A 72,089-nucleotide genomic window follows, 5' to 3' on the forward strand; every position below is an offset into this window, starting at 1 on the left:
CTATCCCACAACCAAAGCAACGGAGACCGGAAGATAGCAATCGGATGAATCCCGGTATCCAACCTAGAAAAAAGGGAATCAAGAAATATCCAAAAAGTGTACTGCTACTATTGTCAGAAGGAAGGCCATTATAGCACCTAGTGCCTAGTCACGTCTAATGTGAAACAGCCGACAGTGAACATGGTGACCGCAAAAGTCATGGATGTATAGCAAGTCACCACCCGATCGAAAGGGAAAGCTGCAAAGTGGGAGACCCAAGAGGCAATCTGAAAGCAGGTTACCGAGTGGATATAGAAGGCCAATGAACGGAATGTGGCCGAAGTAAAAGAACAGTCCAAGTTTCCAGCGGAACCACTCGAGACCACAGATGACGACCCAACCTGGCAAGCGTTGCAACAATGCCAGATTATGTTGCCTCTAGGCCGCCTATTACAATTGGTTCCTCATTTACAGTAGGCCTTAAATTGGCATTACCACCACAGAATCCAGAGCCGGCACCAACATTCTTTTCCAATCCAGAGGACGGACCGGTCGTAGTGGACACAAGTAGTCTAGCAATCACGATGATAATCAAAGGAAGCGAGATACTCAGAACCATTATTGACGGAGGTTCCGGTGTAAATGTAATCAAGCAACGAAGTAGGGATCAACAAATGGGAGTCGTGCTCATTTTGGCTACGAATGGCAAACACTAGTTCGGCCCGGCCAACCGGACTCATCCAGGACCTCGACATTACAATCGAAGGCCAAGCGTTCTGAATCTCCGCAATGGTACTGCAACTCAACGCACTAGGGCTTACCCCCTATTATTAGGACGACCATGGTTGCTTACGGCGCATATTAAGCAAACTTGGCAAAAGAACGTGATTACCTTCCAACGAGGGAAAACTAAGGTGCGGGTGTCGACACAACAACGGGTTGGTACAACTAAGCAGCTAACGCCACAATACACAGAGAGTATTAACATGCTGGATGGATTCTCAGATGACGAAGTCGACCGATATCTAGAGGAACACCCCAAGATTGTGTCGTTATTTGAAGTAGATGTAGTCGAAGCCGTCACGTCATACGTCACGCACCAGGAGGATGAATTGGACGAGCCGGATCAGGAGGCAGTTCGGGAACTACGATAGGCACAAGAATCACTGGAGAGGGAAACGGCAGTATCCGAAAGAGTAAAGGTATCGAAGGTAGAAGAAGTCAACCTCGGGACACGGGAGGCACCGAGACCAGTAAATGTGGCAAAGGAAATGCCACCGAAATAGAAAACGGCAATGGTGGAGCTACTCAAAGAATTCCAGGATGTTTTTGCATGGTCATATGAGGATATGTGAGGGTTGGACCCCCAGTTGTACCAACATCAGATCCATCTGAGTAAGGATGCAAAGCCGGTAGCGCAACAACATTACTGAATGAACCCAAATTACGTAGCAAAAGGAAAGGAAGAAATTGATATGATGCTAAGAGTCGGTTTTATCCAACCAATAAAACAAGCCATGTGGTTGAGCCTGATAGTTATTGCACCAAAAAAGAACAGAAAAATTCGGGTTTGTGTCGACTATCGAAAGCTGAATGCGGCCACGTTGACTCACGCTTTTCCTCAACCATTCACAGACGGGGTATTAGACACGGTCACCAGTCACAAAGTGTACAGTTTCTTGGACGGATTCATCGGATAATATCAAATTCGGATGCACCCAGCGAACCAGGAAAAGACGGCGTTCGTCATGGAGTGAGGAGTGTTTGTCGTAGTGGTCATGATGTTTTGACTAAAAACAGCATCGGCGACGTTTCAAATAATCATAATGGAGATATTTGGAGAATACATCTCGACTTTTATGCAAGTATTTTTGGACGATTTTGCAGTCTATAGATGACAGGAAGATCATTTGAACCATCTCTGGATGTGTTTGGAAAAGTGTCGGGGATCCTGACTAAGCCTCAATCCGGCAAAATGTGTTTTTGGGGTAACAAGCGGGGCACTACTCGGACACATCGTCAACAAGGATGGAATTATTGTAGACCCGGAAAAGGTAAAAGCAATCTTGCAACCACCAATGCCAACCAACGCCAAAGCATTGAACCAGTTCTTAGGACAGATCCGGTGGCACAACCGAACGCTTTGATACCTAGCAGACTTCGCAACTCCATTACATGCAGTTGTGCACTACATACCCTTTCAATGGACGGAGCAAGAAGAGAAAGCGTATCATGCATTGAAAGTGATGCTGTCACAAGCTACGGTAGTGCAACCTCCTGATTGGACGAAAGATTTTCATGTGTTCGTTGATGCGTCAAACATAGCAATCGGGAGTGTCCTCATGCAGTTTACCAAACCAAAGTGGTACCATCCGATATATTACGCGAGCCAGAAACTCTCAAAAGTTGAACGGAATTACTCCACAACAGAAAGAGAAGCTCTAGGGATGGTATATAGCGTCACAAAGTACTGCCACTATCTGTTAGGGGGCGAGTTTTCATTCCATGTAGACCACTTGGCACTAATCTATTTGGTATCCAAGGCATCATTAACCAATCAGGTCGCGAGATGGACACTCCTACTACAAGCGTTCAAAGTTGAGATCTACCACCGACCGGGAGTATAGTATAGCATGCGGTGGCCGACTACTTGAGCCGGCTAGAATCTGGCGAAGCAAGGGACGGAGTCCGACATGAGTTTCCCGATGCCGAGCTATTCAAGGTTATTGCGGAGATGGTTGTAGATGAGACAGTGGCTGGAGAAGATAAGTGGTTCACCGACATGCACTAGTTCCTGAGTACCGGATTACCTCCGGAAGAACTCAGCCAGCATGAACGGAAACGCCCTGTTGTCCAAAGCCGACACTTTTGTTTAGTGCAGGATACAGTGTACCATAAGGGAGCTAACGGTATTTGGCGATGTGCGGTGCGGAGTGACGAGAAAGAAGCAATCTTACGAGAGGCGCATCGCGGCGTTGCTGGCAGGCACTATGCCGGAGATGCCACCACCCGGAAACTTTGGCGAAGTGGGTTATGGTGACCGACAACCCTCATGGACGTGGTTTGGTATTGTAAAGAGTGCAATCTATGCCAACAATTGGGCCAACCAACGAAGCAGGCTTAGATGCCCCATCAACCAGTGTTGCCATTGGAACCTTTCTAAAAGTGGGGGTTAGACTTTGTGGGACCATTTACATCGCCAACAATGTGTACGGGGAACCGGTATATCATAGTGGCCACCAACTATTATACAAAATGGGTGGAAGCAAAAGCGCTCCAGGACAACACCGCGACGTCAACAGCTAAGTTTCTATACAAGTACATATGGTGCCGGTACAGGTGCCCGATTGAGCTGATTAACGACCATGAAGGAAATTTCCTCGGCCACGTGGTGGAAAGCCTAACTTCCTTCTATGTAGTAGTGCATAAATGCAGCATGCCATACTACCCGCAGGCAAACGGATTGGTGGAGTCAACAAATAAGACGCTCCAAAACATCCTCCGGAAGATTGTAAATAAGAACCCGACGAATTGGGACACCAAACTACACAGCGCGATATGGGCATATAGGACGGTGTATAAAACGAGTATCCAGACAACATTGTTCCGGTTGGTATTCGAACTAGAGGCGGTAATGCCCATGGAGTTTCAGATCCCCAGTTTACGGATTCAGGTTCGGAAGCGATTGAGTGAGAAGGAATCCGAAATAATCTGGTTGGCAACATTATGTGAATTAGAGGAACAATGGATAACTAGTGTGTTGCAATTAGAGCTCAAGCAACGAAGATGGAAAGCTTTTGTGGATCGGCACAGGAAAGGCAATGAGAAGAACTTCAGCATAGGCAAGCCAGTATTGGTATTCCAGACCCGGATGGGCAGTGTTCTGGACCTGATCATTCTGGATTACAAGGGAGTTCAAAGGGTCTTACCAACTCGGAACACTAGCCAGCGAGGTACTGGACAAATGGATCAACGGGTTCCGTATAAAGCTGTATAAAGGACCGATGCCGGAGAACCCTTTTAAGGAACTGGAGGAACGGCAGGAAACCGGAGGAGAAGCAGTAGCTGGGGAAAGTCTGATGACAACGGAGCCGGTACAATTGGGTACAACGGAGACCTAACGACGCTTGGTACAGCGCAGTACCTTATGTCGTACATTTTTCAAAAAAAAGAAAGATATCATGCAGAGGCCAGGAGCAAAAGGATATGATGAAAAGTGGCATGCGGGGAGATATCATTCGCAATTTTAAACGAACACAATGAAAAGGTGTGACATCGGCCATTTAAAGCGCACCACGTGCCATACTTTACTATTATGGTACACGACGTGCATGCATGGGAATAAAGAAGAATACGTAGTGGCTGCGAATATGAGTTTCATATGGCAAGCACAAGATCTTGAGAGCACAACAGAGCACTTAGGCTTCTAGATGAGCACATGCCATCAATAGAACCCAAGCACCCACTCGCAGCAACGAAGTCGACGAAGAGTTTACAAAACTGATGGCACTTTCGACCGCCACCAGAGATTGGCTCAGCAAGAAAGGCCTTGAAGGATTCATCCGGGTAGCTGATGCCCCACCACACGAAGAACCAGAGAAGGTCTCAACAATGATCAACCTCGACGAAATCTCTGAAGGCATAGTGTAGGCGCTCATCGGGTTACCTGCCGAAGGCCTATGCTGCATTGAAAACCCCTCCACAGAAATCTTGACCGACTAATTTGGGGAGTACTCTATAGCAAGAAAAGTTTACCGGACATAGGGAGGTGAGAATCCCCTATTCCGGGAAGTAGCTCGTGTCTTATTAGAGTATGGATTTGTGCACCCTCGACCACTGGCCATGCTGAGAACATGGACGAATTTATCATTGCAACATTCGAAAGGCTCAAGGTGAACTAGCCGGTGATTGTGGCCTACTCGTTATGGGCAGGAATAGCGTTCGTAATGGATGGGAAGAAAGCATGGGGCGGATTAGCACAATGGCTAACAATATTGGTACCCCCAACATGCGTCATCAAGCCAAAGAAGCGAGCCCGGTCGGAAATCACACCCAACAAGTCCTCCAAATGGGAGCAACTCCTAGCAAAACACACCCCCAGATGGAAAGCAAGAGACTCGTCTCGACAGGAAGAAGAAGCGTTGGTGAACCGGAGGCAGGAACCTGTGGAGAAAGTTCCGAAAAAGACGGTGAAACCAATCAAGATAAAGCTGCGACGGCATGATAGAGACTAGGAGCAAGGTTGTTAGGTACGTTAGGTACAGTACAGATACCATACGTATATAACGTATTAATACGCATATAGTACCTCCCAATTTAAAAATACGTTAAATATGTTTTCTTAATATGTTAAATACTTATAAAATACGTATTTTACATATAGTACGTTACATACTTCTACAATTTGAAAATTATTTACCTTTCTAGAAAATATCTCTAATATTGTAAAATACATCTATGTTTACACAATTTTGTGATGTACAATATAGTTCTACATCCTAAAATGCATATAAGACATTTGAACATTTCATATCCTAAAATACTTGCAGTAATATGGATGTCGACATTCCCTTATTCTATAAATCAATGTAAGTGTGTATCACGATGTTCTATTTCAAATTGTAATTATTTACAATTATGCCTTCATAGATTGAGGAATCGTCTACGATTATCACACTCATGATAGGTTTCTCTTTTCTTCGTTTTCTTCTTCTTCTTCTTCTTCTTCTTCTTCTTCTTCTTCTTCTTCTATCTTCTGCAATCATCACACTTAGAGTCATGACAGGTTTATGTCTTCTTTTCTCTCTTCTTCTTCTTCATCTTCTTCATCGTCGTCTCTTCTATTCTTCTTCCTTCCTTCCTTTGGCTTCTTTTTCACTAAAATCTTTTTTTTTCTTTTGGTTTTTGTTGGGGTTTTACTTACATTTTCTTTATAAATATGTATTATACCTATTTTTTTATAAATACGTTAAATACCGTATTGGACAAATGTACATGATATTTGACTGAACAACATTGAGGTATAGTACGTACTATACAAATGATGAGGGACTATATGTATTTAAACGTTAAATACGGGTACTTAAACAACCATGACTAGGAGCAACTGGTACAAATGGTAAACCAAGAAACCGCGGAAGAGGAACCTGTCGAAACCCTCCAGTGAAGCTCACGGAAGCGCGATAGTGAGCAGCAAGGGGAAGGATTGGGTCCGGAGAAGGACAATACACCGATTCCCCGCTCAACGGTGTTGGAACCCATACTAGAAACGGAGCCAGCTAACATATCAGAAGCGGTGAAGACGGTTCAAACTGAACTAGAATTAGAGAGACATACATCACCGGGTCTTTTAATGCAGCAACAAGAAGAACGCCAGCCAAAGCAGACACTACAGCAAGAAGAGTTGTTTGCACAATGGCTCAAGGAGGATGACGAACTGCGACCGGAGCCAGTGCAGCAGTTCGTTGCACTCACACAACATGGAACCTGCATACAATGGTTAGAATGGCTTGGCAAGCAAGTATCCGGTGTGGCTAACGGGATGGATGACGAACAACGGGTGGAGCGGAGACAAGTGGAACGGTTGCCAACAACAACTGAAGAATTGGAAAAAGCCCAAAATCAGATTCGGAGCCTAGAGGAGGAGTTGGCAAGGGCTAAGGAGTTCGGGGTCCTTATGTCAAAGATGGGCCAAAGCACAAGCTCTGGAACAGAGCCGGTAGAACCGGCTAATCTACAAAAGGAAGCTCTGGAAACGAATGCCCAAGTAGAGGCCAACACAACCCTGGTAAAAGACGTTGAGCGGGAATAGGAAATGCTAACAATAAGGGAGGAATTAGCCACTCAAGAAGCATTGAGAGAAAGAGAAAAAGTGCAGAAGAAGACAACTGAAGAAGAGAAATGGAGAGTTGAAGAAAATCCCTGAAAAAGTCAAGCAAACAATGATCAGTTGAAGGAGGAAAGAGAAAAGTTGTTGTAGGAAAAAGACAAGCTCCGGAGGATGGCCGAAGCAGAGAAAAGAGCAGCGGCAATAAACATCAACGATGAGGAATAGTCTACGGAACCACAACCACAATCGCAGTCGGAAGAGTAGTTGAACCAATAGCCGAATGAAGTCGGAGTGGAGCTGGTACGAAACAAACGGAAGAAGCTGAGACGGAATAGCTAGAGCAAGTTGGAAATGGAGAGAATGTGGGAGCCAAAGCAGGACAAGAACATCATTAGCCGGAAGGGGTCAGAGAACAGCAGCAGCAACAAAGTGAAGAACCGCTCGAACCCTTGGATCAGAGCATTTTGGACATACTTGATGAGGAGTGATGGAGCTAACCCGTGGGTTCGACATGCAATGCACTGTCCCACGAGTGTGCCATGTGTTGGCCAAAGTATGGTCCGAAGGACAAATGTGGAAAGGGATGAGTCAGAATTGAATATTATATCTAGAGAAATAATTAGTTAGAAATATTATAGGAACAGGTGGATCCGGAATAGTTGTACCAATCCGAATTTGGACCGATTCATAGCCGGTAGCCGGTAAGGCACCATTTTGTATTCTCAACCGAAGGCCTATAAAAGGATCCGGGAATGAATGTAATAGCTAGCAGAAGTAATACAAGTTGGAGTTTTGATTTAAGAGCATTGTGTTCCTTGTCTACTTGCCGTTCTATGCTTTCATTCTCTATCTTACACGTTGTCGTGAAGATCCGTCACTACGCGCGGATCGTGAGGCGGAACCGTCGGGGTTCTGGACCGGAAGGATTCAAAGTCGGTACAAGCTTTGGCGCAAGCTTTAGCGAGAAAGTACTTAAGATAGATTGGGAAAGAGAGAAGTTGAGATCACACGATTGAGAGAGATTGATTGAACTTTTAACTTTAGATTTAAGAAACAAGTTACACGATCAATTTGATAACGAATTTCTTCCTCTTAATTTTCATAAAAAAACGTCTTTTTTTTCTCCTCCCCCTTCCTTCTTTTATAGATGCTCTCATGCATATGATGCATGTGAGGGTACAAGACATGCATAAATTGCATGTTTGCCATTTGGCGCTTATGTATTACATGTGGTGCATGATAACCATGTCACTCATTTTAGCTCTCATGTATGAGAATTTACATGTAGAAGTACAATGATAGAAATATAATTTCACCTAAATAGCATGGCTTAATGGTAAGCCAATTGACTCCTAACTTGGAGGTGCAAGGTTCGAATCCTTACTTGCCCTCCTTGTATATGTATATATGTATATATATTTATATATTTATTTATCTAGTCGCCGGTTCGTCGAATGCCGTCGGTTACCGATGCCATCGCCGGTTGCCGCCGGATGCTGTCGTCTCACCAACGCCGGATACCGGTGCCGCCGGAAACCGGTGCTGCCGTCGGTTACCGGTGCCCCGCCGGATGCCGTCGTCGGATACCGGTTTGCCGCCGGATCACCGGCTCCATCGCCGGTCCGGTTTTGGTTGGCCAAAACCCTTTACGGGTAGCTAGCCCACCTCCACTCTTAGTTCAAGTTACCTTGAACTCTCTATGCTCCACACATAGACACAAAGATAATATCTTTTGCTCTACCTTATGTATGATGAGAGCCGTATTTGTCGTGTCTATGTGGGATATCTCACAATTTTCTCTTTTCCTTTCACAAACTTTATACCCTCATATCTTGACATTTAGTTGTTCGTTTCTCGTGTAATAAAGTGCATTCGAAACCTCCATCATTTTGTACTTAGATATTAAATTTATTTAAAATGTTATCTTCACAATTATTGTATTATGTGATTCATACTCGATTTCGTACGTTTTATGGGATTTTCACACTATTGCCGAAAATCTTCACGACAACGTTGTCGTGATGTGGTGTGTTTAATGCGAGAAAAAGTGAAAATTTGAGGATACATGCACATTACACAAATACTTGTAAAAATGAAAATAATAATAAATAAACCTAGGACATGATGGTACTAAGTGCATATTGAGGGTTGCAAGTAAGATTTGAACCTTTCACGTCTAAGATAAGAAACAATTATCATACCTCTAAAGCTACTACTACATGCTTTACATTTTGTATATTTTCTTTTCATATTCAGTATTTCATAGGTAGCAAATAGGCAAAAACCGTATACACAAAACCATGGTTTTAAGCCCATGGTTTTGTGCATGTCATAAGCAAAACCGTGTCCACAAAACCATGGTTTTGTGCATGTCACAAGCATGGAGAGACCTATAAAAGCCTCTAGTTGGGCTTGTGTATAGGGGGGGGCTCAATATGTGATATCACCAACACCACAACATCAATATAATTATATTCATCTTTATCTTCTTCATATTTTTCTACTTCTCAAGTGTACAATCTTTCTTCTTCTCAAGTGAACAAATTTCATCCAATCTTACATTGATCATCATCTCTTCGATAATTCCGCGAACGTCCTCCCTAGTCCAAGACCCCGGTGGTTGCTTGAGTAACACACGCACGCACGAATCTTCGCGACATCGTGTTCTAATTAAACGGTTGCTCATTACCCCAATCCGGAACGTATCCGGAATCAATCGGATTAGAATCAGATTGATGTCGAATAACATAATTCCCCTAACCACCCGTTTGGTGAAGTGTTCGAAAGGACACCTTGCGTTTGTGGCTAATCCAACCCAGGATAAACAAGGAGATGGCGAGTAGTGGAGACTCAGTCATGCACTCCCTACACAAGGAACCGAGGAGACGGTTCACATGTAGAGAGAAAGGGCAAAAGAAGATGCTAGAATACGACATCAAGAGGGAAGAGTCAGATCGGAGCGAATCCGACTCCGGAAAGCATGAAGACGGACCTCCGAAGAAGAGGTCGGAGTCGGCCAAAAGGGCCATCAAATCGGCAGAGTAGAAATTGCGTTGATCTACCTACCAGAAGCACCCCGTAGTTCGATACAGATACGAGTATATAGCGCATCACTATGCGTACATGACAAAGGTGACAGAAGTGCGTGAGCCGGAGAGCGACGCGGAAGCGGCAAAAGACACAAATTGACGTGTCGCAATGGAGGAAGAGATGCACGCGCTCATGGAGAATGAAACATGGGACCTGGTTGATGCACCGAAGGGTGCATAAGCGACCGAATGTTGGTGGGTGTACAAGATCAAGTACAATGCCGATGGCTCCATCAACCCGTACAAAGTCTGGTTAGTGGCAAAAGGCTACGTGCAACAACACGACATCGACTACAATGAGACATTCGTGCCGGTTGCGAAGATGACGACCGTCTGTGTCCTGCTCACAGTAGCTATAGCAAAGGGGTGGCACTTACATCAAATGGATGTCAAGAATGTGTTCTTGCAAGGTGAGCTTGAGGAACAGGTATATATGGTACAGCCCCCCAAATTTCAGTCCGGAATGAACACGTCGGTTGTTTGCCTACTGAAGAAGTCCTTCTACAGACTCAAGCAAGCCTCGCGGGCCTAGAACGCAAAGATCACGTAGCGACTGCATCGGATGGGGTTTGCCACTTCGAAGTCGAACTCTTCACTTTTGATCCATCGGGGTCAGAACGGGTCGGTTAGTTGATGATTTAGTCATCGCCGATGCCGACCAAGAAGAAATCGGCTGCGTCAAGTTCTAGCTAGCGGAGCGGCATCATTGGACATGAAGGATTTGGGGGGCCTTCATTACTTCCTCGGGATCGAAGTGATGCGCACCCCGGAAGGCATATTGATCAACTAGCAACATTATGTGTTGAGTATGCTCTTCAAGTTTAGAATGACAGAGTGCAAATCCGTCTCAACTCCTTTGTATAGGAATATGGAGCTTCACCCCGACTCCTAAATGGCATGCGATCCAAAATGGTTCTGATAGATAGTCGAAATCCTTATATATTTGACCATCACGTGGACGAACCTCAGCTATTCGGTCGGCCTGATTAGTCAATTCATGGCACATCCGATTGTAGAGCACCTTCAGTGTGTGCAACGAATACTTAGGTATGTCAACGGCACCAAGGACCAGGGGTTGCTATATCGGCTTGGAAACGTCGGACAGTTAGTCAGCTATACGGATGCCGATTGGGAAGGAAATTCCGGCGACCATAGGCCTACATCCGGATATGCGTTTTCACTTGGATGCGCCACGATCACTTGGAGCTGCAAGAAGCAACCAACAATTGCTCCGTCGAGCACCAAGGAGAGGCTATCGTGACATGCAAAGCCATATGGCTCAAGAGGCCATTGAAGGATCTACAGATGGAGGTGTTTGATCTGACAACGATCTACTGTGACAACCTCAGCGTCATCCAACTTGCGAAGAACCCGTCTTCCACACCCAGACCAAGCACATTGAGGTGCACTATTCCACGAGCGAGTCCTTTCCGGTGAAGTCGAACTGGTGTATGTTCTAACGAATCGGTAGACTACCAATATCTTCACTGAACCCCTTGGCCTGGACAAGTTGCGGCAATTCTCGAGTATGTTTGGTCTCCAATACCTCGATACCCCGAACTTGATGGGGAGAGATAGAGTCAAAAAGGAAGATGATGTCCGGGAAGCCGAATTGGATGACAAATCTGATTTCGGACAGACTAAAGAAGTCGGAATGTTCGAATCGGCTGGAGAAGCTGAGGATGAATGGACATGCGTAGGAGGATTGGAAAAGTGGAGACTAGTCAAACGAGAGCTGGAACCGGATCCAACCGAGCCAAGGGATGGAAAAACCAAGAAGAGCAAGAGAGGTAGCGAAGGCCAAGACCAAGACATGGGCAGATGTGGTCAAGGGCCTGAAGGAGGACAAATCAAAGACAACCAATTCCGACAAGAGTTGGAATGAATCGGAGTCAGCCGATTCGGAAGAGGTGTTCGATTTGGAGGAGCCGAATCAACTGAAGGCCAAACGGACGAGAAGGCAGCAGAGGAAGGAACAAACAGAGAAGTCCACAAGGAGGGATAAATCCCAAGCTAGGTCCAAGTCTAGAGGTAAGCTCACATGTTTCTATTGTGGAAAGGCTGGACACTTCCAAAAGGATTGTCGACACCTTAAGAAGGACAAAGGTGCCTCAAAGGATGTCGAACCTAGAAAGATTTCTGACGAAAAGGGCACATCAGCTATAGCCACAAGGGAAGAAGAGATTTTGTTCATTTGTGAGCAGGCAAGTGCAAATCTTTGCAAGTGAAGAGTGCACCTGGGTGGTTGACTCCGGTGCATCTTTCCATATAACTCCGTCGAGAGAGTGTTTCTCGACTTACACAATCGGGAACTAAGGCTATGTAAAGATGGGAGATAATGGTGAGTGCAAGATAGTCGGCATCAGAAATGTATGTTTGATAACGTTGACTGGTTGTTGGCTAATCTTGAAGGATGACTGACACGTGCCCGATAGTAGGTTGAATCTTATATCAACTAGAAGAATGGACGGCGAAGGCTATAGTGGTAGCTTTCGAAATGGCAAATGGAAGTTTTGTAGGGGAAGCCTCATAGTGGCCCGAGCACAGAAGCATGGCTCATTGTATATGATGCATGCCCAATTGTGCAAGTCGGAAGCAAATGTGGCAACCGACTCGAGTGGTGAGTTATGGCATAAGAGCTTGGCCACATGAGTGAAAAGGGAATGCATATCCAAGGAGACTAGGAACTTCTCCTAGAAGTGAAAGGAGTGCACTTGGAGAAGTGTGTCGACTATTTAGTCAGAAAGCAGAACAGAGTTGCATTCCACACGGGACCACCAAGGAGAAGAGAAGCTGCATATGAACTAGTGCACACCGACGTGTGCTATGTAGATGCCACATTGCGTCGAGGTGGACAATACTTTGTGACATTCATAGATGACTATAGTTGAAATTGTGGCCTTTCGTACTAAAGTCGAAGGACCAAGTACTGTCGTTCTTCAAGGAGTTCTAGGCAAGGACCGAAACAGAGTCAGGTCGGAAGTTGAAGGTTGTCCGAACCGACAACGGTGGTGAATATAGAGGGCAGTTTGAAAAATGTTGCAAGAACCAAGGTATTTGAATCGAATACATTGTTTCGAAGACTCCTGAATTGAATGGGCTTGCAGAGAGAATGAATCGAACGATTATGGAGAGAGTAAGGAGCATTTTGTTGCATGCTAAGTTGTCGAAATCGTACTGGGTTGAGTTGATGTATACAATTGTTTATCTTATCAACAGGCCTCCCTCGGTGCCATTGAAAGGTGATATCCCATGGAGGGTGTGGACAGGAAAGGATATCTCCTACCGACACTTGAGGGTGTTCAAATGCTTGGTATATATGCATGTGGCTAAGGATCAGAGGTCAAAGCTTGACAACAAGTCAAAACCATGCATATTCCTCGGGTACTCGGAGGATGAGTTTGGCTACAGGTTGCAGGACTTAGTCGACAAGAAAGTATTAAGGAGTCGGGATGTAGTCTTCTTAGAAGACAAGATGATCGAGGATTGGAAACAACAAAAGTAGGATTTGACTTCCCGGTCGACTTCCACTACCACCAACTTAAGACTAGTTGAACCGACACATCGGTTGTTTGGAGACAGCCAGTCGGCAATACCAAATCCGAGTCGGTCGACTCAGAGTAACCGATCGATACATATGAGTCGGAGTCAGCAGACCTATTGAAGTCGATCGAGGAATACGAGTCAGAGTCAACTAACCCTGAGCAACCGATCAACATGTATGAACCCAAGCCGACTGAAGAGTCGGCAGGAACATCCGAACCGAAGCCAACAATGGGTGGAAGGAGATACCCAATAAGGGAAAGGAGAGCACTGACTACATATGCCAGTCAATACATCCTCTTGACTAATGAAGGTGAGTTGAGTGCTATGATGAGGCCATGACCGATGAGCACAAGGAGAAATGGTTGAGTGCAATGCAGGACAAGATGGATTCCTTGCACGAAAACTATACTTACGACATGATGGAGTTACCAAAAGGTAAGAGAGCACTCAGGAACAAATGGTTCTACAAGGTGAAGACTGGAGAAGTCGACAGTGCACCCATATATAAAGCTCGTATTGTGGTGAAGGGATTTCAATAGAAGATGGGTGTCGACTTTGACAAGATATTCGATCCAGTCGTGATGATGACATCCATCCGAATTGTTCTAAGCATTGCTGCTAATATAGATCTGGAGATTGAACAGTTGGATGTCAAAACAACATTCCCGTAGGTCAACTACGGTGCATCTTTCCATATAACTCTGTCGAGAGAGTGTTTCTCGACTTACACAGTCGAGGACGAGGGCTATGTAAAGATGGGAGATAATGGTGAGTGCAAGATAGTCGGCATTGGAAATGTATGTCTGATAACGTCGACTGGTTGTCGGCTAATCTTGAAGGATGTCTGACACGTGTCCGATATTAGGCCAAATGTGATAGTGATTGATAAATGTTGGACATCATATAATACCATAACTAATGTGGTTGCAACAGACCGTCAATCTTGGATTGTTGTAAATGGGCAACGATCGCAAACACATTGTTGACTTTTGTTGTGTAAGTTTCACGCAAAAAAATCATGGGTGGATAAATTGTTGCCAAAAGTAAGTGCAACTAAGTGAAGCCATCTTTATCAACGAATGTACCAACTGATGCAATGCATTACTGAATCCGCATTCAATGCGATGTGTGAGGAGTAAAATGTAGAATATGTAGACAAGCCCGGTGTTTGGCAATATATAGGAGGAGGATGGTGTGGTTTGACATGTGTGTGGAGGAAACTCTGGCCCAAGTTTGGTAGAATGTTTAACTACGGACATGTTGACACTACCAATATTGTGGAAAGATATTGATAGTTTATCAAGTATACTGCCTTGAGAGGAAGAATAAACCGATCAATTACCGACCTTGTGCATGTCTTAATCGGGGACAATGAAACTGGCACTTGCATTGGAGGAACCATCGTAGAATGGTACAAGCAACGACAAGAAATATGTGAGAGTGGTTGATTTGCACCTTGTGCAAATTGTAGGGATCAAAGGTCCTAACTTAAAGAGGGTGAGAGAATATTGTAAAGGTATGTTGACGTTACTTCCACAATGCATATTGTGGATGAGGCCCGATATTGGTTTAGAATCTTGAGCATGACGACTCCCACTCTATCGTATAATGTCTCACTCCAATGCTCATATTGTGATTGCCAAGACCTTACGAGTAAATGTAAGCATTTACTCGATATTCGAATGATTATTGAGAGGCAAATGCCACATTTATGTGGCTCGTTGCCTTTTATAGATCACGCGACCCAAATGCAAATGGACCACTATACATAAATAAAAGTGGAGACATAGGTAGAATGAGTCAGGGAGACCAACCCCACAACATCAGAGATGGAATCATTGAAGTCCAAAATACAAACGGTCGAGGAAGCACTTCAATGTCTCAAGCAAGGGTTAGGAACCTTCGACCATGCAACTATTTTGGAATGTATACAAACATTGGAAGATATGACTGAGAAGGTGTATCATGTTGGTGCACCAAAATCAACCAATGAAGAAGATGGCAAATCAATAAGGCACAACCAACAAATCGGTGCCAAAAGAAGCGCAACAATAGACATATCACAATAACTTATTGTCAGCTCCCCAAACACTTCCAAATCCCACACTAGAAAACTACAAAGAGGTGCAAGTCGGGCTAGGGAGGTGATTGCCAATATGTGACCTTGAGAAGGTTTGATGTTTGCATTGCACTAGCTTGACCTTGACTTCAAGGGACTCAATTGTTAAATGTTGTAAAAATTGTGGTTGCATTTTGTCATCATCCCGACATGAGCCATAATTTTAATATGTAACGTGTGTATTCATATTTCATTTTAGGGTTTTTGGCTTGGATTATTCCCATTGTCGACATTTGACATTTTAATCTTTTATGTAAGACTTGTTATTTGAAACTTTAAGTTGATTTGTTATTTGAAGCTTGGAGATATAAGTTTGTGTGATTTTTGAGTTTTAAGTTTTAAGTTTTGTGCAAGTGGAAGTTATGGTAATTTTTTTAAAGTAATTTTTATGCATCATTTTCACAACAACTATTTGTTGTACACTTACAATTTTTTTGCAGTTTTTGATGTTTGTTTCTTAGTTGGGCTCCCGCCGTGAGTTGGTCAGGCCCCTGGTGACAGAGGCTGTTAGACAATAGGGCTCCTTTTGACAGAGTTGGGCTCCTAGTTAGAGAGGTTGGTAGACAAACGGGGCTCCTTGTGACAGAGGCTGCCAGAGAGTCAGGCTCCTAGTGACAGACGCTGACAGCGTTTTATCCACATCGGACGATGGAGATCGCATGTGCCATCACCTGAGCGACATGCACCGTCCGCGCCGCGCCCAGGATTCCCTCACTTGGCCCTCTTTAATATTTGTATGTAGTTAGACACGAGCATACATACATACATACATACATGATTAAGAGGCAAAGAATTACGAGAAGTGAAGACGAGAGAGAGAGATGGCTGTGAGGGTTTCTCCCTTTCCTTCTACTTCTTCTTCTTCTGCTGCTGTGCTTGCCATCTTCAAGCTTCTCCCTCCCCATACCCATAGCCATAGCCATAGCCCTAGCCAAGGAAGCTTCCATTCTTCACGCTGCTGCATCCTCACAGCCATTCCTTCTTCTCCGTTGTTCTCTCATTCTCTTTCTTCTCCTTTAATTTCTCGCATATCAACCACATCATCCTCATCCTCATCCTCATCCTCGTCACCGTCATCATCTCCTTCCTCTCGATTCTTCCCCTCTCAGGGAACTCTTTCAACGTCTTCTTCTGATGTTGTGACGACACCATTTGCGTCAGATTCTTTCTTTGCCAGTGAAGATATTACATGGAAATCCCTTGGCTTGCCCGAAGGTGTCATCGATGCACTTGAACGTGCTTCATTCCTGCGTCCTTCTGCTGTTCAGGTTTCTTTGTTTCTTTTCTGGTCTCTTTGAGAGAGAGAGAGAGAGAGAGAGAGAGAGAGAGAGAGAGAGAGAGAGAGATGCATGTTATTATAGTCCAGGGAGTTCAAATATAATCTATGGCAACGATAGACATATTTTCGTGCAGTATATGTGGAGGTGATAAAGTGACACTCTACATTTCCTAATTTTGTTTGTGTGTGTGTGTAAGAGAGAGAGAAGGGGAGAGAGAGAGAGAGAGAGAGAGAGAGAGAGAGAGAGAGAGAGGGATCATATATTATCACCCAGGGGGGTTCAGCATGACCCCTGAAACCAACAATGGTTACATAGAACTGTCCTTCGTTGTCTAGGTGCCAAAATTTTAAAATAGTTAAACAAAATGAAAAAAAAAATCTGAATTGAAAAATTAAGAATGTTTCCTAATTTCAGTTTTTTCAGACCTTCAATGAGTGTGGCTCTGTTATCGAGTAGATAAGCAACGAGCATCCCTGGTGTCCTTGGCAGTGGTTCTGTTTTAATCAGGATTCTTGAAAGCTACTAAAATCATGTAGGAGTTCTGGAAAATCATACATGAAGTCCTCACATGTGAGGCATTCCAGAGAGTTCATACCCAAGTTTTTACTTGGGGTGATGGGGTAATGAGATTATAGAGAGAGTTGGCAGAACATCCATTGAGAGTTGATTGTGATTTCATGGTGAGCCTAGAAAGAAATGGTAAGCCATGGACTTTAAACATTTGTGGGTCGGTCTATTGGAGCACGATCATGTGTCTGAGAGAAACTCAGCTGGCAACTGGTTCGTAAAAGTTGTTCCATGAAGACAATATCAAACATACAATCCCTACATATGCCTGCCATTAGTGAAATAGGTAAAATACAATGCTTGTGGGACAGTTACTAATAAAGAATGGCAGTATATTAATGACCTGGGTGGGGGGTAAATATGACCCATGTGACCAATAATTGTTATAAAAAACACTCCCCTCTTGCCATCTAGGTGCGGGATTCTAAATGGGGTTGGACAAAAGCAAAAGGCAAATTTAAGCTCATTTCTAGATTTCACATCTTGGATCTCCCTCAAGTTTAGCTCTATGGTCAAGTGGAGAAGCAAAGAGAATTTCTAGTGTCATTGACAATGGTTTATTCTTGCTAGGATGCATTGAAGTCTGGTAAACCTTTTAGGAGTTCTTGATAATCATGCCTGTTGTAAAGAATTCCAAATCAATATATTCCCTTTTTTTGCTACGTTGAGGTATGTTGCCTCATTGACCTCTCGTTTTCAAGGTCGAAATCTACAGAGGACATTGTTGTGAAGAATAAGTATGCTAGCTGCTTGGATTACCTCATTCAACCCTTCTCTATTCTTCCATAGAAAGCCATGCAATTCCAGCTCGTAACTCTTGATGGATTTAATGATGTGCTTGTGTATTTCTATGCTTCGGTTTTGTTCTTCTGTGCTTCATATGCTTGGTGTCTTTTTGCTTGTGTGAGATATCTATTCATGGTGGTTTAAGTACCCGTATTTAACGTTTAAATACGTATAGTACCTCATCATTTGTATAGTACGTACTATACCTCAATGATGTTCAGTTAAATATCATGTACATTTGTCCAATATGGTATTTAACATATTTATAAAAAAACAGGTATAATACGTATTTATAAAGAAAATGTAAGTAAAACCCCAACAAAAACCAAAAGAAAAAAAGATTTTAGTGCAAAAGAAGCCAAAGGAAGGAATAGAAGAGACGAAGATGAAGAAGATGAAGAAGAAGAAGAAGAAGAAGAGAGAAAAGAAGACATAAATTTGTCATGACTCTAAGTGTGATAATCGCAGAAGATAGAAGAAGAAGAAGAAGAAGAAGAAGAAAACAAAGAAAAGAGAAACCTATCATGAGTGTGATAATCGTAGACGATTCCTCAATCTATGAAGGCATAATTGTAAATAATTACAATTTGAAGTAGAACTTCGTGATACACACACTGATTTATAGAATAAGGGAATGTCGACATCCATATTACTACAAGTATTTTAGGATGTGAAATGTTCAAATGTCTTATATGCATTTTAGGATATAGAACTATATTGTACATCACAAAATTGTGTAAACATAGATGTTTTTTACAATATTATAGATGTTTTTTAGAAAGGTAAATAATTTTCAAATTTTAGAAGTATTTAACGTACTATACGTATTTTATAAGTATTTAACATATTAAGAAAACGTATTTAACGTATTTTTAAATTGGGAGGTACTATATGCGTATTAATATGTTATATATGTATGGTATCCGTACCATACCTAACATACCTAACAACCTTGGTTCTATTCTTGGTGATGAAATACCTTGTGTAATGGAAATAGGCCTTGGTATTGCCTATTATCATGGATCAATCTTGGTCTACGATCAGTGTGCACATAATGAGAACATTGCATATCTCATATCATTAATGCTTGTTTGCTTAATGGTTCCATGGTCATGTGACTGTAATGCTTTGTGGATCCTATTGTATTGTTTAATGCTATGCCAATAACGAAAAAAGAATGAGAGAGCTAATTGAATGCAAGGTAAATTTAAATTGAAAATTTCATCAATTTCATTAGCTTTCTATGGTTTCTTTTGGATGCATGATTAAGATATGTTTGTTGTATTGTGTTTTTTCAGAGTAGAATAGCCCTGTTCAATAAACTTTTCTTATATAACAACCTATACAGATTCATTTTCATTACTTCTTGACGTTCTCAAGGGAAACTGGGATTTATTTCATGGTCAGAATTAGGCCCATTGCATTAGATTTCATAATATTTCTAAAGTTTCTCTTGTAGGCATGTTCATATTCAAGGTAACCCAAAGAGACTCTATTAATTATGAAGAGATTCAAGATCTAGTGATACAAATTGGGATTCAATATTAAAATAGAAATTTTTGAAGTCAATGATGATTATCTCTATTGTAACAAGTTACATAATTATTATGTAAATTCAAGCAATATGGGCTACTCAAGTGCTTCTTAGGTAATGCCAGAACCACTCATAAGAGCATAGCTATAAGTACTGTTGCTGATTTTTGTTGAGTGTGTTAGAACTACTCACATCTAGAGGAATGGCACGCTAACATGTATGTACCATGACTTTATCTATGCACAGATTGTTTGCAGGATGTCTCTTTCTGGCCTGTGCTTGAACTTTCAATTACCTTAAGCTTTATCTGCACGCTGGCTTTACCAACCTTTGAATTTGTGCAGGCAATCGCCATACCTACCATTCTCAAAGGTGGGGATGTAATCATGGCAGCAGAAACTGGAAGTGGAAAGACCCAAGCATATCTTTCACCTATTTTTTCTAAATTATTGAAGAAACATAGAGTTGACATGCCCGAAACCCAAATAAGCACAAATGAGGCATATTTTGCTAAAGCCCAAGAATTTGCTCTTATACTATGCCCGAACGCTATGCTTTGTGAACAAGTTGCAGCAATGGGAAATGCCCTGTGTGATAATAATGGAGCATCACTATTGAAAATATCTGTTGTTTCAGGTGGTCAGGTTGGTATAGTTTTGTGTTTGGAGTTTCATTTGATACTCGAGAAAGAAAGAGTGAAAAAATGAAAAAAAATGAATGTTCAAATAACTTTTCTCAAGTATGTATTGAATAACCATATCATACATGAGAAACATATTTCATAAACTTGGAATAGCATGCATGTATGTTCATATAACATTTTTCAATTATGTATTGAACAACATTATACATCAGAAACATATTTCATAGACATGGAATAGCATGCATCTATATTTAAATAACAATTGCTCTAGTGTGTATTGAATAACCATTTCATATATCAGAAACGTATTTCATAAACATGGAATATCATGCATGACACATGTGTTGGCCTCTCACTCTCTATGGAAGTAGAAACGTAATACACGGTTTCATACATTTGGCAGCACTTCATATAAATGTGATTACCATTTACCTGATGAGCTCATAACTGGCATCATAATTATGTATAGCATTGAAATGTTTTAATAATTTATAAAGTTTGCATACCATCAGCTAGCAAAGGCCACATTATTGCCATATTGAAGAAATAATAAGCAGAATCCTATGGCGGTTCTATAATCATTTTCTAAAAGAAATACAAAATTTTGACATCTATTTTGAGCAGAGGGAGTAGGGTGGTAGAGAGAGAAAGAGTTTTGCTGAGTATTACTAACAAAATACAGAATTTTTCTGAGATCTTGATTGTTCTAGGGTACAGGGATGGCCAATTTCTCCTCCAGATATAGTTGTGGCAACACCAGCGGCATTATTGAATCATTTATTTGCCTATGATCCTAGGCGTAGGCGTAGAAATGCTTTTGTACGTGATGTGAAATTTGTGGTAAGGTTTCTTACAAACTCATCCTTCCATTCTTAATATCCTGATGGACTTTACCTTGGCTAATATTTTGAAGAATAGGTTTTTGATGAGGCAGATATGCTTTTATCCGGGGGTTTTGAGAATCAAGTTATGAGGCTTATACATATGTTCCGATTGAAAGAAAAACAGGCTGCTATATCAGCAGCATCGGATTCCACAAGTGATAGTGTAGACTTCAGGCCTTGGACAGAGTTTGAATGCTCTGAAACAATCACTGAAGCTACATCTGATGATCCTGAAGATAATGACGATGGTCTGGATGAAGGATATGAATCTAACGAGCTAGATGAAGGTGAAGAAAGTATGAAACCTGAGGACAAGAGAAGGAAAGACTGGCAGAGGTCTAGAAAACTGTATACAAGGAGTAAACAGTACATTTTTGCTGCAGCGACCCTTCCAGACAGTGGAAGGAAGACCCCTGGAGCTATATTGAAGAAACTAATACCTGAAGCAAAATGGGTGAATGGAAACTTTCTTCATCGCCGAAATCCCAGGTCCATAAATTTGATATTTAATGTCTAGAGACTATATTTATTTTCGTTTATAAATCAATGTGCGCGAGTCATATAATCCGTTTAGACTCTCTATTTTGTTGATGTCTTCAACACACTTATAAGATCATGATTCTATGTGTGTCTTGATCCAGTTAATTGGGTGGTATTGATATCACAGGCAACTTGATTCAATGAAGTTTATGTTATTCAATAATAAGTACATATGAATGAAAACGCTGCTAGCTAAGCAAGCATGACTCAGTGCTATGACTGAAAATGATTTCAATGGCCGATTAGATAGACCAAAACTCAGAATACTGTGATCTAGCCTCAGAAACCTATGTTGTTTACGATTTTGCTTCCCAGACAAGAGGAGCTTCTGAACGTGATCTATATCAGCATGACATTAAGTACTTCTGTTATGCATTCTAATGGAGTGTACATCAATTCCCTTACCTAGCTGTTTGCGCTTCAATATCATGATATGTAGATTCTGAGCTAACTTTTATGCATCATTGATCAAATAATGAGGCCTTTTGGATTGCTGCACACCTGGCGCATGATTGAATTCTTGTAGTCCTTGATTCTCTCAAATCACATACAAACATCACCTTCCATTCTTCTCTTTTCTATTATTTTGCACCATCATATATATACACTTCATTCTTCGTTGTATGCTTTGAAGCTAAAATAACATAAGAATTTGCAAGACGTTTCAGTTGAAATATGAATAATTGCTGACATACAAGTTAAATCTAAGGTTTGATACTATCCATCATCATCAGTGATAATCTTGAGTTAAGTTTTTTTCAGTATTCTACAGGTTGCAAGAACATTGGGTAGAGGTCAATGGTTCTACACAAGTTCAAGCATTGTTAGATGCACTGTCATCTGTAAGTTCAAATAATGAGAGTTTGCCTTCGAAAACTTTGGTGTTTGCAAACAGTGTAGAGGCAGCTGATGCTATTTGTAAAATACTAAAGAAAACAAAGACCGAATGTCTTTGCTATCATCGAGAGATGACTTCTGAAGAGCGAGCGAAAAATTTGAAATTTTTTGAAGAGAGTGGTGGTATTTTAGTATGTACAGACTCCGCTGCACGTGGTCTTGATATTCATAACGTGAACCATGTAATTCAGGTAATTTCACAAGATGAGCCATGTAACGAAGTTTTATCATTAATTTATTGGTTTTTGCTTCTGTTTCTTGAACTCATCAAGATGATATGGCCAACTTCAGGGATGAGAGTCTATTTAACATACATGTTAATCATTTTAAAAAAGAATTTTGAGTTTCTCCTTTATTTATGCATACAGTCCATTAAATTAATATCAATCAACATATATTGTATACCAGCCTTTGCCCTTCTCCTCTCTTGGATCTCAACATAAATATGAAGAAAAGCTCGCCTATTTCTTGCGATATGACATCTTGGTAGCTTTATTTAAGTCATGACCTGATTGTGTGCGTGTGCCTTAAAACTGTGAGGGGCCCATAGGGGTTTCATTGGTGTGACTGGTATTACTAACTGAATTTCCATGGAAAAAACGATATGGAATCTTCTGAGAAAAATGAAATTCTAACTCTTAAATGAAAATTAATGTGTTTTAACTTTGAAACATTCTGAAGCTTCAAAGTTTCAATTGGCGGGGTTGAAATGTATGAAACCATAGTACGAAACATACTCGAATGCATTTGCAAACATTCTTTTTCATACGTTTGCAAACGAATGTGTATGTTATGAAAACATACTTATGTTTTTTTTACGTTTTTTACTGTAACTTTCTTACCTTAAAAAAAGTTTTACCTTAAAATAAATAATGAATACAAAGTATGGTATTTACCATACTTCGAGGGTGTTGAAACATATTCGAATGTGAATGCATGTATGGTGCGTATGGTTCATACTATGTATGAAACTATTGATAGTATGGCTGGGTTGTGCTTCCCTTGGAACTTTCCTTACCCAAGTGCACTCTGTCATTCAATATACCTCATAGATGATTACAATTTGTCATATAACTGAACCATGCGTTTTAACATGGTACGAAATCTGGTTAGCGTAATTCATTGCGAATTGTGAACACGTCATGAGTAGAATACTGTAAGTTGTGGCAATTGAAGTACAACTATGTCCTTGTATGGATATGATTAGCAGCCTACATGATGAAAGCTGGATCAACCTATGATGAATAAGATTCTCATGTCAACATGTTCAAATCTGTAGAAATCTTTCTTCACATGTCTCCAATGGTTTACAATGCATGGTATCCATATTGATGTATATGCACTATGTTGACTTCCAGTTTGCTACTTGTATGTGAAAAACAAGTGTAGATCTTGCTAGTAATGTTCTGCACAATGTTGTTAAATTTTGATTTTTAAAAAGGGAAAGAGAAAGATTTATTATGTTTGAATGAGTAATCCCAAAGTTAAAAATACAGGCAGAATTTGCAAAATCAGCTGTTGACTACCTCCATAGAGTTGGACGAACGGCAAGGGCAGGTCAGTTTGGAATTGTAACGAGTTTGTATACAGCAGAAAATAGAGCGCTTGTAGAGGCAGTGAAGCAAGCTGAAGAAGCAGGCCTTTCTGTGGTATGTATTTTCCTTCATTTCCATTTCCTAGTTTAATGTGTTTTAAAGTTGTTCTAAGGATCACAAAGAAAGATTTAGTTTCTATTTATCCATCTACATGCTTGCGTGGTTTCATGAACAGCATCTGCTTTGATATTATTGATGTTTAGGAAACCTAAATCTTTTATCATATGGGTTAACCTGAAGCTCCTCATAATCCTCATAATTTGTTGTGATTTGTCTCATCATTTGCCTGAAGCAACCTATTCGTTGATATTCCGGTTTTTTGTAAACTTAAGTGGGAGAAATATGTTTGACCTGGATACTGAACCATCTACAAAGTTCTGCCTTCTCCACTTCTATTTAGGTGGATTTTTATAAGATAGAGCATTCAATAAATTTGTGGGTCCTTTTTACCCGCTTTTGCATGTATACAGGATTACATGGAGAAATGTGGAAATATATCATAAACTGATATACTTGTGAAATGGTGCAGGAGAGCGTTTTCAGTCGGAAAAGGAGTTTCCGAAATAAGCTGAAAAAAGCTGGTATTAGTGTGTTTTTTTAAGTTCATTTAAGTTCTAATGCTCAGCAAGTGATCAAATGTCATTCACTTGAAGAAAATAACTTTACATGCACAATTTTTTCTTATTAAAAAGATTAGCTGTGTAAATTTACTTCAGTGTTTCAGATTCAGTGGAAACCTTAAAGAGTTAGTTTGACCATTAGTAGGTTTTTTAAAAAATGTTCTGTTTTACAGCAATGATTGCTCGATGACTTTCAAGAACTAGATTTGGGGTGTATTTAGCAATAAGTTGTGGAAAACGTCATCTCCAAGGTAAAATTATTCGTTCCTGGATATGGTGGATTAAATGTGTTTTTTGGTGTTTTTGTAAGGTGACTAAGCTTTCAATATACTTGGTGGACATCATTTGTTTTGACAGTAGCCAGAAAATTATCTGAAGTATCTTCTTAAAGAATGTTTCTGGCATGAGGACTCGTTATGGATCTATCCGTGTTCAGAGACACATTGTTTGTGTCTTCTTTTTTATCAGTGATCAATGGCCTGTATGGAAGCTAAAGCCTAAGTATCTATTATTCTATTTTACTTTTTTTTATCAGTGATCAACGACCTGTATGGGTGAGAAATGTGAATTGTAACTCTGGTCACCATGTTGTGAGTTAGGTTGGAGAAAACTTGGACTCATATTTGGGCCCTTGGGAAGCTTTCCATGTAGGCAGTGGCAAACAAGAAATTGAGGAAAGATAATGCTGGAAACAGGAAATTGAGAATAATTAACTTTTGACTGTTTGAACAAATAATGCTGAATAAAGGAACACTTTGTATTCAGTAAATTGATCAATGTTGAAAGGTGGTTTATAAAATAGTGTGATTTCATGCATGATCCTCTTATATTTATAGGATTTCGAAACCCAAAAGAAAGAAATCTGAATTCTTAAAATAAGACAATTTCTATGCTTGCCGTTACTTTGTTGGTCAAACTTTGATGTATATAGGCATGTATACATACTCCAAAGCACTTGAAAGATCAGGCCTTTGAATTTATGCCTTCAGGAATCTTCACTTTGAATGGAGATACTGTATAGCAGTGAAATCCACTAGTTCACATGTGAGAAACAAACTTCATGCTTACTAAATGTGCATTTTGAAAAACCTTTGAATGTGTTGGTTAATGTGTAAACAAACCCAAGTGATGTGGAAAGTGCAATGCCCCTTGGTAATGTCTAAAATGCCAACAGACACATCACTAGGCAAATGCTTGGCCTCTTTAACGAATGTGACTACGATATGTTTGGCTTGTGGACATGTCATCACCTCCTCAGTACTTGTAGGTGTCATGACATTTGTTTCATTTGGGTTGGCTTACTTCTTGTGTTGGTGACATGAATTGCAGGCTCTGATGTGCAATTTTAGTTTGGGTAGCCCAAGCATTTGACGAGGTAAGCAGTTGGTTCTAGTAGCAATGTGCGCAGAGTATTTGCTCCACTTTGTATTTTTCATGACCCCAAACTTCCATAGGTGAGAGTGGTGGTTGTGTGCTTAGGTCCTATGAGTGACATGTGGAACGCATGGTGCCACAACTCGGGTCCTATTGGTGGCATGTGGAACACATGGTGCAACACACATGGTGGGTCAATTAAAATTCATAAACAAAAAGGTTGATGGGGATTTGTCCAATGCATGTACGATCAAGCTTGTTGGATGGGCGTGTTGTCTACATTTGGAATAGACGGTGCAACACACATGGTGGGCCACAACTAAAGTTCATAAGCAACAAGGTTGATGCGCTTGTTGCATGGGTGTATCGTCATGATGTTGTTGCATGTCAACCATACCTTGTTGCCAACCTTTATTATGGGTTCAAGGTATCAATGAGCATCTACATGCTTCTTATAGCATGTTCAAGTTGGCCATACATAGCCATTGACTGGCATGTGAATTTCATGGAGTTGGTGCTTGTGCTTCAACAATGGAATTTGTTCTTGGTGGGGTGGTTGCCATCAATAACTGTGGATTGAAACCATAATTGGCTATGAATGGTGACATGCCAATCAATTTGTGATGATCATTGTTGTACACGAACTTGACAAATGGTAGGAGCTTGGGTCCGTTGTCTTGGTTGGAGTCTACAATGTAATGTATGTACTAGTTCTATGGACACTTCGTGATGACCATTGGTTTGTGGGTGAGATAATCTCATTCCATCACAATCTTATGAAAAAGTTGGGAACTTTTTCATTTTTCTTAGAGCCTTGTTTTACCCTTCTATGTTGTTGCTTAAAGTTTTTATACTTCGTCATTCAATTGATTTGTAACACTTTCTCACCTTCCGTTTCATTTTGATTCCAAAATTAAAGTCACATGATCGTCCGTGATGAACTTTTGCCTTTTGGGTCTTTCTCCACATCACATGCCTAGCCCTTCTAGAAGTACAAACAAATATGGGCTTAACATGTTCCATCAATGGCATCTAACCTATGCTCATTTTAGAGGATTGTGCTCTACCCCAATGAATCCATGCCATTTCAATGTACCTGGATGCCAACGAAAAATCCATTCATGGTTTGTGAAACGAACTAGATGGTGGATCTAGTCATGCCTTGATCATGATTTACTAGGCTTATATAAATTTGCTTACGTAGCCCCTATTCAACTCATCCTAGCCCTCGTCGTGAGGGAAATTTCCCTCAAGGCTTCACATCAAGTCTTTACCATTAAAGTGTGCTTGAGTAAGGTTAGGAAGAACATTCCCAATGTGAACCTCTCCAATATTGTTATTGATGTCTTCATGTTACACAACCTCTTAACGTTACACTAGTGAATCCCCAATCCAAAGCTTAAAGTTATTAGCACTCCTCGAAAGCCCATGAAGACAAAGTTGATGTTCCCATGTCTATGACATAAATAGTTAAAGCAAGTAATTAGTTTGGGTTTCAAGTAGTGTGACAAAATAAGATTCATATTATTAAACCCATAAAGATACCTCACATTTGCAAGGATTCTCTAAAACTGAAGGATAAGCATGTTCTTAAGCCATCATGGAAACATAGATAGGGTTGAAAGTTACTCAATGCCAATTTTGTTGTTTTCTTGTTTTACATATTAACTCGCATCACATATACAATGCGTTGTAAACCATGTGGGATGGTGACTCATCACATGACCCTCCCACTTGAGTTACCTGGTGGAAAATTATGCTTGCTAGTGGTATCATGGTTTAGTTTCCGCCTCACCAAAGAATTATAATTGCCCATAAGCATTTCTATGACATCAAGGGTAGAACCTTAGTTCGTGAAGTCAATAAAAAAATTGTGAATGTGGGTCGAAGGTCTGAAGGGCTAGGGAGATTGTGGGGCATGACAAACACTAGAATTGGGAGGGAAATAAAGAGGCTCATGAAACATATCCTTTTTTCATATGAATCATTGGCTTTGAGTTGTGCCTTGTCTAGGATGAAAGGATCCTAGAAGTCTTTGTCACACTTTGTGATGGGATTGGATCACAAATATATGAGAAAGACAGACTCGAAATACACAATAACGCGGAAAAACAACAAATGCACAAAAAACACAGTTTTTAACGTGGAAACCCTAAACGGGAAAAACCATGGGAACAGAGGTTCACTATATCAGAAATATACATGACAGAGTAAGTTACAACACTCTTCCTCAATGCAGAGTGTATTAGCCACATCAGGCTCTTGATGTCTAGTCTTAGCTATGATGCCGCTCACGTTCTCTCTCTCTCAATCCTTGTCTCTCTCTGTTACACTCTACAGAAACTCTATTCTGCATGTTCTGTTCTATATCCCTATGTTTGCCCTAAGTCTATTTATACTTATACATAGTATGGCCTATTTACAAATGTAGCCTCTACTATTATCATTCTATTATTATAGTAGTAGTTAATCAACCGACTGGTAGTCGACTCTTATGTGGATTGTTTTGTCGGCCCGACTAGTCGGCCTTGTTGTCGACCATTTGGTCTTCCCGATTAGTCAGTCGCGTCTTCAACTTGGATCACTTATATATAGTCAACTCTCCATGTCAACTATCCGTGTCTTCGACTGTCAGCTCTTAGCCCGAACAGTCGGCTACTCCTTGTCTTCAACTGTAGGCTCTTACTCAGCCAAACAGTCGGCTCTCCCACAGGAGGGACATATACCTAACAAACTCCCCCTTCACTCTTGTGCGTGGAGTCGGTTAGTCCTGTCTTCAGTCGATAGACTCTGAGTTTGTCCATCGGTAGGTTCTTCGTGAGCATGTCAGATCCATTGTTGTCAATATGGATCTTTACAAGGGTAAACTCTCCTTCTTCCACTTTCTCCCACAACCAGTGATACCTCCTTTGTATATGTTTGGTCCGGGAGTGGTACGTAACATTCTTGGCTAGGTGTATGGTGCTCTGGCTCTCACAATGAAGCAAGAACTCCATTTGCTTCATTCCCAAATAACTGAGAAAGTTTCTCATCCAAACAAAGCTCTTTGTTGGCTTCTACTGCTGCCATATACTCTATATATGTGGTTGACAAAGCCACATATTTCTAAAGTCATGACTGCCACGACATTGCTGCCCCTGCATAGATCATCACGTACCTTGAAGTGGATCGACTTGAGTCTACATCCCTCGACATGTCCGAGTCGGTAAACCCTTCGAGCATAGGTTTTCCGACACCATACCTAAGGCACATTCTCGAGGTGCCTTTCAAGTACCTGAGTATCCACTTTACTGCTGCCCATTGTTCTTTACCTGAATTACTCATGTATTGGCTCAACAAATGTTATGTCTGGTCTCATACAGATCATAACATACATTAAACTGCCGACGGCCGAGGCATATGGTACTTTCCTCATCTCGGCCTTTTCCTTCTCGCTCGTTGGACTTCGTTTAGCATTCAATCTGCATTTTGTTAGTAACACAAAGACAACTGGCTTTGCTTCCGACAGGTTGAATCTCTCCAAGATCATTGTCACATATTTCTCTTGTGACAACCACAACACTTTCTTAGTTCTATCTCAAACTGTGTGCATCCCCAAAATCTGTTTGGCCGGTCCAAGATCTTTCATGGAAATGATTTGCCTAGTGTTTACTTCAAGCTCACGATCCTCTTCGTGTCTTGTCCAACTATCAACATGTCATCCATGTCATATAATAAGAGAATCAAGAAGTCACCTTCATTGTACCTTTTGACGAACACACAATGATCAGCTAAACACGTTCGCGTTCACAAGTGGAAGGATCGCGCATAAATGGAAGGATAAGGGAAATTTTAGGGCTTTTTCAATGATTTTACAAAACACATTGATACCAGTATCATACATGTTCAAACATACTATGAAAAAGGTTAAAAATCCACTATTTTCGTGATTTAAAAGTAACTAAAAAAAGACGAATTTCAAAAAGATACATTCTCAATTTATATCACAAACTTTACAACCAATGTTATTTTATAAGAAACGATTTTTTAGAAATCATAAGAATTCAAAACACATGCTTTTATATTACTCGATTTGTTACAAGCGGAATGTAGTTACACTTAATAGCCAAATATACATTCATGATCACTCCTTTACGGAGAATCACTACTATAACTAATATACAATGACGATTCCTCCTCATCATCCTCGGATGTACCAATCAGTGCATTATCTTCATCATAAACCAAATGGTTTGACTCTAGATTATATGTAGCAGATCTCGTTTGCCTTTGACTCGAGCCACCTTGTAGACCTGGTAATTTTTCTTTTATTATATCTATTGTTGACTTCCTTAATCGTCCGGCTTTTGTAAGTGTGAAGTCGTACACGATGATATCCACATCAGAGATATCAAGGGTCGAGGTGTTACGAATGTTTTGCTTCCTCTTCCTACCTCCCCTTCTTGTTGGGCATTCAATCATCTCCAATGTATACTTACCTGTAAAAGCATTTGCACTTCTAGTGTTGTACCAATGAACATTTATAGACTTGATCGTGTTTTCTATTTCATGCATTAGCACTTCTAGAATTTTACCAACCCAAAATTGGTGGCCATGTGAGTTCTCATCAGCCGGCGTTGCAATCAACATCCCTGCGGTGAGCTCTTGCAAATTGCCTTGCCATCTAGCTTCGGCTGCTTTGGTCATACTTGGTCCCACATAAATGTCTCTCTGTTGTGGATGGACTAAGCTGTCATTAATCGCATTTACTAGTTGCTCCGAAGTTCTATTTATGCGATCATGTTGCAGCGACCATGTGAATGGCGTTTCCAAATTCCAATTATCAACAGATACACAATTGTCTATAATTTCTTTCTGATCACTATAAAATACATCCCACCATGACGTGTCTTGTTATGTGGCATATTTCTTGGCGGCCTCAATATGCTTTCTTTTTTCTTCTAAGGCTTGGAGCCATGACCGTTTTTGTTCTGATACCAAGTCGCTCTGCAACTGTCCTTTCTTCTCAATTGGCATTTGCTTAGCTCCATGGACAATTGTACTCGGCATACAAAGTAATAACTGGCAACCACCTTCAGGTTCCCATGTTGTAGAAGATGAATATTGTTTAGCATACAAAAGTGTAGAACCACTTATTCCATTTTTCTTTATCATAAAAATGTGATTGAAACTTATATTGTTTAACTGAGCAAGCACTTTAACATTCCCACCACCCCCATCTAATATATATCTCTTAAAGTCATATACCTCCTTCAAGTGTAACACTTTTGGGCGTGGTGTATATGCATCACAAATGACATCAAATAGTTTAGGTAAAGTGAAAGCATCATGCCGAGACAACTGTTTGGAGAATGTGCTAAACATCTTATCTATATGGTCATGTGTGTGGCCAACCAAAAGGAAATTGACTTTCACTTTCCTAAACAATTCTTGGTTGACCAACATACTTAGATAGCCAAATACAATTGAATTTTTGTTCTCTCTAGTAGTATTGTCCAATTGAATGTATAGAACAGGGGGGAAAGGTTGGCCCCAAGACATCAAAACTCGGTGAATCACTGTAACTATTAGGTTAGGGTCATTGTGAACATTGGGGTAAGTAATGAAGACGTGAGGTTGAACAAACCTATTATAAGCCAAGCATCCCACCAAGTGCATTTGAACAAGGCACTCATCATTGACATCTTTGGGGAGCCTCCGCATATGCGGCAAGCATGTCTTCTTCTAGTCCATGCCATCTATCATTAAGCACATGTATTGTTCGGGCCTCTTCAAACACTTCTCTCTATGATGCATCGCCTTCTTTCGTTCTAAGGATTGTGCCTCACGATGCTCTTGTAGTAACTTCTTACTCGTATCCTTTTCCATTGATGTCTTTGCACCTTTAGCCAAACTTTTAAGATTTGCACAAATGGAGCAATACCCCATACGTACTTTACGAGGAATAATAACATTTGAAAACCGAGCTCTCCATAATCTTGTGAATTGGCTATAGGTGATAGACTTATTACGTGAGCCCAGCATATCAGATCGATAGACATCATAAACTTCCCGACGTGTATAATTATCAGAAAGGTGCATCCTACCTGTAGTGGGCATTACTTCACAATTTAACTGAAAGTAAGTTTTCATCCAACCAATAGCATGTCTTCCAATTGCACCTTTCATACTTGGAACCTCTTTACAATTGAGCATCGGATCCCCGCTAAGTAGACGTTGTTGTACTCTATGTAGCTGCATGTTACTAACACATAACACAATTTTGAATGCAACTCTACATATCTGTTGCGCATGGAAGATATAATACTCAAATGATACTTTGATCCCTGTACATTTGTCAGATACTAGTTGCATATGTGACCCGAGGTAAGTGTCTTGCTCATCACCGGTCATCAAAAAATAGTATCGCCTTAATTCTCGCAACTTTGATTTTCCAATCATAGACATACAACCACAGGCACAACATATTTTTTTGACATCAAATCCAATCTGTTTATCTGATGTCACCAAGCTAAATCTAGCTAGACGAATTCTTCGTGGGATTCTTCTAATATGCATAGGGCTCCCAGATTTCTCTTCCTGCATAGAGGTTGGTGTAACCTTGTTACAATCTAATTCTCTGTTGTGACCATCGCCAATGTTATTCAATGTTTCCTGGGCACTACCTTCATTCTCCGTATCTTTATTAATATCGTATTCTTCAATAGAGAACTCTTCACATGTGTCATTATTTACATTCCCTGTAGATGAGCTCAAACAATATTCTTCGATAGAATATGGTGAGTCTGTCGACAGACAATATTCTTCAATCGAATATGGTGACTCTGTCGACAAACAATACTCTTCAGTAGAAAACGATGAGTCTAATGACAAACAATATTCTTCAATCGAGAACGGTGAATCTTCACTCATGGCTTAAGGTCTAGATAGGGCTCTGTAAGTTATGTGCTTAGGGTAAGGAAAAAAACTAAGAAGCTCCTCTCTAAACATATACTCCTCTCTAAACATAAACTTCTCTCTAAACAAAAGCCAAATCAATAGAATGTCTATATTATGTAATATTATATTAATACAATAAATAAAATTTTTATTTTTAATAAAGTAATTGTATTTAAAATATCAATTATTATTTAAACTACATCTATATGAAGTTAAATCAAGTATAATATAAATCTAATCATTAACAAGCCATAAATATGTTGGATTAATGTTAAAATCATTGGCTAATTAATGGCACCCATTTTGATATAGAACCTCTCACTCATTGGTTCTTTAATGCTCACCATTTTCAATATTAGACTTATCAATCATTGGTTAATTCATGCCCACATCTTTAATACACAACATTTGAGAGTCATAAAAATTGTTGCTTTTAGTAATCAATCATTGGTACATTCATGAACCTCTATCATTGTCTCCTTCATGACCTTTGAAGTCATTGCAGGTTGTTATGACTATAAAAGATTGATCAATATGTTAGTTTGACTTTGTAATCATTAATGCAATCATAAGTTACTCTAGTTAATGTGACTGTGGTTACCAATTAACTATCCTCAAACTTACCAACCTTGGTTAAGGTGACTATGGTTACTTTAACCAATGTGGTCAATCCCTATAAATAGGAAGACCTCGTCATATTTCACTCACAAGTGCGTACAGAGCGTACAGAGCACACAGAACGTACAGAGTACATAGAACGTACAGAGCACACAAAGCACACAGAGCACAAAGCACAAAAGCGCGATCTCCGCCTCAGCTGCCACACGATCAACCATGTCTTCAAAGAGAATCGAGCGCGAGGACTCCAGGTAGGCCTCTGACACTGTGGACATTTTTGTAAATATTTTTTGTCGCTCAAGAACTCGATACGCCGTATCGAGTTCCTGTATACAATACAAACTTTATACAGGAACTCGATACGGCGTATCGAGTTCATAATTTTTTTTTGCTTTTTAAACAGGAACTCGATACGGCGTATCGAGTCCCTGTTTAAAACCTACACTTTAAACACGAACTCGATACGGCGTATCGAGTTCGTGTTTAAAATCCAAACTTTAAGCAGGAACTCGATACGGCGTATCGAGTTCCTGTTTAAAACCTAAACTTTAAACGGGAACTCGATATGCCGTATCAAGTTCCTGTGCTTTCTTTGCTTTTTAAACAGGAACTCGATACGGCGTATCGAGTTCCCGTTTAGTGTTTAAAACCTAAACTTTAAACGGGAACTCGATACGTCGTATCGAGTTCCTGTTTAAAAAGCAAAGAAAGCACAAGAACTCGATACGGCGTATCGAGTTCCCGTTTAAAGTTTAGGTTTTAAACAGGAACTCGACACGCCGTATCGAGTTCCCATTTAAAACCTAAACTTTAAACGGGAACTCGATACGGCGTATCGACTTCCTGTATAAAAGAAGGCTCTGAAAGAGAAAAATTGTGTTTTTGGGGTAACAATTAATTATTGTGTGGAAAAGATATCAAATTGTCTGTCAAAATCAGTCTTTTTTATGTTGACTTGCCTTACTTTTAAAAAAAAACATGCCCTAATTATAGGTGTTTTATGACCTACTATAGCTTAAAATAGTAGAAAATGATCCACAAATTGCCTTTATGATAGCAAATTCTCCTCAATATAGGTTTGGAATCTATATAAGTCATACCTACTCTTTAAAAGAATATATAACCCTGTTTACTTATTACGATATATATTTTCTAGTTTGAATAGCCCTGCCTAGAATAGATTTTTGAATATAGGACTACCATGTACTCTGAATGCATGATTGATATTTTCACTTCACCACTAATCGCCTGCTAGTGAGAACCATTCTTCATCTTCATATTTATATTTTAATATACAACCTTAATCTACGTGACCACCTAACTTATGTTTTTGCATATACTTTCTTAAATAGGTCGTTTGAGAACCTGTCAGACCGACCCGTGAAGAAAATAAAGCTTCGCATACAGGGTTCTCCAATCGAAGCCCAGACCAAGGTAGCTCCTGAGACCATGAAGAGAGGAAAAAAGCTTCTCTTCAATGAGGAGACAAAATCTCAGCCACATATTGATGTTAGCCAAAAGAAACTTGTCGCCGCTACTGGAGGTGAAGACCTTCCTGACCGTGATCTAACGGACAAGGAATGGTGTATGCAATATGTCGACTCAAAGAAAAAAGTCGTATTGTATACAACAAAGAAGAAGGGGGAGGGGCAGCTTGGAAAGGAAACCCCATTTATGTATGGCCATATTCTACGATTTGACTACGAAGATGCAGATTCGGCCAACATACTGGTAATGATAGAGTGCTCCAAGGGGGTACGTAAAGTGTTCCTTTCAGAAGACCTTTTAGTAAAGGAATCTTGTGGGCCAGAAGCGTTCAAAAAAGATCTTGAAAGCTCACAAAACCTTATTGTTACCTTGAGGCCTTATATACAAGGCCATGTAACTCTAAGAGATGAAGTGCCCTCCCCATTGAAGGCCACAAAAAGGGTATCCAAAGTCCAGTCAAGACCACCAAAGAAGAAGACAACCAAAATGTCGGACACCGATTCAACAAGTGAAAACGAAGAGGAGGATAATAAGGGGACGCCAGGAGCTGAGCTGGTATCGGGTGTTTTGTCATCCGATCAGAATAAGATAAGGAGAGAGTTAATGCAACGTAAACTGGTCAGGAAAGGGCAAGTGTTTAATTTGCCTATAACACACATCCATCGGCCCCCTATTGATGAAAAAATAGGTCGACGACCGCTTGAGATTAGAGAGCCACACCGCATGCATGTTCAAAATCTCAAGAAAAAAATGAAAATTAATCCTCATGCCACTGTGGTGCCATTTATTGTTATGGTAGATCCTGAAGAATGTGAAACCATTGAAGATTTTGATATTAGAAAGCATGATCAATATAATTATTTTGTCATTGGTGGATCGCATTCAGCAGAGGCACGTCGGCAACTTGTGAGAGAACATCCAACGACTTTCTTCTTCAAGTATGCCGAGTGCAAAATTTATGTTGGGCTCACAACCGAAGAGGCTAAGCTGTTGGCATGGGACCATAATAATGATAATGACTATAGGCAGAAAATGTCGTCCATTGAGCGTATACAGTTCTTCCACCACGAGTATTTAGACGTTGTCGTAGTGTATTCCACACACTACGTGAAAACCGTAAAATAATATATTCGATTTTAGATACATATAAATAAATAAATAATATATCAAAATATTTATCATGTGCATAAAGGTAGGATTCAAACCCTATACCTCCACATAGCCAAACCTCAACTTTACCATTATGCTACCTTATCTTTAGTGTTCTACAAATAGATTTAATAACTATAAGTGCTTTATTTGCGCCTACCTTTATTAAAAAATAAATCATGCATTTTTAGAGTGTGTGAATATTTTATAGAAAAAACACAAGCAACTAAAAAGTGACTCATGCACATCTAGCGTGCATGAGCACTATATTTAGCAAATAAAAGCAAGGATTAGAAAAGCATCACATGCATATTTAGTGTGCATGAACATATTAGAAAAAAGCATGTAGCTATGCTTAGTCTCTCCCATCACTATATAAGGATGGGGAGCACATTGTAGTTATTGTTGATTTTTTTCTATAATGATCAATCTATCTAAAATATTCGTGGGATTCATGAATTTGCTAAAATAATTCTCTCTTACTACCTAAATATTGACTAAATATACTAAACTCGTGGGATTCACAAGATTCTTATCTTATAACTCTTTATACCTATTCTTTACTAGCCTTATTTGTATTTTTCTTCCTCCTAGTCCAAAACGTTGGCGGTTCCCACCCGACTCACGCAACGATCCGGAGCCGAAAGGCACGACATAGTTGGTGAACCCGACGTAAAAACCGGGTGGCAAGGAGATGGAAAATCAACCGGAGGCTAGCAACATGATGATGATGTTCGAGCGCATGCTACAAGAACAACGCGTGATGTCGGAGATAGCGGCATCAGTGGAGCGGCTCGTGCAACGAAACGGGCAATTCAACGGGAAAGACGTGTCGCGGTATCTTCGGGACTACAAGGCGGAGATGCTACGGTGCGGAATATCGGAAGGACTGCAAGTGACGTCCTTCAACCGGGTGGCGACCGACGGGCTTCAAGCAAGCATCCATGGGCTACGACAACAAAATCCGACACGGGAGGCGTTTGAAGAAGAGCTAAAGAGGACGTTCGCCATCGAGGATTACTCCAAGGCGATGCGAAGGGGATTCGAAGATTGGGTGGAGACGCCGGACAAGGGATTGAAGGTCGTTGATGTGTTTTCGGCATTCGAAAGCCGGTTCGGGAGGTTGTCCGCGAGAGATCAAGCTATCCTCGTTCCAGACAAGGTGATCATGTTCTTGCGAGCCGTGGACGTCTGGGACCGGAAAGATCTCGGAGTGCTCTTGGAGGACACGACCATGGAGAGTGGCCTCACCAAAACATGGGAAAGCGTGCGGGCAATGGCTTGCCAACGAGGAAAAGAGGGTTTCGGAACCGATTCCGAAACCGAGAACCGGATTGGAAGACCATCAACCGAGGGCTCGGGAGACTACAACCGAGAAGGGGATTGATGCATCTACGGTGGAGCAACTATTGAAGGAGATGGAGAATCTGAAGATCGCAATGGTGAAGAAGTCGGATGACCGCCCCACAAGCTCCAAGTATACGGACCGACGATGCATATGGTGTGATAGCGCCGAACACGATCAGAGGGATTGCGACAAGCATAAGGAGGCGCTACAGCGGGATCTCATCTACTACGAGGGAAACCGGATTCATTCGATGGACTCTTGGAAGCCACTCCGACTGAACTTCCAGAAAGGCGGCATGAAGAAGGTGCTCGAGGAGGAATTGGCAGCAAGAAGCAACTATGCGACAACCGCGGGAATATGTGTCGGGGAGTCATCGAGAGCAAAGACCTCTTTTTGGCCGGAAGTTCTAGAAAACACCGAGAAAACCGACTCCAACGAGATCCCAAGCACCGCGGAAGGCGTCCGGGAAGCTACGGGATGAGAGTACCCTGTCGACAAGAATAGCGTATACGCCCTGTGTCAATTGCATAAGGTGTATGTGGACGAGAAACGACGACGCACGGAGGATGCGGGCGGGCCATCGAAGATACCGGAAAGCTGGAACTCCGGAGGTAAGGGAAAAGAAAAGGCAACTCCGGCATTCAAGCTCACCTCGGACATAGAACAACAAACCGACTTGAAAAGAGTGTTCGAGGAAAGGATCTTGGATAGCCGGGTAGATTTCTCGCTTCGGGAGCTACTCGGAATAGCAAAGGAGTTCCACGATCTTCTCGTGGATCTCGTGAAGCGAAAAAGACAAAGTACGGAGGAAAATTCTCCAAGGGTGAATGCGAACACCGTTTTAATGAACGACACCGAAGTGGAGGACGAAATTCCGAACTCCCACTATACAAGGCCACATTGGGCACGCGCGACTACAGAGACTCCGGTCCGAATCGGCAACATCAAAGAACCCGTGCTAGCATTGATTGATCACGGATCGGAGATCAACTTGATGTCCAAGGAGTTCTACCGGACGGGGAAGTGGCCTATTAACACCAACCATGGATGGAAGATTCGGGCGGCCACCAAAGCAACGGAAGATCTATTTGCGGCTTGTCCGGATGTGACGGTGAAGATCGGGGATGTCGAGATCGACCAAAATTTCTTCGTGCAAGATGAGGGTTCACATTCCGTCATCCTCGGCCAACCCTTTATCACTGCATCACGGATGGAGACGAAGGTGCTCGATAGCGGTGCGGCTTTTGCACGAATTCGGAGCCAAAACGGTGGGAAATCCGTCCAATTCCTAACGGTGCCGGCAAATCACGAAAGGAACAAGAGGGAACTCTTGTCCCAAGTGAGAATGGATTTTTAAAGCGGACTGTTGCGGAGTGGGGAAGTGATAGTCCGAGAAGCCCTGATACCCCACACAGGAAGAAAACTCTTGGAGCAAAACATGTACGAATCGGTCCGGATGGGGCATCTACGTACACGACCGTAACCGGAGGATTGAAGAAAGGATACCGACAAGTGGAGGATAAGTTGCGGTCGGCATCAATAATAAAAGAAGATGAAGAAATCATGGGGATAGTCGAAGAAGTGTTCTATGGGAGCACGCTACAACGACTTGAAGAGCTTGCGGAAGATAAAAGCCAAGGGAACCGGGTAGTCCCGGTGGAATCGGTCGAGATGTACGAGATCATTGCGAAAATGGTGCCGGATACGCTCCGCAAAGAAGAAGCAATGGTAAGTACGAAATACAAGACCATGGAGAAGAAGGTGAAACCGGCCACGGGACCACTACCCGCCGATAGCGAACAAAAGAGGAAAGAAGTCTCGGGAGATCGAACACTTCGGAAGTTCGTGGATATCGGACATGCCTTCACGGATGAGACCCGGAAGAAACTTCGGATCGGTGGAGGTGGGTTCCTATTACAAAAAGAAGAAGAACGGTTTCGCGAGATGTTGGAGCAACACGGCAAAGCGTTTGCATTTACATCAAGGGAGATAGGGTGCGTCAATCCGAGAATAGTGGAGCCAATGGTGATCTTCACGATTGACCATGTACCGTGGAACCTGAAGCCGATTCCGGTGCCACGAGCGCATATTCTGAAAGTCATTGACTTGCTCAAGAAGAAGGTGGCGATGGGGATTCTAGAGCCATCAACTGCTCCGTACTCAAATCGATGGTTTACGGTTCCAAAGAGGAATGGGTCACTCCGATTTATCCAAGACTTGCAACCGGTGAATAAGGTCACGATCCGGAACTCGGGAGTCGGTCCGATAGTGGATGAATTTGCGGAAGCTTTTGCCGGTTATGCGATATACTCCATCGGAGACCTATACTCGGGGTATGACCAATTCCAACTAGCCGTGGAGAGCCGAGACATCACAACCATGCGAACACCGATAGGATTAGTCCGAATGTGCACACTACCACAAGGAGCGACAAACTCGGTTGCTCATATGATGAACGCGATGAACAAGGTGCTTCGAGACTGCATTCCGGAGATAACGATGCCGTTCCTCGATGACATTCCGATAAAAGGATGCGCGATAGAAGAAAAAGATGAGACTATGGATGATCGGGGATGCCGAAAGTTCGTGGTCGACCATATTCATGATTGCGAGAAAGTGTTGCGAAAGCTAGAAGATGTGCACCTAACACTTTCCGGGGAGAAATCGGTGTTCGGGCAAGAAGAAATATTGGTGGTCGGACATCTATGTGGGCCCTACGGCCGAAGACCGTCACCAACAAAGATCGATGCGATTCAAGCTATGGAGGAAATATGCGAGTCAACATCCGAAGTTCGAAGGTTTCTCGGTGCATGTGCATTCTATCACATATGGATTCCGCACTATGCACATATAGCGAACCCGCTCTACCACTTGTTGCGGAAAGGTAAGAAATTCAAATGGAAACCGGAACACACCAAAGCCATGAAGAAATTGAAGAAGACACTTCGGAGGGCGGAAGCACTTAAGAAGCCAAGCTACGACCGACCGATCATAGTAACTGTTGATACAAGTCCAACCGGTATCGGGTGGGTCATCAATCAAGCCGACTCGGATGGTTCGCGGTATCCGATCCGATTCGGAGCAAAGGTTCTCAACGAAAGGCAACGTGGATATGCACAAGTCAAAAGAGAACTGTGGGGAGTCGTGTCGGCGATAAAATCGGATCGGGATTATTTGATCGGACCCGAAGTGGTGATTGAGACGGATTGTCTTCCGATACTCGGGATAATGCGGTGTTGTACGATACCGGATGTAGCTATGCTAAGGTGGGTTGCATATGTCAAGTCGCTTAATCCGGAGGTTCGACACATCTCGGGGAAGGACAACGCGGTAGCGGATATGTTATCAAGGGCTCGGTTCGGAGAAGGCATAACCGAATCGGATAATGAAGAAGTTTCTGAAGACTACTTCGCATCGGAGCACATATGCCGAGTGAACGTAATCCGAGAATTCCGGGAAGAAGAATACGAGGGAGAAAGTTTGATGATCGGAAAGATGTTACAAGAGGCCGAGGACTCAACAAACGATAAAGGAAGAAGAGCCGAGATCCGAAGGAAGAAGAGGCAAGTCCAAAAGTTCTTCTTGGAAAACGGATTAATATGGAGGGCGCCGAAAAGACCGGATGGTATACCACTTCGAGTAGTTGGGACAAAAGAGCAACGAAACCGGATAATGTCTGAGTTTCACGAATCCGATTGGGCTGGACACCGAGGAACATGGGCAACATTTGTGAAGATCAAGCAAAAATATTGGTGGAAGAAAATGTACAAAGATGTCGCGGAGTTCACGGAAAGCTGCGAGAAATGTCAAGTCTACTCCGGGGTTCGACATCGAGATGAGTTACATCCGACATTCTCACCGACAATCAACTTCAAGTGGATGGTCGACATAGTGGCCATGCTGACCGGGATCGGACAAAAGAAATACTTGGTATTAGCTTGGGAAGATCTCACGAATCAAGTAGAAGGTCGAGCGCTTCAGAGGAAAACGTGTTCCGCGGTATGCCAATTTCTTTTGGAGGAAGTATTTTGCAGGTACGGGTGCGTAGGGCAAGTGATTGCGGACCGGGGAGAACTTGACTCGGACAAAGCTAGGGGATTCTTCGCCAAACACGGAGTTCAGTTATCGCTGACAACGGCATACAATCCGGAGGCCAACGGGAAAATCAAACGAGGACATAGTCCGATCGTGAAAGCACTTGCGAAGGCATGCGATGGAAAGGTGAAGGACTGGCCGCAGATGCTTCCGTATGCACTATGGGCGGATCGGACGACGCATAGCTCCGTAACCGGTTACATGCCGATAGAGCTCATGACCAGACAAGCACCGGTAATGCCGACGGAAACCGCGATCGCAACATGGACAGTGCTACCGTGGAAGGAAGAGATGAGCCGGGAAGAACTACTAGCGGTCCGGATACAACAACTAGAGGGAAGATCGACAGACATAGCGGAAGCAATACACCGACAACAAGAAGCACGGTTCCGGAACAAAAGCCAGTTCGACACAAAGCACCGACTACGATCGAGGAGGATTGAAGAAGGAGATTGGGTGATCGTCTATGACAATAGTTTGGACCATCAACATAAAACGATGCGGAAATTCGCGAAAAGGTGGTTCGGGCCATACGAGGTTCGGAAAGTCTTCGACAACGGAACGTACCGACTGTCCGAGTTGGATGGAACAATACTACGAGTGCCTATAGCCGGGAAGCGGGTGAAGATTTTCAAGAAGCGGACCGACGACAAACCCTATGTGATCCAAGCCAAGCCCGACAACGAGGAGCAATCAGACGAAGACCACGGTGATGCAAGAAGCGAAGAAAGTGAATTACAACTCATAGTCGACATTAGGGGAGAATCGGAGGAAGCTTTGGGTGAAGACGGATATGAGGAATCGAGAACTTCGGCACATACCGGAGGATGTGCGGGTTCGCAGGGGGCGAGTGTCGTAGTGTATTCCACACACTACGTGAAAACCGTAAAATAATATATTCGATTTTAGATACATATAAATAAATAAATAATATATCAAAATATTTATCATGTGCATAAGGCAAGATTCGAACCCTATACCTCCATGTAGCCAAACCTCAACTTTACCATTATGCTACCTTATCTTTAGTGTTTTACAAATAGATTTAATAACTATAAGTCCTTTATTTGCGCCTACCTTTATTAAAAGGTAAATCATGCATTTTTAGAGTGTGTGAATATTTTATAGAAAAAACGCAAGCAACTAAAAAGTGACTCATGCACATCTAGCGTGCATGAGCACTATATTTAGCAAATAAAAGCAAGGATTAGAAAAGCCTCACATGCATATTTAGTGTGCATGAACATATTAGAAAAAAGCATGTAGCTATGCTTAGTCTCTCCCATCACTATATAAGGATGGGGAGCACATTGTAGTTATTGTTGATTTTTTTCTATAATGATCAATCAATCTAAAATATTCGTGGGATTCACGAATTTGCTAAAATAATTCTCTCTTACTACCTAAATATTGACTAAATATACTAAACTTGTGGGATTCACAAGATTCTTATCTTATAACTCTTTATACCTATTCTTTACTAGCCTTATTTGTATTTTTCTTCCTCCTAGTCCAAAACCTCGGCGGTTCCCACCCGACTCACGCAACGATCCGGAGCCGAAAGGCACGACAACGTGAAACAAAAGTTTGGTGTGAAGTTACATCCATGCCTACGACGTCAATGTCTGCATGAAGTCAGCATTGTGGTAGATGATAATGTTAAGTCCGATGGTCTTCGAAAATATGAGTCTTGGTTTCAATTGGCGTTTAGAGATGGAGAAGTATGGGACCTACAAGATGAAATCTTCTCAATGTGGGAGAATAAGGAGGTAAAGGGTCAACGACAAAAGAAATGTAAGGTTGACCCTCAACTAGAGGTAAAGTCACAAGCCGCCAAGAAAATTGACTTGACAATTGAAGAAGCGGCAGACGACATGAAGCTGTCTTTGTGGAGAGCGATGCAAGGTATTAAGGACGAGCAGCTTCTTGTGTCTGTTTTGTCAAGGGTTGTGGCGAAAGATTTAAGCCTTGAAGAAATGGTCACTGAGTTCAATAAGTAAGTCTTTCAAATACTGAAATTGTAGTCTATCTGGTGTAATTCAAAGTTCTAATCTTGATTTCTAATTTTACAATCATAAGGTTGTACATGAAGATCCAAGAAGTTATGATGAAACAACTTGGATGTATAACTTGGGAACAAGTGATTGAGGATTATCCTCTAACGTCTTCATATAAGGCGTTATCAGAGTATTTTATTGCATTCAAGGATTGGGTTAGTATTGATGGTTTTTCATTACCCTTTCATCATATGTAGAGCTTGTATAATAATACCTGATGTCCTATTGCTTCTATTAGAAACCGTGTCGAGGCAAGAAACAAGGAGAAGTTAAGGATATACACGATTTCCCTACATCCTTCCTTGCACATCTCAAGCGAGCCAGAAAAGAAAAGGATCGTCGCTTAGTCAAGGCGTACGAAATGGAGGAAGATGACTCCTTTAAAAAATTTAGCCACAAAAAAGATATTACGAGAGATCTTTACTACAATGTGGTTTGCGGTGATGTCGTCGACTTGATCCAAAAGGTGCCAAAGAAAGAATATACGCTAATGATTGCGGATATTCCTTACGGATTTCGAATGGTTGGGTCATCATACGACGATGAACCGTTTAGGTTTAAACAATTGGAGAAGATGGTCAAGGATTTCGCTGAGCTAACGACTGCATCCTTGTGGCGAATAGTTGTCTTTCATAGTATGGACCAAGGGTACTCGATAGCTCAAGCTTTGAGATCTCGTTGCCATGGCATCAAGAACCTTGCATGGTAAGGATTATTTATAGGTGTCATTCACTATATTGCATTTCTTAGGGTTGTTCAATCTATTCTTAACTCGACGTATTATTTTTTATAGGATCAAGACCAATGTAAATAGAGGGCCAACTTTTCGGTTCGTTAATGCCATTGAATACATCACGGTTGGCTACTTCGATGAAATTAAGAAACAGAGAATCAAGGAGCATTCTAATGAAGTGGGAGGTTCAAATCTGTTAGTATATCCAGCAGTGACACGGAAATTGCGACATGTCACCACGATAGAACGGGGACTTGTCAACCCATACCAAAAACCTCAATGACTTATGATGCGCTTGATCGAGATGTTTTCTATCGAAGGAGACTAGATATTAGATCTCTTTTCTGGCACAGGTATTCCTCGAACTAGGGTAATGATCTTGAGATAACCAATCCCTTTTTTTTTCGTTTGACAACTAAATCTTCTTGTTACTTACATCACAGGAACGACGTCTACATGTGCATTGAAGCTTTTTAGAAATACAGTTGCATTGGAGAAGGACGAGGACTAGGTTATATTTATTAATATGCGGATTACGGCTTTGTGGGAGTGCCCAGACCAGGATGAGGAGGTCGGTGCAAAGAACCTCGCTAATACAGAAAGGTTTCAACCTGCTTCGCGAGAGCCTATTCCTCCGTTAGCCGGTGAACCGGGGGAGCTAATAGAGCTTGATGATGAGCTTATAGAAGATATTTCGTTGGCTCGGCTAACAGGGGAAGCCAATGCACGTATAGCCGAAGAGAGTTCTACACAAGATGATGAAGAAAATGACGTTGATGAATTGATTGCTATGTAATAGACTCTATGAAGAAAATGACACTGACGATTTGTTAGGATTTCACATTATTAATACAAATTTTGGGTTTTACCTAGAGGATTCTATTCTTTATAATCTTCTATATGTTTCAATTTTATTTTTATATACTTGGTTAGTAGATTTATGACATTGGTTTCACCGCATGCATAGCTGACTACCAAATTTATGGAGAAACATGAATTAGTTTAAATTGAGGCTGATTTTGGTCCAAGCTAACCTTAACAGAACATGGCCCTATAATTGTTGCCATGACTGTCCATGTTGTTATTATGGATCTTTGTCTTCTATTGTTAAAACTATTATGTTTCTATTCCATTGCTGCTTAGATTGTGTAGTGTGTTGATAATGGTTCCAGTTGCGTTATCGTTCGGAGTTTGATCTTGTGTGAATCACCTAAGCAATAGAGTAGATCAATTTTAAATACAGGTATGAAAGCCTAATAGGTTTGTTATTTCCACGACATTATCCTAAAGTTCACTGCCTTACATTGTCCACAATTATATACATATGGTTTGATCCCATATGAACAAACTGAGGAATAGATTAGATCAACTTTAAATACAAGTATTGAATACTTTAATAAGTTTGTTATTCCAATCACTTATCCTAATGTGCACTATCCTACATTTTCCACAATTACATACATGCACGTATGGGTCAAAGTATAAATTATAACTCATTTTATTAGTATGGATACAAGTACACCTCATATTTTTGTAAAACTTACCTAATTAATATAAGTCTTTAAGTTAGTGTTTCCCTTATCGCACAGTAGTGACATATTGAGCCGTAGTTGAACTTTATTATGCCTACATTAACTTATCAACGTGTCTAAACTTGCATGATTTCTAATGATCTCCACTCGTAGATCTATCATGTATTTTTATATTTGCAAATTCTCATCAAGTTGAGGAACATGTGATACTAGTGCATCCAATTTTTGTAGAGAGGGTGTATTTGCTTCGTTTTAAGAAGATTCTACAAGTGGAATGCGCAATCCTTCCACTTGTGAACGCGAACGTGTTGCTAGTGTTTTCTGAAACCTATGTTCCAGGATGACGGACTTGAACTTCTTGTACCATTGGCGTGGAGTGTGTTTTAGACCATACAAGATTTTCTTTAGTCGACACACTAGGTTCTCTTTCCCTTTCTCCACAAAGCCTTCGGGTTGCTGCATGTAGATTTCCTCGTCTAGCTCCCCTTGCAAGAATGTTGTTTTGACATCCAACTGTTCGATCTCCAGATCCATGCTGGCAGCTATGCTCAGAACAGTTCGAATGGATGTCATTTTCACGATTGGTGCAAATATTTCATCGAAGTCGACACCCTTTTTCTGCTGAAACCCCTTCACCACTATGCAGGCTTTATATCTGGGTGTGTTGTCAACTTCTCCAGTCTTTACCTTGTAGACCCGCTTGTTTCTAAGTGTTGTCTTACCTTTTGGTAACCCCACCAAGTTGTAAGTATAGTTTTCATTCAAAGAGTCCATCTCGTCTTGCATTGCACTCTGCCATTTCTCTTTGTGCTCATTGGCTATGGTTTCTTCATAGCACTCTGGTTCACCTTCATCAGTCAAGAGGATGTATTGACTGGCATATGTCATCAGTGCTTTCCTTTCTCTAAGTGGGTATCTTCTTCCACCCTTTGTCGGCTCCGGTCGGGATGTCTTGCCAACTCTTCTCTCAACTCGGGTTCATACTTGTTGATCAGTTGCACACGGTTAGTCATCTCCGACTCCTATTCTTCGATCAACTTCAATAGGTTCGACTCATCTATATTGGTCGGTTTCTCCGAGTCGGCTGACTCGGATTCGGTTGTGCCGACTAGCTGTCTCTGAACAACCGAATTTGTCGGTTCACTTGGCCTTAAGTCAGTAGTAGTGGGAGTCGATTCCAACTTTTGTTGTTTCCAGTCCTCAATCGTCTTGCTTTCAAGGAGACTACGTCCCGACTCCTCACTACTTTTTCATCGACTAAGTCCCACAACTTGTAGCTGAACTCATCCTCCGAGTATCCCATGAATATGCGTGGTTTCGACTTACTGTCGAGCTTCGACCTCTGATCCTTAACCACATGCATATATACCAAACATTCAAACACCCTTAGGTGTTGGTAGGAGACATCTTTTCCTGTCCACACCCTCCGTGGGACATCACCTTTCAATGGCACTGGGGGAGACCTGTTGATAAGATAAATAGTCGTATACATCACCTCAACCCAATAAGATTTCGGCAGCTTAGCATGCGACAACATGCTCCTTGCTCTCTCCATGATTGTTCGATTAATCCTGTATGCAAGCTTGTCCAACTCAGGGGTCTTCAGTATTGTGTGTTGAGAATTGATTGGCCACAACCGGTTGCACGTTCGTATGTGGGTGCAATGAAACGAGCAAGATAATGCACATACAAGGAAAACAAAAATAGATACAAAGACACAGATATTTACGTGGAAAACCCCGAAAGGGAAAAACCACGGGAGTCCTCGAAATCCGAACTAAATCACTATATGGTTGGAGGATTGTACAATAAGAAACTCAAAGGCAACGACCTTGAGTTCTTCTTTGTCAATAGACGGCTACAGAGTTACGACTTTGTTAACTCTCTCCTACTAACACTCACACTTAGTTACAAAGTCAACAACCATATTGTAACTAATACTAAAATGATCAACAACTATAACATAAAGATTTCCCTAGATGTATATATACTAATACAACATTCAGGGCTATTTACAAATATGGCCCACTAAGGGCACATTTTGACTATTTACAATTATAGTCTCCCAAATCGGCTATGTAATCGATTTTCGATTTCGGCATCGGCCGAATTGCCCATTGGTTCCATCTGATTCGTCTCGTACTCTTCCCATCCAGAGGGACATGTTTCCCAACAAACTCCCCCTCCACTCCGGCATGGGGTATACCAATCTGACTCTTTGTCGGCACACATCCAACTTTTCAACTGACAACACCTTTGTTAGCATGTCCAACCCGTTCTCCGTTGGATGCACCTTCACTAGAGCAAAGTCCGTCTCTTCTACTCACTCTCGAATCCAATGATATCTCCTTTGGATGTGCTTGGTCCTCGAGTGGTAGGCGGCATTCTTCGCAAGGTAGATGGCACTCTGGTTATTGCAAAGGAGTCGAAATTCCTCTTGCCGAATTCCCAACTCTCCGATGAACTCCCTCATCCAAATTACTTCCTTGCCGGCTTCCGCTGTGCCATATACTCGGCTTCCATGGTCGACAACGCCACTACCTTCTATAGCCTTGAATGCCACGAGACAACTCCCCATGCATACGTCATTAAGCATCCGGATGTGGATCAGTCGGTATCCACATCAACCAACATGTCCGAATAAGTATAACCTTCCAATAGGGTTTTACTTGAACCGAATCGAAGATACACATTTGAGGGGCCTTTCAGGTACCGAAGTATCCATTTCACAGCAGTCCAATGCTCTTTTCCGAGATTGCTCATGAATCAGCTGATGACTCCGACAACGTATCTGATGTTCAGCCTGGTACAAACCATCCCGTACATCAAGCTTCCGATTGCCGATGCATACGAAACTTTTGACATCTCGGCCTTCTTGGTTTTCAATTTCAGACTCTAGCTTCCAGACAACTTGCAGTTTGCCGGTAGTGTCGAGCTGACCGGTTTCATGTTTTCCATGTCGAATCTCCAGAGCACCTTTGTCACGTACTTCTCTTGTGACAACCACAACAATTTCTTTGTTTGATCCCAAAAAATGTGCATTCCCAGAATTTTCTTTGTCCGACCCATATCCTTCATTGAGAATGATCTACTCAAGGCCTTCTTCAAGCTTCCAATTTTCTTCGAGTCTCGTCCGACAATCAACATGTCGTCTACGTATAGTAGGAGAGCGAGGAAGTCTCCATGATTCAGACTTTATATCTGGGTGGATTCCTGCCATATCTTGGTTTCAATTTGCCCACTTGTTCCGAAGTGTTGTCTTCCCTTTTGTCAACTCAGTCAATTCGTATGTGTGATTCTCATACAAGGAATCCATCTCCTCTTGCATGGCACTTAACCACTTTCGGCTGTGGGTATCATTCTTAGCTTTGTCAAAGCTTTCAGGCTCCCCCTCATCGGTTAACAATACACGTTCTTCATCCAGAAATCTCTGAGGGGGGGGCTTCTCTCTCTCAAGGGGTATCTTCTACCTCCATTCGGCATAGTCAGTTCTTCTTCGACTTCTTCGGCCGAGTCGAATTCGGTTCCTTGTTCGGCCGGTTCCCCTTGTTCCTCAGTTTGTTCTCGATTTTGCTAAGTATTTAATTGGTCGACTGGCTCGGATTCGATTTCGATCGAATCGACTTCTACTCGATTCTGCCGAGCATTGACTTGGCTCAATTTGGTTGTTGGAGACTTATTCTCAATCTCCCAATCGACAATCGTCTTCTCTTCCATGAAGACGATGTCTTGGCTCCTAATCACCTTCTTCTCGGCTATGTCCCATAGTTGATAGCCGAATTCGTCGTCGTCATAGTCGAGAAATATACATGGATGAGATTTCGGGTCCAGCTTCCCCCTTTGGTCCTTTGCAACATGCACATAGGCAAGACAACCGAACACCCTCAAGTGTCGGTATGAAACGTCTTTACTGCTCCACACCCTTCGTGGAATATCATCGTCCAAGGGTACTGAGGGTGATTAGTTTATCACATACATTGTTACGGGCATGACCATATAATATCCCGTGGTGAGAATTTACCGTAGTATTCTATACACTTGGATAAGTGTGAGGGTTAAACGAGAGTGTAAAGAAGGGGAGGATTACTTTTAAACCTCAGGATTGAGACAACCCATTAGGCTAAGTGTGAACTTGCCTGGGGGCCTTGGGTATTGCTATCAATAAGAGGCCTAACTAACCTCATTTCATCATCTTTTGACTACGTCGAGACTCTGTTTCTCGGTGGTTCAACTCTTGTATCGAGCGCGCCAACACCAGGTACGACTCGACGCCACGACGGTGGTATGGGATGCCGATCGAGGCTCGAGTCTGTCTCGATCCCTTCGCTCGGGGGTGGTTGGGTGGATCGACACCCTTCTTTCTCTCTCTCCTATCTATCTATCTATCTATCTATCTTTTATCTTTATCCTTTGCTTACATTAGTTCATATCTCTAATAGTTGGTTTCAGAGCTCATGTTCTAATGTTTCTTTTGTTGGTTTTGTCTTCTTGATGGATGGCGATAGATCAATGTGCGGTCGACCTTGTTCCAAATAGCAATCAACAAAGGAACTTCAGTAATCTTTCTTTTTTTTTCTATTCTTTTTTCTCCCAATTTAATCATGTGTATGGCTAATATGTAATTATTTTTTATAGATATTCAAATTATGATGTTGTAGTGATAATTAATTGGTTATATAAAACGTTTACATATGTGCACAAGGTCAATACCTCATTTGACATATAAATAATATGTGATTAGTGTCGTATGTGTACGAGGTTAATACCTTAATTGCGTATTACGTTCACGTACATATGTTACGTATGCGTATGAGGTCAATTCCTCGATTTTGTTGTAAATGATATGCGTTTGGTCTCGTATGCATAAGAGGTCAATACCTCAATTGCGTATTACGATGAACCCTTATTTCTAGATGTTTCGTGTGCGTAGAGGCTATATGCCTCGATTACGTATCTCGATTACATCATTTTTTGTTATTTGATGTAACGATTTGTTTAATATATGCATATGTGGTCACGTGTATACGTATTGGATTGTATATATGTGAGAATATACATATGTGTATATAAGTTATTACGTGATTTTAATATCAAATGTTTTCCTTTTCGGGGAAAGGATTTTGGTGGCCGTCCTCACATTTTTGTGAGAATGGCGTTGTCACCATCCCTTTTTTCAACAATTTTTTATTGTTGACATCCCCGTTGGTGACTTCAATTTTATTACATAAAGAAATGCCTATAGCCACAATGATGTTGAGAACGTAGGGCTTGACCCACTTCATGTGAGGTCGCACTTATGACACACATATCCAACATCCCTCCCTCATTACATGGATACAATGCCACCATGAGATCATTCTTACGAAAGGCATTCATAATGACGTAACCATGTGATGGGCCACGTGGGCCTACTATGAAAAGAGGGCTCATTTGGCTTGACCATTAGGTTGCACTTTGGCGTATGCCATCGTAATTACGAGACTTGAGGTTAGGTAACGTACCAACAAAGTTTGTGGTAAACGAGGGGGAAATAAGGACTCTTGACATATATGTTTCTTTGAAAAAGAAAGATATATGGGCAAATGCCTTGCATATCTCTTATACGCATGAAACATTAAACATTCAAGAAGAGCAACCTAGTTGGTTGGATCAAGTGTTTAATGCATTTGTTCTCAAGGTCTCGAGTTCAAATATGACCAAGACCATATAACATCATTGTTACATATGACTATAACACATGTTTAGACTTGAGGTCTAAGTGTAGTTCAAGGTCCTCGTAATAGGACTTAAAGAGCCGAAACCACATATGTGGGCACCGAAACATAGTTTATTGTTAACATTTTTTTCGTGTATAAATTATTCATGACGCGAACATACATGGTTGAGCCTCGGGGAGTTGCCATGAAAAAATCGATATAAAGATCAGGGAAAGACATTAATTTGTCACCCCCATGGTTTGTAAAACACCTTTTTGTTACCATAGTAAACTAATCTTGAACCTCATCTCATACGTCTAGAGGGGTATTGATGTGAGATCATTATATCGATTTGTTTGTCCATGATATGTTCACATCACGACACGATGTTATGACTATTTGTCTGACCTTATCCTATTTCTTTGCTAGAAATAATCATTTAATGGCTCAAAATAACGACCCGATGTCATCCGCTCAAGTGGAAGGAACTCAAAGGAAATCCTCCTGGACAAATGTCCATTGAGATGTATTTTTCGCAAATAACCCAATACCTTAGTTTCACCGCTCAACAGATGACCGAACTTCGGCAATCTCAAAGTTCTCTTGAGGCACGTGTCATTAGTTTACAACGTGAGACTAATAGACTTGATGAGCGACAGGGTGAACCATCATTTGTCGTTAAGCCATTTACGGGAGAAAAAAAGGAAAGAACCGAAGAAGCAATCTGCACGTGGCTCAGCCGATGGGAGTCTCATTTTGAGCTCTATCCCACGCCAGATAGTACGAAGATTGCATATGTCGGCCGAGAACTAGGGGGCAAAGCCACCGCGTGGTGGCGTGGGTTCCAAAATTTGGGGAAATTGCCCGATACCTTGACAGATTTTGTCACAGTTTTTAAGGGCCAATTTCTGCAACCTCCCTCTCGAACCAAGGTAGCTCAAGCTTTAATGAACCTCTCTAGCAGGAAGTTTTCCTCGCTAGGAGACTATGTCCACCATGTTAGAACCCAAATCCAAAAATCGGGTCTAGAAGGGGACAATTGGTTAATAGCTTGTTTTGTCAATGGCATCCCCAATTCGGACTATGACTGGATAGTGCACGATAAGGATCCAAAATCCTTCGAAGAGGCCGTTGAAATAGTTCTTCGCTATCAACACACTTCGAAGAAGAACCACAACAAACCCAACGAAGCACCCGGGACTAAGCAGTCGCAATTCGCTCGGAAACGGAAGACACCCAACGAATTCATCGATCGTGATTGTAAGCGACAACATCCTTTTTGCGTATTCTACAAAAAGAAGGGTCATACAAAAGAGCAATGTTGAAACCTCCAACGGAAAGAGCACGACATCAAAGCTAAAGCTACGGACCATAAAGGTCAAATTCCTAATGTCCTTCAAGTCTATACACATCATTTAAGTAATTGTCAATGTTCTTTCCCTCACTATGTATTGGGTCCCAATTATTTACTACGTGCAAACGGGTATATCAATGGATCTCCTGTACAATTTTTGTTTGATTTGGGAAGCTCACACAACTTTGTGAATGATTGTTTGGTTCAGATATGGGGAATCAAACCCACTGTAAGTGGTCACACCTATACAGTGCACTTGGCTGATGGAAGACTACAATACATCAACAGGGCAATTCATTCATTAGGAATTTCTATTGATACTTATATAGTGGAAGTAGACTTCCATGTAATGAATCTTTGTACCACTGATGTAATACTGGGTTATCCCTGGTTCTATAATAAAAGCTCTTCTTTATCTATTGATTGGGTTCATCATTCAATTACATTTGTACTGAACGATTGTACTCATTTTATTCAACGTGTTAAAAAACAATCTCTTTCGATTGTTTCCTCTCCATCAATATCCAAGTTGTCTTGTTCTACTCTATTTTATTGTGTACTTGATCCGAACATTCACGTTTACAATATCGATAATGTCTCAGTTCAATTAACATATTTTGAACAACAACTTGATGAAATCTTAAATGATTTTCGTGATGTTTTTCCGAGTGAACTACCAAATGGGTTACCTCCTAAACATAATATAGACCATCGTATAGATATTGTACCTGGCGTTGCACCAATAAGTATACCTCCTTATCGCTTAAGTCGATCTGAAGAGGATGAGGTATCTAAGCAACTCAAGGACTATTTACGAATGTGTTATATACGTTATAGTAAATCTCCATGGGGTGCACCAGTTCTCTTAGTTAAAAAGAAAGACGGCACATGGCGTATGTGTATTAATTACCGACACGTGAATAAAGTGAAGATCAAGAATTCGTATCCATTGCCCCAGGCTGACGATCTAATTGACCGTCTCCAAGGAGCTCGGTATTTTACGAAACTTGATCTTCGTACTAGCTACCATCAAATTCGTATAAGTGAGGACGATGTTCCTAAAACGACATTTCGTACGTGTTATGGCCATTATGAGTTTTTGGTTATGCCTTTTGGTTTGACCAATGCTCCAACTACATTTCAACAAGAAATGAATGACATTTTCCTAGAACAACTTGGAAAATTTGTCGTTATTTTATTGGATGATATTTTAGTTTATAGCCATACATTACAAGAACATGTTAAACATGTCCGCTTTGTTTTACAAACATTGCATGACAAACAGTTTTATGCGAAGATCTCAAAATGTAAGTTCTTCAAGAAATCAATTACTTATCTTGGACATCTCATAACCAAACAAGGAGTTGAAATTGATCCTTCTCGGATCGAGAAAATCAAGCTTTGCCCCACTCTTCGGAATATTCGAGAAGTTCGATCATTCCTTGGTTTTGTCGGGTTTTTGCGAAAATCCCTTCGTAATTACTCCCAATTGACGACGTTGTTTACAGATCTTCTAAAAGGTCAAACGCATAAGTCTACAAAACCTATTGTCAGGAATGCTACACTAGACCTCACCTTTAAGGAACTCAAGGACCTAGTGTGCAAGGCTCCTTCGCTTGTTTTACCTGATCCTTCAAAACCTTTTGAGGTTGAAATTGATGCAAGCGATTATGCTATAGGTGTTGTGTTATATCAAGATGATAAACCAATAGCATTCGAGAGCAAGAAACTTGATTCTGCTCAATGTCGGTATACCGTTCAAGAAAATGAGTTATTTGCAATTATACATGCGCTCAAAGCATGGTGCCATTATCTTTATGGAAATCACTTTGTGGTAACTACGGACCACGAGTCCTTAAATTATTTTTGTGACCAACAAGACCTGAAAGGTCGTAAGGCGCAATGGGTTGATCTCATCCAGAACTTTGATTTTTCCATACGATATCATAAAGGTTCCATGAACACTGTCGTTGATGCACTAAGTTGCATCCGTGAAGTTAACATGCTTAGCTTCACTGAAATAACATCAGATCTTTATGATCACCTTCGAGGAAAGTATCCTAATGACAGTTATTTTGAGAAATATTGGGCAAGAGTTGAGTCTGGAACAGACACCACCACATCCTTGAAGGAATACTTCCACATTGCTAACGGTCTGCTCTACCGTAATGGGAAGGTTTGTGTTCTAGATTTGCTTGTGGTCAAAAAGAGAATTCTTTTTTAATGCCATGATGCACCCTCAACAGGGCACCCTGGAATACATCGTACACTCGTTCTCATCTCCACTCAATTCTATTGGCCTAAGATGCGTACGGACATACATAGCTATGTGACTAAATGTCACCAATGTCAGGTTAACAAAGCGGAGCGACTTAAAGCCGTAGGACTTTTACATCCCTTGGACATTCCCAATAATAAGTGGGAAAGTATATCCATGGATTTTATTGTTAGCCTTCCTCGCACCCAAAAAGGTCATGATGCCATCTAGGTTGTGGTTGATAAACTAATTAAAATGGCTAGATTTATTACTACGAAAACCACAGTAACATCTCCTGAATTGGCTTACCAATTTGTTGACGAGTTATTTTGTTTTTATGGGTTACGGATGGATATAGTGAGTGATCGAGATCCAAAGTTTACTAGTGACTTCTGGATGCAAGTCTTTAAGAAGTTAGAAACTATGTTGAGCATGAGCTCCACAGATCATCCTCAATCCGATGGACAAACAGAACGAGTAAATCAAATTATTGAGGACATGCTTCGAGCATACGTTGGTGCAAAACCAACAAAATGGGAACGTTATCTCCCAATTTTGGAGTTTGCTTATAACAACTCCAAGCATACATCGACGGGATAGTCCTTTTATGTTGATGTATGGTTTTCAGCCACGAGCCCCGATTGATGTTAATATTCATCATGATGAGTTGTGAAGTACGCAAAACTTTCTTCGGGATATGCAAGATATCTTGCATATTGCACGAGATAATATAAAAACGGCTCAAGATAGATCGCATTTTTATGCCAATCATCATAGGCAACCTCATGTATTCAACCTTGGACATAAGTGTTGAGAGACAAGCTCAACATCGGCCGGATCGACTGAGCAAGCCAAGGACCGGATTGGGTTGGACCGATCGGTTAGGCCAGATCAGTTGGAAACCGGTACGCAGACCGATGCATAGGAAGGTCGGATCGGTGCAGAAACCGGGAGGCCATCGGAAAGATATTCCGCAATGAATATATTTGGGAGTTAGTGTAGGGGCTCCTCAATGAGCATTGAAGTACTGTCAGTACTTCTGTTAGTTCGAAAAGGACTTGTATAAAAGTGTTCATTGAACACACACAATGTACAGATCAAGTATTATTTTTGAATTAAGTTCTTGTGTTTACTCTCTCTCTGTCTCTCCCGTGCGTACTATGCAAACCTAAGCTTTCCATTAAACCTGCGTTTTCTGTTGTTCGGGTTCCTATATTGCTTCCGCACGCCATTCTTTTCATGGTATCAGAGCGTGAGGGTTGAGAACCTCTGCAGTCGACTTTGCTTGAAGGAAAAACCAACAAAGAAGAACAAGAAAACCGATGGACAAAGGAATGGCTAGCTTGCTTCCAACGGAGAAGCTCGACAGAACCAACTACGCATCTTGGTCCTACAAGATGCACCAGTACCTACTCGGACACGGTTACTGGAGCTATGTCGATGGAGCAAATGACACATCACCCGATTCGACACACAAAGACTTCCCGGCGTGGGAACAATCGATGAGCTAAGTGTTGTACTGTTTCACGTCTTGTGTGGGCGAACAACTATTAAGCTACGTTCGGGATGCAAAAACGCCGAAGGGTGCGTCGGAAAATCTGAAGAAGATCTTTGCCGCGAGCACCACAACCAGGAAGCTTTAGCTCCGACGGGAGTTGAGCAACCTACGACAACGCGATTTGTCGGTGGTTGACTATACCTCGAAGATCAAGGACATATGCGACTCCTTAGCTTCCATCGATGTGAACATCAAGGAAAGTGATATGGTCCAGGTTTGTCTCGGGTGTTTGAGCATTCCGAACTGTTGTGTGTACACGGGAGAATACGCCGTCGTTTTTCGACTTACAGTCGATGCTCCTTATAGAGGAGAACCACGTGGGTGCGTCAACAAGCACGCATGCCGACAACAAGATGTTGTACACAGAGGGAGAGAGGCCCCATGGTCGTGGCGGACGAGGTGAGTCGGTACGCAATGGAGGCGGCCGATGGGATTAAGGAAGAAGGCACCGAAGTGATGCCGACAGCAATTCCGGACCCTCCGGAAACAGGGGGAGTCCATGCGACGAGAACCGGCAAGGGAAATCTGCCACGGAATGCTGGTACTGTGGCAAGAAAGGCCACAGGGAGAGCGACTGCTGGAAAAAGCGCGCCGATTCGGAGAGAACCGGGTCCGGAACAAGTTTCGGACAGACCGACAAAGGAAATCGGCAACAATCACACTATGCCGAAGGATCCGGAGAAGTCGGAAAAGGGTCAGTCTTCATGATGAGACACGAAGCAAACTCAATGAAGAACATCACCAAGAAGTCAGAGGAGGTGTGGTACGTCGACTCTAGCGCGTCAAACCACATGACGTGCCACGAGGACTAGTTCTCATACCTTGAGAAACCGACGCAACCAGGAGTAGTCGCAACCGGAGATGACACTCCGCATCCGATCGCGAATGTCGGTGAAATTCCCCTGAGCCATGTCGGGCAAAAAGGGAAACTCATGAACGTGTTACACGTCCCGACAATCACAAAGAACTTGGTGTCGGTCAGGCAGATCGTCGACCAGGGGATGCAGTTTCGGTTTACGCATCTCGGGTGCTTCATCGAGGAAGGAGGCCGAGTTATTGCGCAAGGGCACAAAGACGGGAGGATGTTTATTCTCGATTCTAGTGGCACCACAATGTTCGCGAAAGGACAAAAGGTCGAGTCGGACATCGACTTATGGCACAAGCGGATAGGCCACGTGAACTATCAACGGCTTTAGGACCTGCAATCAAAACAGGTGGTGTTCGGATTGCCCAAATTTAGTGGCCGGAAGGCACAAATTTGTGAAGCTTGCCAGCTTGGGAAGCAACACTAACTTCCCTTCCCCAACGAGCGTAACCGGAGCCGGAACAAGCTCGACTTGATACACTCCGATGTGTGGGGGCCGGCACAAAACATTAGTCTTGCCAGGAGCCGATATTTCATCTCCTTCATCGACGACTACACACGGCACACATTGATCTACCTCATTGAGAGGAAGAGCGAAGTCTTTGACTATTTCCGGGACCTCAAAGGGTTCGTGGAAACGGAAACAGGAAGGAAGATCAAGTGCTTGCGGTCGGATGGCGGAAAAGAATACTTTTCCGGTCAATTCAATGGTTATCTACAATAGATTGGAATTCGGCACGAATTCAGTTGTAGATACATGCTGAAGCAAAACGGCGTGGCTGAGAGGAAAAATCGGTCGGTTGTGGAAGCGGCGCGGGCAATGCTAGAAGAAAAGAGCTTGCCCAAGTTCTATTGGGCCGAGGCGGTACAAACCGCGGTATACATCCAGAACCGGATCAAAGACAAAGTGTCAGCGCATGAGCTATATTTTGGAATGAAGCCGAACTTGCGACACTTACGAGTTTTCGGTAGCATTGCGTATGTGCATGTGCCGAAGGAGAAACGGAGGAAGCTGGACGCAAAGGCCGAGAAATGTATCTTGGTCGATTACTCAGACGAGCAGAAGGGTTATAAGTGTTATAACCCGCGCACCAAAAAAGTGCGCGTGAGCCGCGACGTTGTGTTTGACGAGTCTACGTCCGGGTACTTGCCTCCGACTCCGGACCTCACCTCCAATCCGAGTTATGGTGATGAGGTCAACCAAGCCGAGATGCCTCCGGATGAGCCTGAAATCGGGACCCGCGAAGAGAGTCCGATTTCGTTTCGGTTAAGCGGACCGAATGGACGACTGAGTCAGTTTGACCAGTCCGATGAAGAGTCGGCGAGTAGTGGAGACTCGGCCGTGCATTCCCCGCGTAGGAAGCCGAGGAGACCGCTTACACGCAAAGAAAAGAGGAAGACGAAGGTGTCGGATTATGGCACGAATAGGAACGAGTCGGATCGACGCGAGTCCGACTCCGAGGGAAGTGACGACGGGTCTTCGAGACCGAAGTCCGCGTTGGCCAAGAAAACCTCAACATCGGCTAATGAGCAATTATGCCGATCAACCTGCCTGAAGAACCCAGTTGTGTGGTTCGGATACAACGACTACATGGCGCATCATTATGCATACATGACCTATGTAGCGGAACTGCGTGAGCCGGAGAGCTACGCGGAAGCGGCTAAGGACGTGAATTGGTGCGCCGCGATGGAGGAAGAGATGCACGCATTAGCGGAAAATGAAACCTAGGACCTGGTTGACGCACCGAAGGGTGTGAAACTGATTGGATGTAGGTGGGTGTACAAGGTCAAGTACAACACCCACAGCTCGGTCAACTGATACAAGGCCTGGTTAGTGGCAAAAGGCTACGTGCAGAAACAGGACATCGACTACGATGAGACATTTGCGTCAATCGCGAAGATGACGATCGTCCGTGTTTTGCTCGCAGTAGCTGCGGCAAAGGGGTGGCACTTACATCAGATGGATGTAGAGAATGCGTTCCTACAAGGTGAGCTTGAGGAACAGGTGTACATGGTACAACCCCCTAGATTTCACTCCGGAACGAACACGTCGGTAGTGTGTTGATTGAAGAAGTCCCTTTACGGACTGAAGCAAGCCCCACGTGCCTGGAATGCAAAGATCACGCAGCAACTGCGTCGGATGGGCTTTGAAACATCAAAATCAGACTCTTCCCTATTCATCCGGAAAGGTCGACTTGGTCCGGTCAGTATTTTACTATATGTTGATGACTTGATCATCACCGGCGCCAACCTAGGTGAAATCGACCACGTGAAGCTCCAGCTTGCGGCATCGTTCGACATGAAGGATCTGGGGGATCTTCATTACTTCCTTGAGATCGAAATGATCCGTACCCCCGAAGGCATATTGATCAGCCAACGCCATTATGTGCTGAGTATGCTCTTCAAATTTAGGATGGCCGACTGTAAGTCCGTCTCGACTTCCCTGGATAGAACTGTCAAGCTTCGCCCCAATTCCGGAAAGGTATGCGACCCGACGAGGTTCCGACAAATTGTCGGAAGCCTTATGTACTTGACAATCACCCGACCCGATCTCAGTTATCCGGTCGGGGTGATCAGTCAGTTCATGGCGCGACCTACCGAGGAGCACCTTCAGTGTGCGCAACGCGTACTGTGGTACATAAGCGGCATTAAGGACCGGGGACTACTATATCGGACCGGTACAGCCTCGCAGTTGGTAGGCTACACCGATGCTGATTGGGCTGGCAACGCCGCCTATCGCTGATCCACGTTCGGATACGTGTTCTCTCTTGGGAGTGTTGCGATAGCGTGGAGCAGTAAGAAGCAGCCGACAATTGCACTGTCGAGCACCAAAGCTGAGTATAGAGGAGCAGCTGTCGCAACATGCGAAGCCATATGGTTGAAGCGGCTACTTAAGGATCTGCAGGTTGAGGTGTCCGATCCAATGACTATCTACTGCGACAACCTCAGCAACATCCAGCTCGCCAAGAACCCCGTTTTCCACGCCCGGACTAAGCACATTGAGGTGCACTACCATTTCGTCCGTGAGCGTGTTCTCTCTAGTGAAGTCGAACTTCAGTATGTTTCGACGGATCGGCAGACCGCCGACATCTTCACCAAGCCTCTTGGTCTGGACAAGTTGCGGAAATTCTCGGGTGCGCTTGGGTTGCGTCACCTCGACATGTCAAACTTGAGGGGGAGAGATGTCCCAAATGACCACAGAAGGGGGAGAGAAGACCGCAATGCCGAGTCGGATGACGAATTCGATTTCGGATCGGCTGAAGGAGCCGAGGGCGGACCCGCGGAAGATTCCGAAAGCAGACATAAGGGGAGTAGCCGAAAGGAAGAGCCGAAGTCAACCAAGCATGGGGGAGATGACGCCGTTAAGGGCGAGAAGACCGAAGACGAGTTGGAGACAACCAACTCGAACGAGAGCGAAAACCGATCGGAGGTAGTCGAGTCGGTTCGGATGTTTGATTCGGATACACTGAATCAACCGAGGGCCAAGCGGAAAAGAAGGCAGCAAGAGAAACGCCAACACCGCAACAACGAGGGAGTTGTGAAGGGCCGTGGGAGCAGACAAGACGATCGGAAGGGTCGAAGCACGCGGAGTCGAACAAGTCGAGGAGCGCGAGCGAGGCGTGGAGCCAGGAGGAACCGAAGCAGTGATCCAAAAGATCCCGAAGAGCCTCAAGTTGAGCTTGAGGGGGAGTGTTGAGAGACAAGCTCAACATCAGCCGGATCGGCTGAGCAAGCCAAGGACCAGATCGGTTGGGACCGATCGGTTAGGCCGGATCGGTTGGAAACCGGTACGCAGACCGGTGCGTAGGAAGGCCGGATTAGTGCCGAAACTCGGAGGCCATCAGAAAGATATTCCGCAAGGAATATATTTGGGAGTTAGTGTAGGGGCTCCTCAATGAGCATTGAAGTACTGTCAATCTGAAAAGGACTTGTATAAAAGTGTTCATTGAACACACACGATGTACAGATCGAGTATTATTTTTTAATTAAGTTCTTGTGTTTACTCTCTCTCTATCTCTCCCGTGCGTACTATGTAAACCTAAGCTTTCCATTAACCTTGCGTTTTCTGTTGTTCGGGTTCCTATATTCCTTCCGCACGCCATTCTTTTCAATAAGGTATTTTTACGTGTACCTCACAATTCTAAGACATTGTCTAAGAGTAAGTGCGCTAAGTTAGCCCCACGGTTTTGTGGACCTTTTACAGTCCTCACACGCATTGGGTCATCAGCCTATCGTCTCGCTCTTCCCGATTGTGTTGAAATTCATCCAGTTTTTCATGTGAGTCGTCTAAAAGAACTTCTAGGTTCTGGCGACAATACAGTTACAACTGAAACTTTGGTTACTTCTGAAGAATTATCTTCTAAACCACATGTACCAGATAGAATTCTCGATGTTAAAACAAAAAAATTATGTACTAAAGAAATCCGAGAATTTAAAATAAAATGGATGGATAAATCAATAAAAGATGCCAGATGGGAACGCGAAAATACTCTCAGAACTAACTTCCCTAACTTTCCATTGCAAGTGTGCAATGTTTTATAATATCCCATGGTGAGAATTTACCGTAGTATTCTATACACATGGATAAGTGTGAGGGTTAAACGAGAGGGTAAAGAAGGGGAGGATTACTTTTAATCCTCAGGATTGAGACAACCCATTAGGCCAAGTGTGAACTTGCATGGGGGCCTTGGGTATCGCTATAAATAAGAGGCCTAGCTACCCTCATTTCATCATCTTTTGACTACGTTGAGACTATGTTTCGTGGTGGTTCAACTGTTGTAGCGAGCGCGCCAGCACCATGTACGACTTGATGCCATTGCGGTGGTATGGGACGCCGATCGAGGCTCGAGTCTGTCTCAATCCCTTCGCTGGGGGGTGGTCGAGTGAATCGACACCCTTCTTTCTCTCTCTCCTTTCTATCTATCTATCTATCTATCTATCTTTTATCTTTATCCTTTGCTTACATTAGTTTATATCTCTAATATACATTGTCGTCCAGAACGTCTTCGATGACTTTGCATGTGCAAGCATACTACGGAGCCTCTCCATTATAGTCCAGTTCATTCTCTCGGCCAGACTGTTAAGCTCTAGCGTCTTCGGCATGATATACTCGAGCTGGATTCCCTACATTCGGCAGTATTCCTCAAACTGCCCTCGGTATTCACCGCCATTGCCAGTTTCTCTTTCAGTCGTCGCTTGGAACTCTTTGAGGACGGCTAACACCTAGTTCTTCTTCAGCACGGAAGCCCACAACTTTTGGCTACAATCGCCTATGAAGGTCACGAAATATTGTGAACCACCATGAGACTTTGTGTCCACGTAGCACCCGGTTGACGTTATCAAGCACACATCTCCAAAGCCTACGATTCAGCATGCTCCTTCATTTCCCATCTTTACAGATCCGAGATCTCTGGCTCTATAAGATGAAAAGCATTTCTGGTCGAGGGTTAGGTGGAATGACGCACCCGAATCAACCACCCATGTTGATTCATCGCTGACAAGTTCACTTCGTTCTGCTCGCTGATCAGCAACAGTTCCTCTTCACTTGTCGCGATTGCCAATGTGTTCTTGCTGTCTGAAATCTTCTTCGGTTGCACATCATCGGCTCCCCTTTTTTCCTTTCGAAAATGTCAGCAATTCTTTTGGAAGTGCCTCGGATTCCCACAATAGAAGCATGTGGGCCTTCCCCTCGGATTCGACCTCATCCTCGACTTATTTCAATTTTGGGGACTTCAATTTCAGCCTGTTCCTCGATTTGTATCACCTTCTGTGACTAAGGCCTTTGGGTCGGCGATGGACTCTTGGTCCTTCCGTCGAGCTTCCTCGTTTAGTAAGCTCAACTTCACCTGCTTTAGGGATAGATGCTTCCCTTCCGGTCCGGCATTGCCCAATGTGACAACGAGCGTCTCCCAATTGTCCAGAAGGGATCCCGACAACAATAGTGCTAATACCTCATCGGCAAGAGGTACTTCTAGAGAGGTGGTTTGATTCATCAGTCCTTGGAAGGCATTAATGTGCTCCGCCATGTTGGAGCTATGTTGATACTGGCGTCTCATGATTTTCCTGAAAATTGAGACTCTATTCACGGTTATTTTCGAACATTATGTCGATCTTCTTCCAGAGGACATTGGCACTCATCTCTTCATCAAAGTTGTTGTATAGACTCATGTCTATAAAACACCTTATATATGTAGCCAACTTCAAATGCATGACTTCCCAAGTCGATGCATCGATCTTGTCTGGCTTCGTCTTGCCATATTGCATTGGCAACCATAGGTCTTTGCACACGAGCATATCCTGCATCTTCGACTTCCACATTGAATAGTTGGAGCTGGTTAACTTGAACATTCCACCGAAATGTTTATCCATCACTCTGATACCACTAGTTGAGAATCGACTGGCCACAACCAGTTGCATGTTCGTATGCATGGGCAAAGAAACAAGCAAGATAATGCACAAACAAGGAAAACAAAAATAGATATAGAGACACAAATATTTACGTGAAAAAACTTGAAAAAGAAAAACCACAGGAGTCCTCGAACTCTAAACTTAATCACTATATGGTAGGAGGATTGTACAATAAGAAACTTGAAGGCAATGACCTTGAGTTCTTCTTCGTCAACAGACGACTACAGAGTTACGACTCTGTTCACTCTCTCCTACTAACACTCACACTTAGTTACAAAGGCAACAACCATATTGTAACTATTACTACAATGATCAACAACTATAACATAATGATTTCCCTAGATATATATATACTAATACAACATTTAGGGATATTTACAAATATGGCCCACTAAGGGCACATTTTGACCATTTACAATTAGATTTTCGATTTCGGTCTCTACCGAATTACCCATTGGTTCCATCCAATTCATCTCATACTCTTCCCATCCGGAGGGACATGTTTCCCAACATTGTGTATTCAATTTGAATACCTTGAGCCTTGTAGTATTCTTTGAACTACCCTTTATATTCGCCACCGTTGTCGGTTCAGACAACGGTCTTCAACTTTCAACCCGGCTCTCTTTTTGCCCCTGCCTGGAACTCCTTGAAGAATGACAGTACTTGGTCCTTCGACTTTAGTACGAAAGCCCACAACTTCCGACTCTAATTGTTAATGAGCATCACTGAGTACTGTCTACCTCGATGTGATGGAGCATCTATGTAGCACACATCTGGGTGTACCAGTTCCAGTGGCACTTCTCTTCTTCTTGGTGGTCTTGTGTGGAATGTTGCTCTATTCTGCTTTCCGATTAAGCAGTCGACGCACTTCTCCAAGCGCACTCGTTCACTTCTGGGAGAATTTCCTAGTCAGCCAGGATATGCATTCCCTTTTCACTCATGTAGCCTAGTCTCTTATGCCATAACTCTCCACTCGAGTCGGCTGTCACATTTGCTTCCGATTTGCACAATCGGTCATGCATCATATATAATGTGCCTTCTTTTTGTGCTCAGCCATAATCAGGTTTCCACGACAGAACTTCCACTTGCCGTTTCGAAAGCTACCACTGTAGCTAGCGGGGACATGTCGAACTTTCCTCAGATTCAGTCGACAAACTGTCGATGTCATCAGGCTTACACTTCCTATGTCGGCTATCTTGCACTCTCCGTTATCTCCCATCTTTACATAGCCATGATCCTTGGCTATGTAACTTGAGAAGCATTCTCTCAAGGGACTTATATGAAATGATGCACCAGAGTCGATCACCCATGTGCGCTCTTCACTTGCAAGATTTGTGTTTGCGTGTTCACAAATTAACAAGATCTCCTATGCAATTGTAGTTATGGCTGAAGTGCCCTTTTCATCAAGAATCTTCCTGGGTTCGACATCATTATAGACACCTTTGTCCTTCTTGAGGTGTTTGCAGTCCTTCTAGAAGTGTCTAGGCTTTCCACAATAGAAACATGTCAGTTTGCCTCTAGACTTGGACCTGGTTTGGGACTTGTCCCTTCTTTGTGAACTTCTTTGCCGGTTCCTTCCTCTGCCGGTATGTTGAGTCAGATTTGAATCCGATTGGGACAAGACACCCTTATCCTTCCTTCTTGTCTCCTCGTTCAAGATGCTTGTCTTTACTACTTGTAGAGATAAGTTCTCTTCTTGACAGGAGGTGTTGAGTGTCACCACTAGGTTCTCCCAGCTATCCGGCAAGGTACACAATAGAAGGATGGCCTGCATAGCATCATCAAGGGGAAACTTGGTTGCTGCAAGTTGGTTCACATACCCCATGAATGTGCTTACGTGCTTGACTATGCTCTCTTTGTCCCTGTATTTCAATCTCACAATCTTTCTCATCAAAGATATTTTGTTGAGGGCATTCTTCCTCTCATACAGGCTTGACAGCATCTGCCACATCTCGTAGGCATTTGTGTCATTCGCCACATGATGAAGGACACTTACATCTATGCATTGTCTGATAGTGGCCACAACCTTCCTATTAAGGAGGTTCCATTCAAACTCCAATACCCGCGTGGGTATTTCTTCTCTGTCGATGGGCTCATACGTGTCTTTGACTATCAGGAGATCCTCCATCTTTATCTTCCAGTTTGTATAGTTTTGGGAGTTCAGGATCATCATTCCTGAAAAGCCACTCACACCTCCTTCCATCTTTCACCTTGTGCTCTGATACCAGTTTGATGGGATTGGATCACAGATATGTGAGAAAGACCCTTAAGCATGTATTCAACAACCCTTTCCATGGCCGAGATCTCAATGGGAAGTGATCCTGTCTCAAGAAGGAGGAGGATGTAAGGCGTTTGTTTCTTAACTTGTAGACACTTTGTAAGAAAATGTTTTTGGACATTTTCAAACTCTTTCCAGAGAGAGAGAGAGAGAGAGTATAACTTAGTTGGTAAGGTTGTCCAATAGAGACAATAAGGTCATGGGTTTAACCCCCTACATTCCATCGTGGCATCTAGTGAGTTAAGTAGTAGAGAGGTGAGAAATTTGGGTCTTGAGCCCCGAGACGTGAGCTAGTAAGCTAAGAACTTACCAATGAAGTAAGTTAATTACTCTAAAACATAGAGCAAAACTAATTTTGTAAAATTATGTTTTAAGCAATGATGTGTTCAAGTGTAGAAACGTTGAATAGAGTCTTATTCGTCATGACATGTTTCGGAGAAGAAACTCGTTCACTAGTACCATGTATTTCTAGTAATGGTTGGGTCTACCAATGTCTAAAAACTCTATTTAACAATGTGTATTTCTAGTAGTGATGAGTAGTTTATGTGTTTCTAGTAGTGTTAGCAAATTTTATGCTCAGGACACGTGAGCAATATTCAAACCCTTGTCTCTTTTTTCCAAACCCAAAGGCGTTACCACTTACATAAACTTGTGCAACAATACTAAAAGAAATTATGTGGAGTTTATTCGCTATTAAGGGTGAACATTGTAGGTACTAATAACAAAGAGGCTAAACAAAAAACAAAGAGAGCTAATTAACAACAATTAGTGCTCATTTGTATTTCCACGTTTTTGGCGTAATATTATCGTCAACATTTCTAAAATTTTATGACATTGATCATATTTACAATTTAATAAAAAGAAAGAAAATTGACAAGTTAGCTAGAAAATGACATGAAGTTTTATTTAAGGGGTCCAATGTGTTTATGTTCTTCTAGGTTTTATTTAATGTTTAAATCATTTTTACTATAATCGATTAGATAACACATATTTTAATCAAAATAACCACTATCCCCATGAGTCACACTCTGGCGACAATGTCCCTCCATGACACTATAAATTATTCCCATCCATGTAAAACAATGTAAGTTTGGTACTTTCAATATATTTAGGGTTTTTTCATCAAATCATTTTACATGGAAACATTGTCAAAAAGGTGGTTTGTATGAATTGGTATCCTATACAACTTGCTTATTTCCCTCGAGACATTTCGAAGTAATTGTATTGAGTGAAATGTTGGTTTTCTTCTTAAGGAGGTTTAATACCCCAAAACTCCTTGCTTGGCATATGTATATCAATAGGAATGTCCTCATGACTATATTCTAAAGGAGTATTGTTCACTAGCGTTATATTGTTAAGCCTCCACATGCTCATAAACTAGTATACTAGTTTGCGTTTGTTTTCAAGATTATGTTATGCCTTGAAAACTAAGATGATGTCTAGGTTTAAACACGCATAACCTAATGAGCTACGCAAATTATGTTAGTGTGGCGTGATAATATCAAACAAACAGACAAAGGCGATGAGCAATGTACATCATGTGCCAAGAGTCTATACAATTAGTCAAGCACTTTCAAAACAAGCAGAAACTTGCATACTTTCTCCGCAACAAGTGCCACCCACACATCACACGTACACACTTAACATGGCATCCATTCGTTCTTTTGGCATTAAAGTTTGAATCAATGCCACTCTTATGACAAATTCTAAGCAACATGGATATTATATAAGGAAGATTTTCAAACATCACCTTGAGAGTTTGTAATGTTTACAATGGAGTCATGAGTCCAAGGATTTTGAATATGTTTTGGTTATGATTCATGAATATAATTACAAAAGTGGCAAAAATAATGATCACATGAGTCCAAGTCTCCAATATGTATTTGGCATTGCACAACGTGTATATATATATATAGTTTATGTATGAATTTTACACGTATGTGTGTATGTGTGTGTGTGTGTGTGTGTATTTATGTATGTTCTCAATTAAGGGCATGTATGTATGTATGTATGTATGTATGTATAGACGTATTAATTACGTATGTATGTATGTTCTCAACTAAGGGCTAAACCCATTGTAGTTAATTATATTGTTATTGATAGCTACCAATTCTTTAATATCATGATAATTAGAATCCGATGGCAATGTGTATAGTATCAATGAATCATCGTAGGTTATTAATGAAGAATTGTCATGAGGATTATGATCATTAATGAGCTGAAGATCAGGCAACTGATCATTGTTGAGATGCTCCGTACTGATATTCATCAATTGATCATAGTTATTGTTTATGTAGTTGATTAAGGATTGATCATCCATTGAGATATAGCTAGATACTGATGGCTGATGATCATTAGTTATTAATTGGGGATCAGCAGGTCCCAAGACGCCATCTATGAGGTGGGTCGATGATGATTGATTTGTATAATTATTGTCCGAAGAAGCCGACGATAGTATGATCGATTGATCATCATTATTGAGCAAGCTGAGTTGTGAATCATAGTTAACATCAGCAGTTAGTTTATCGTTAATCATATTGTAATTAGTACTCACTGAACCATAATCACCGGTGATTAAGAATGCCGATCCATCACAATGACGGTTAGTATTGTTAATTAGCAATGCAGGGTTACCATAACCACTTGTCTCCTGTGCATTGGTTGCCATCGATCTTGGATTTGTAATCATTTGATTATTACAGAAGTTGCCCTGTCTCATGCTATAATTGAGGTTAATGGGCTGATTAGAGTTGCACAGCCCCCAATTAGGGTTGTCCATCTCTCCGTCAAAGACTTTAAAGAGAGGATTAGGCATCCTTAATCGCATGTTGCTTACTATATTAGTGCTTTTTGGCTTGTGGCTTGTGCTCTCGATTAAATCCTCGTCGTCGCGTGACGAATGATTCAGGCTCATCATAGACGTGTCATTCGGACTAAGTGAGATTGGATAATTAATGATGGGCTCATGGGTTAGTGGATCTAAACCAGCTTGCTTAAGCTTCTTCTTAATACAAGAATTCCAGAAGTTCTTAATCTCATTGTCAGTTCTGCCTGGCAGATGTGAAGCAATTTGAGCCCACCTGAAAAAATAGAACCTAATCATGACTAGCCCTTTATTCATTCATAATCAACAAATATTCAGCGCTGGTCTTAATCCTATTTCATTAATCAAGTATTATTATAGACTAGGGCTCCAGAAGCCACATCATAAGCATTGTTATGTGGTCGATCTCTTGCTTCAGTCATAATTATTTGGTTGATTCTCCATAATCCTTATGTATATTTTGGTGATTAAATTATCAATGAAACATATATATTAAATGTTAAACCGCCGATTCTTAATGCCCACCTTACCTTCCTTAAGGAAACACTAATGAATCCCAGTGCCAGGATTATAAATAAGATCATTAAGCTCCTGAAGTCCGAGGCGTAATTAAGTACAAAGGGAGGGGATGAATGCCGAAACACACACACACATGGGATGGGGGCAGGATTTAAACGAGAGAAAAATGAAGAAGAGATGTGTAAGTAGTAAGTGGAAATGAATGGTTGATACCTGTTACCAAGGATCGCATGAAGCTCAATGATCCGATTTTCCTCCATGGAAGAGAACGTGCCCCTCTTCAGGTCCGGTCTCAAGTAATTAATCCATCGAAGCCGACAACTCTTACCACAGCGTTGTAATCCTGTTGTCATAATTATTAACTCAACCCATGTAAGGCCACTAATCCATGATCCATCCATACTTCTTAACAATAATAATAATCCCCCGCCTAGTGCGTACTTATAACAGAAGACTTTAAAATAGATGAGCATCATTAATTTAGAAGCCTTGATACTATAGTGCATATAATATGTCAAGTTCATGAGCACTAGGTGACTAGAAGGAATTATTGGACTAAAGAAGGTTAATTTAGAGTAGATATCGCAATTGGAGCATCATTAATTTAATTTAATTTAATTTAGATGACGGGGCATGCATCATTAATTGGCCCCAATTGCGAGATCAAGAAGATTAATTTAATTAATTAGCCACAAGCAATAAAGAGAGAGAAAAAAAAACAGAAAAACGCAGTTCTAGATCTTAATGGAGTGGTCTCTCAATGAAGGGGGGCTTATATAGAAGCTAGCTGCATTACTAAATAGCAAAGGTATTGGGAAAAGTAAGGATTAAAAGGCGGCTATTGTGCAATGATTTGATTCAGTCGTAAGGATGGATGGATCATGGGAGAAGTGAATGAAGAAGGCTGAATTAATAATTTAAGAGAAGAGGAGGGAGGAGATATGTATGTATAATGTATGTATGTATGTATGTATGTAAGGAAGGAAGGGATGAGAAGGGACCGGCGTGGGTGGGAACAGAGGTCCAGCAGCCATGGCCATGGCGGGTGATGTGGTCGATGAGCTTCTGGTCTTCTTCGGGAGACCACAGACCCTTCCTCATCTTCGTCGTCGTCGTCGTCGTCATCTGCTGGATCTTCTTCTTCATCATCATCACCTGCTCTTGCTGCTCCTGCTGCTTCTGCTCCTGCTCCTTCTGCTGATGCTCATGACCATCTTCATCATCATCATCATCATCTTCATCATCATTTAAAGCCTTCCTCCTCCTCATCATCATCATCTTATTACTACTATTCTTCTGATTATTCTTAATCTTAATCTTATTCTTATCCTTATTAATGGTGGCCATGCCCCTACACCCGCCGCCGCCGCCGCCGCCGCCGCTGCTGCTGCTGCGACCCATCGCCGAAAGCCCGAAAAAGCTACGATCCATACATATAAAACCCTTGCCATGTATGTATATATATATATATATATATAATCTATATACATACATACATACATACATACATACATACATTGTATATTCAAGCCCAAAAGAGCTCAAAACAACAAAAGCAAAAGCTAATAATAATAATAATAATAACAAGCGCAATCCTGCTCCTTTTTTTGTTGTTTAATTAATTAATTAACCTCTTTTCTTTTCTTTTCTTTTCTTTTCTTTTGTGTCTGTGTATGTGTGTGTGTATGTTGTTTGGAGGCTTTTCTCCCTTCTCTGCTCCTCCCTCTGTCTGTCTCTCTATGTAATGTAGTGTATTGTATGGTAAGTAAGGGCATAGTACGTAATATTCCGGTTCGTTAGCACAAACATTCGTTTTTATACGTTTTCAAACGAATGCATCATATGTTATTAAAACATTCTTGCGTTGTTTTTCTTTTTACACTTCTTACCTTAACTTTCTTACCCTAAAAGAAGTTTACCTTATAATAAATAAGGAGTGCAAAAAATATGGTATTTACCATACTTCGAGGGTGTTTTTTATACTCGAATGATTAAAATATTCGCGAATGAGAATACACGAATGGTACGTATGCTTCATACTATGGGTAAGGGTATGTATCCGAAAATGTATTTCTGGTTTCGTCTTTTA

General features: G+C 41.9%; 2 protein-coding genes across 3 annotated transcripts; one reads left to right on the top strand and one right to left on the bottom strand.

The window, feature by feature from the left end:
* Positions 1–16,376: 16,376 nt before the first annotated feature.
* EMB3108 (DEA(D/H)-box RNA helicase family protein) lies at positions 16,377–25,379 on the top strand. Of its 2 annotated transcripts, none has more exons than XM_087315126.1 (9): positions 16,377–16,830; positions 20,074–20,373; positions 21,090–21,212; positions 21,291–21,745; positions 22,569–22,884; positions 24,190–24,342; positions 24,818–24,869; positions 25,082–25,159; positions 25,266–25,379. In XM_087315126.1, the coding sequence occupies exons 1-8, from the start codon at positions 16,384–16,386 to the stop codon at positions 25,096–25,098; spliced, it is 1,863 nt and encodes a 620-aa protein (XP_087171252.1). In that variant the 5' UTR covers positions 16,377–16,383; the 3' UTR covers positions 25,099–25,159; positions 25,266–25,379. The 2 variants fall into 2 exon arrangements, with proteins under 2 accessions (XP_087171252.1, XP_087171253.1); XM_087315127.1 differs by having other exon boundaries at positions 25,269–25,347.
* Positions 25,380–68,369: 42,990 nt separating this feature from the next.
* On the bottom strand, positions 68,370–71,147 carry LOC147867339 (uncharacterized). Its single transcript, XM_087315128.1, has 3 exons — positions 71,002–71,147; positions 70,214–70,343; positions 68,370–69,737 (listed from the first exon to the last, which is right to left on the bottom strand). Exons 1-3 carry the CDS (start codon positions 71,144–71,146, stop codon positions 68,717–68,719), a joined length of 1,296 nt encoding a protein of 431 aa, XP_087171254.1. The 5' UTR covers position 71,147; the 3' UTR covers positions 68,370–68,716.
* Positions 71,148–72,089: the final 942 nt, after the last annotated feature.

This window comes from Azolla caroliniana, unplaced genomic scaffold (genome assembly GCF_043228905.1).
Source record: "Azolla caroliniana isolate FFs.n. ecotype wild unplaced genomic scaffold, voAzoCaro1.0.p SCAF_2, whole genome shotgun sequence".
Lineage (NCBI taxonomy): Eukaryota > Viridiplantae > Streptophyta > Polypodiopsida > Salviniales > Salviniaceae > Azolla > Azolla caroliniana.

Bases quoted from the DNA above. Each gene is read 5' to 3' on its own strand.
- LOC147867339 (XM_087315128.1), bottom strand. From the start codon at position 71,146: ATGAAGAAGAAGATCCAGCAGATGACGACGACGACGACGACGAAGATG. The intron at 70,344-71,001 runs GTCCCTTCTCAT...TTATGACAACAG, and splicing joins CTCTGTTCCCACCCACGCCG to GATTACAACGCTGTGGTAAG. The intron at 69,738-70,213 runs GTATCAACCATT...CTATTTTTTCAG, and splicing joins CATGCGATCCTTGGTAACAG to GTGGGCTCAAATTGCTTCAC.
- EMB3108 (XM_087315126.1), top strand. From the start codon at position 16,384: ATGGCTGTGAGGGTTTCTCCCTTTCCTTCTACTTCTTCTTCTTCTGCT. The intron at 22,885-24,189 runs GTAATTTCACAA...TTAAAAATACAG, and splicing joins ACGTGAACCATGTAATTCAG to GCAGAATTTGCAAAATCAGC. The intron at 24,343-24,817 runs GTATGTATTTTC...GAAATGGTGCAG, and splicing joins AAGAAGCAGGCCTTTCTGTG to GAGAGCGTTTTCAGTCGGAA.